We start from the raw sequence: 70,070 nt of genomic DNA on the forward strand, positions 1-70,070 counted from the left end.
AACTCCTCAGTCCTCACATCCCCAGAGATGCTGCTGTTATCTGTTCTGATCAATGGCTGGCCACTGGCCCAAAAAACATGTGCATTTTATTTTACTTAAAGCCTGCGACTTTTTTTTAGTTTATTCTTTTAACAGTCACGTCTATAATAAACGTCTATCAGAAAAATGGCTTTGAAAAATCAAATATTCATGTCCCCACCTGACAACATCTTTAAACGAGCAGAAAGAGAAACATAAAGAGTCAGCCTGCAGCTTAGCTGACTGTGTGGAGACACAAAGGTTAAATTCAAAGTTGCAGCACTAGCTGCCTATGGAGCACACATGCCTCCGAGCTTCCTGTCATCCTGCTCTCCTCAGCTGACAGCAAACCTCATCGTCCCCTTCGGGCCAGAGGACACGGAGAGAAGGCTGCAGTATGGGACGTTATCAAAACCGGCAGGTACACTGAGTGTGAGAGGACCAGGCTGTGTCCCAGCCTGCCTGGCTGAAGGTGAGGATCCGAGCTAGGTGTGTCTGTGTTGTGGTACTGCCTCGTATTTAACCTTCAGGAGACGTTCTCACGCTGGGTGTGGGGGACCGCTGTCCTCTCAGGTATCGGAATGTGAGCACAGTGACGAAGATGCTGGTGGGCTTTTGCTGCTGTTGACAAGGTGAGCTGAATAATGGAGTGAATCAGCGCTATGGTAGATGATGGCATAGACCACAGACCCGAAACACGCAGTACTGTAGCCTTTCGAGGCTAAGAAAAATTACGCGCCAAACTCTATTACGAGTCGCCAGGATTTAAAGTTTTGTGCCGTTTCAGACGGCACATTTATCGAATAAAATAGAGTGCTCGGCATTTTAGGAATATATGGGCAGCACTTGTGAATTCGGCTGACGTTGATTCACTAATTCGTCCAATCTTAGTGTTACATTTACTTTAGAAATCTTCACAAAACAGGGACGATTCTCAGGCTGCCAGTACATTTCGGAAACGGGAATATGGATCCCGTGTGACCCGATTGAGAAGGCAGTTGTCTTTGATTCAATGAAATATTTGCAGGGTTTAAAAAAAACGTATAAAAGTTTAACATTTCCCAATTATGTTTGGTGATTCTCTTGGATCACTCTACAATCAGAGAGCGATGTCGTAATCTATCATCGGTGCTAAAAGCAAGTCGGTGTGTTTGATGCTAAGAGGTAAGCTCCAGCGGGTCTTTAATGACCTTAAGATACGATTAATGATTTTCTGGCCCAGAATAATAATAAAAATCCCTCGTCCCTGGAATGGTTTTCCTCTCCTCGCAGCCCCCCCCACAGGAAGCTGGTCAAATATTTATCAGATTGCACTCATGCTGATATGATTCAAGCTGTATATACAGAACTATATGAATGATTTCAGCCACTTAAAGAAATGACTGCCATGTGCTGTTCATAACTGGGTGTGAAATGAAAATATAAAAACAACAGAAGGTCCAAAGAATAAATAACCACATGAATGAATAAAAAAATCAGTTCAAACATCCCCAGTGACATAAACAAACACTCTCCAGGTTAGTTTTTTGTCTCATTCACTCCAGCAAGAAGCGTGATTTGTCACTTCAGAGGACGTGTTTCCACTGCTCTAGAGTCAGTGGCAGCGTGCTTTACACCACTACATCCACACTTTGCATTGTGTTTGGTGATGTAAGGCTTGGGTTCAGCGGCTCTATGCAGTCTTAGTCCCTGACAGGGACCCAGTCTGCAGTCTGCATGCCTGGGTGCTTGATTTTATACACATGTGGCAATGGAAGGAATGAGCATTTGGATGAATGAGTGAATACTTTTGGCAATATAGTGTACCAAGATGGCAGCTGGTCATAAAATACTAACCAAATGCATTGGGCTGTGTCCAACCTTTACGTACAGTCTGTGGTTAAGATGAACATAAACACTTGAAATTGTGCTACTAGTTTACAGTGTTGTTACAGCTTATTATGATGGCAGTATGATGATACTTGAAGGAAACGGTTTCCAAGGCCTAATCCGTGGATCGGCTTCCTCCGAGGCGTGGACGTCTATCAGCAGAGAATGTACCTTCACCTATCAGCAGAGAATGTCCCTTAGTCTGTAACACAGTCAAATATATTCTCAAGTAATATTCAAGCATGCCATTCAGCGTGTTAGTACGAGCTCGGGAGCAGCTTGGGAGAACAAGAAAACAGAGACTGCTTTAGATTGTCTTCCCAAAGTGACTCAACTTTATTCACAAGTACAACAGTTTATATAGAGGGTAAAATTCATGAGACAGCAGATTATCAGTTTAAACCAGTACAGACCAAGATAAGGCAGCGTCTTCCTGCCCTTGGGTGAAGAAGCATCCTTTGTGTAGTGTATCAGTTCAGATACAATTGTGATTATCTCAGCGACATATTTTCAAGGCACAAAACAAAGAGTTCTTACATTAGTGAAATCTGAAACAAACCATTTGGCCTTCAACAGGCATCTAAAAGATTAAGAAACTAATGTAGCTGAGGGAGTGATCTCTGTGGTATTTCAACCTTGTACCAGCCTGTGATTCTCACACATCAATTCTTGGGTCAAAGAGAAAAATAACTAAAACAAAGGGGCCTTATTGAATGACAGAGTTTTCCTGTATAATGTCACTATAAAACAATATCCAGTAAATGCTCCCATGGTGCTAAAAAAACCTAACAATACTAAGTGCATGCTTCCAGCCAAAACTAATGGGCTTTGTTGTCTAACTATATACAGCTAAGTATTGCCTAATTAGTCCTAGCTAACTAACTAACTAGGAAATGCCTAGAGATGAGTGTGTTCATATTGTTGTCTTGGTTTAGAAAAACCAAACCGATGTGATGAAGGGGGGCAGGTATGACTGCTCATTGGCTATTGCAGTTTCTGTTGAGATTGCAGATGGGGGGCAACAGCATGGACCCACTGCCTAACCTGCCGAGTACTCGTTGCTCATCGTAATGATATGTGGAATAGTGTTTTGTTTGTCATGGTCTTAATGCTGCAACCACATTAAGTACTGCTGACCATGTTCGCTACTTTGTGGCGACAGTTTAACATCAGCTGCTATTTCATGCCACAAGGCAAAGTTATTATATTTTCACAAGCTCAAGAGGAAAATATGTGGACTTCAGGGCCCTCCCAACGTATTGTATCTGAATCCACTACAAAACCTTTGACGTAAGTTAAAAAAGAGCCTCGCCAGCATGAGTACAGCTGCTGACAAATCTGAAGAAATGGTGTGATGCATTCCTCCCACCACGGAGGCGAATTATGCACGGGCTCATGCAACACAGTGTTCCATCATCCCTTTATACTCGAAAGTGTGAAAATATTGGAAACAAAGACTGTATATAAAAGACTGAGATAACATCTATGGCTGAAAAGTGCAGCTAGTGCTGCAGTGACTTAAAGCCTGGTCCAGTTAGAAAGAAGTTCATCTAAATATGTACGGTGGGACCAGAGTTATCTCAGGTAATAACACTGTTAAATGCAGACAATAAAAGACATCATGGAGAAGCAAGAATGATGTAAACGTGTTCCCATCTGACCAGTTGTATTATCACTAGCAGTACTTTCATGTTAACCAGTTTAAACACGTTGGGAGTTTTACTGTGTAAAATGAGTCCTTGCCACTCAGTTTTCATATCCATGGACATTTTAAAAGCTAATTATAGAAATAGAATAAAGTTAATATTAAACTACCAACAGAGTGGTCTAGAACGTTCTCCTCCCTCTCTGATGTAGCACATGCAAATTGTTATAGATCTTGATGTCAGCGTTCTTTGACGTAAGGCAGCGTTGCAAGCATATCGTGAAACAAACAGGGAAGAGATACTATTGAGGTCATGAGGATGCTGAGTCATCTCTCTGCTTCTCTGAGCTCTTTGGTTCTTTAAGATGGGAGAGCGAGAGAGAGGAGACTGTTAGTGTGATAATGTGTCTCCGTCATTCTGAGAGTTTCACCTGATGGGTTTTTGTACAATAACGTAACATTATTGTGCAATTTCCATTCCACTTATCCATTAAAATGATCCTAGTTACAGGGCCTTACAACTGTGTTCTTTTGACTGAAGTTTTGATCCCTTGTAACGTCTACGTACAGGAGACGGGTATACAAGGTTTTCAAACAAATTTAAGCTCTGTTTAAATCTACGGGGAAACAAACGTTGCATCCACTGCAAGTGCCAGAAATGAAGGCCTGTTTTCCATGACTGACCTTGAGCATCATTCTTATGAGATGTATCACAGCAAAACTGCTTTTGTGATCCTGGATGGATTTGTGTCTGGTTTTGTCCGTGTGAATCCTGACAGGATCTGTTTTCGATCGTTTATTTGAGGAAAATTGAATAGTCTTTTTCTGTATATTTAAAGGGTCATATCACCATGTGGTATAGACAGCTGATCAAAACTATTACAGCATTTGTAATGTGTTTTATTGGGTTTTTAAAAATGTCCTTTGAGTGCTCGTTCTTGCTAAAGCCAAAAGAGAGATTGGCTTTATGATGTGTAAGTCTTCTACTTAAGAAGTTATGAGAGATTAAAAATGATGAAAGTATGTAGCTAGCTATGTACAAGGTTTCATACAAGAAAAGGGCAAATCCTTTTCATGGCTGCATCAGATATGTTTAAGTTATCATTAAAAAAATCAGCTGATTCAGTGGGAGTCGGGTAGGAGGCGCTCGCTGAATGTCTTTGGAATGACATTTGCTTTTGTATATGACAGAAAGTGTTTTTACTGTGAAGTTAGATGAAATGCTGGGTGTTGCATTTACAAGTTGGATATTCGAGTCCTTTGAGATGTCGATTATACTCCAAAATGAGCATAATGTGAAATCCTAAATTTACAAGCTAATTTCCTCTGTGCTCAGATGCTCCACTCTGATTATGAAAAATTCCTCACAAAACATTTCATAGAGAAAAAGTCGTCGAAACTTCAGAAAAAACAACCGAATAGGCGTCTGTCATCCACGAAGGCCATGTGACGAGTGAGTCAGCACTGAAGCCGTGGCAATCAAGGCTGCAACAATATAACTGGGAGCAGGTGAAGGTCTAGCTGTCTGCAGAAAACCAAGTGAGGCTAAATATGTCTCCCCCCAAGATTTCAGAGTGAGTGCACAAGTATTTCCAATCCGTTTCTAGTTTTGTGTGTAAATGCTTCATCGTAGACTGCTATAAAAATGCATCTCTAGTGCACGTTCTTCTACATGAGAACAACAGCCAAATCAACGAACAGTTCAGTTAGAAAAGCAAACAAACTATGAGACATTACTCCTCTTGGGGTTCCCTTTAGCCCCTGGAGTATTCACTCTGAAAAACAGACGTTAAACAGAATTCCATAAAAAGGAAAGGAAGAGAGGCTGGGACTGGAAAGTAGGAGGAAGAGGGAAGAAAATCTCTGAGAATACAGCCTGTAGACAGAGAAGTGCAACACTGAGGAGTAAGTCTTTCAGTTAAATACAGTATTAAATCAAATGTTAAATACAGCAAAGGCAAATCATCCCTGATGACAGTTCTGGTAGTATGCACTCGAAACGCTCACGCCAAGAATGTAACTTATAAAAATAAAAAGGTCAAAAGGTTACAAAATGAATACGGTGTTGTTTGTTTTGCATTTTTTGTTTATTAAATTCTTTATCTTTCAATTATCTGGGAATTAGAAAGAGCAAAGCTGCTTATCAGCTCGCTAAGTTAGCATGCGGGTTCCCCTCTGACCTTTTATAACTATGAATGAACAGTACTGCACAAAAGTCTAGTATTAAAAGCACTGCATGAGTATTCAAGGAAGGAAAGTCAGAGAAAAGTACTTAACAGATTTTGTCCAACTCTATCAGTAGGACAACATCCTGCAGGACTATAATTAAATATTTAAGACAGTTTTAGTTAATATTCTTTCAGCTGCAATCCTGGTGGCATTTAACAGTCAGAGCGCAGGTAATGAATTAAAAAGCAGAATCCAAAGGGAGGCCCAGTCTCTGCAACAAGTACAAATAAGTGTCCTTTTTTAAAATCATGATGCTTATCAATAAAAAAAGCAGATGGAAATGTCTCATATTGACCATTTTTAATAATAATCTAATGACTGTGCTTGAAGGAAACTGTTTCCAGGGCCTACTCCGTGGATCGGCTTCCTCCGAGGCGTGGACGTCTATCAGCAGAGAATGTACCTTCACCTATCAGCAGAGAATGTCCCTTAGTCTGTAACACAGTCAAATATATTCTCAAGTAATATTCAAGCATGCCATTCAGCGTGTTAGTACGAGCTCGGGAGCAGCTTGGGAGAACAAGAAAACAGAGACTGCTTTAGATTGTCTTCCCAAATTGACTCAACTTTATTCACAAGTACAACAGTTTATATAGAGGGTAAAATTCATGAGACAGCAGATTATCAGTTTAAACCAGTACAGACCAAGATAAGGCAGCGTCTTCCTGCCCTTGGGTGAAGAAGCATCCTTTGTGTAGTGTATCAGTTCAGATACAATTGTGATTATCTCAGCGACATATTTTCAAGGCACAAAACGAAGAGTTCTTTCATTAGTGAAATCTGAAACAAACCATTTGGCCTTCAACAGGCATCTAAAAGATTAAGAAACTAATGTAGCTGAGGGAGTGATCTCTGTGGTATTTCAACCTTGTACCAGCCTGTGATTCTCACACATCAATTCTTGGGTCAAAGAGAAAAATAACTAAAACAAAGGGGCCTTATTGAATGACAGAGTTTTCCTGTATAATGTCACTATAAAACAATATCCAGTAAATGCTCCCATGGTACTAAAATACCTAACAATACTAAGTGCATGCTTCCAGCCAAAACTAATGGGCTTTGTTGTCTAACTATATACAGCTAAGTATTGCCTAATTAGTCCTAGCTAACTAACTAACTAGGAAATGCCTAGAGATGAGTGTGTTCATATTGTTGTCTTGGTTTAGAAAAACCAAACCGATGTGATGAAGGGGGGCAGGTATGACTGCTCATTGGCTATTGCAGTTTCTGTTGAGATTGCAGATGGGGGGCAACAGCATGGACCCACTGCCTAACCTGCCGAGTACTCGTTGCTCATCGTAATGATATGTGGAATAGTGTTTTGTTTGTCATGGTCTTAATGCTGCAACCACATTAAGTACTGCTGACCATGTTCGCTACTTTGTGGCGACAGTTTAACATCAGCTGCTATTTCATGCCACAAGGCAAAGTTATTATATTTTCACAAGCTCAAGAGGAAAATATGTGGACTTCAGGGCCCTCCCAACGTATTGTATCTGAATCCACTACAAAACCTTTGACGTAAGTTAAAAAAGAGCCTCGCCAGCATGAGTACAGCTGCTGACAAATCTGAAGAAATGGTGTGATGCATTCCTCCCACCACGGAGGCGAATTATGCACGGGCTCATGCAACACAGTGTTCCATCATCCCTTTATACTCGAAAGTGTGAAAATATTGGAAACAAAGACTGTATATAAAAGACTGAGATAACATCTATGGCTGAAAAGTGCAGCTAGTGCTGCAGTGACTTAAAGCCTGGTCCAGTTAGAAAGAAGTTCATCTAAATATGTACGGTGGGACCAGAGTTATCTCAGGTAATAACACTGTTAAATGCAGACAATAAAAGACATCATGGAGAAGCAAGAATGATGTAAACGTGTTCCCATCTGACCAGTTGTATTATCACTAGCAGTACTTTCATGTTAACCAGTTTAAACACGTTGGGAGTTTTACTGTGTAAAATGAGTCCTTGCCACTCAGTTTTCATATCCATGGACATTTTAAAAGCTAATTATAGAAATAGAATAAAGTTAATATTAAACTACCAACAGAGTGGTCTAGAACGTTCTCCTCCCTCTCTGATGTAGCACATGCAAATTGTTATAGATCTTGATGTCAGCGTTCTTTGACGTAAGGCAGCGTTGCAAGCATATCGTGAAACAAACAGGGAAGAGATACTATTGAGGTCATGAGGATGCTGAGTCATCTCTCTGCTTCTCTGAGCTCTTTGGTTCTTTAAGATGGGAGAGCGAGAGAGAGGAGACTGTTAGTGTGATAATGTGTCTCCGTCATTCTGAGAGTTTCACCTGATGGGTTTTTGTACAATAACGTAACATTATTGTGCAATTTCCATTCCACTTATCCATTAAAATGATCCTAGTTACAGGGCCTTACAACTGTGTTCTTTTGACTGAAGTTTTGATCCCTTGTAACGTCTACGTACAGGAGACGGGTATACAAGGTTTTCAAACAAATTTAAGCTCTGTTTAAATCTACGGGGAAACAAACGTTGCATCCACTGCAAGTGCCAGAAATGAAGGCCTGTTTTCCATGACTGACCTTGAGCATCATTCTTATGAGATGTATCACAGCAAAACTGCTTTTGTGATCCTGGATGGATTTGTGTCTGGTTTTGTCCGTGTGAATCCTGACAGGATCTGTTTTCGATCGTTTATTTGAGGAAAATTGAATAGTCTTTTTCTGTATATTTAAAGGGTCATATCACCATGTGGTATAGACAGCTGATCAAAACTATTACAGCATTTGTAATGTGTTTTATTGGGTTTTTAAAAATGTCCTTTGAGTGCTCGTTCTTGCTAAAGCCAAAAGAGAGATTGGCTTTATGATGTGTAAGTCTTCTACTTAAGAAGTTATGAGAGATTAAAAATGATGAAAGTATGTAGCTAGCTATGTACAAGGTTTCATACAAGAAAAGGGCAAATCCTTTTCATGGCTGCATCAGATATGTTTAAGTTATCATTAAAAAAATCAGCTGATTCAGTGGGAGTCGGGTAGGAGGCGCTCGCTGAATGTCTTTGGAATGACATTTGCTTTTGTATATGACAGAAAGTGTTTTTACTGTGAAGTTAGATGAAATGCTGGGTGTTGCATTTACAAGTTGGATATTCGAGTCCTTTGAGATGTCGATTATACTCCAAAATGAGCATAATGTGAAATCCTAAATTTACAAGCTAATTTCCTCTGTGCTCAGATGCTCCACTCTGATTATGAAAAATTCCTCACAAAACATTTCATAGAGAAAAAGTCGTCGAAACTTCAGAAAAAACAACCGAATAGGCGTCTGTCATCCACGAAGGCCATGTGACGAGTGAGTCAGCACTGAAGCCGTGGCAATCAAGGCTGCAACAATATAACTGGGAGCAGGTGAAGGTCTAGCTGTCTGCAGAAAACCAAGTGAGGCTAAATATGTCTCCCCCCAAGATTTCAGAGTGAGTGCACAAGTATTTCCAATCCGTTTCTAGTTTTGTGTGTAAATGCTTCATCGTAGACTGCTATAAAAATGCATCTCTAGTGCACGTTCTTCTACATGAGAACAACAGCCAAATCAACGAACAGTTCAGTTAGAAAAGCAAACAAACTATGAGACATTACTCCTCTTGGGGTTCCCTTTAGCCCCTGGAGTATTCACTCTGAAAAACAGACGTTAAACAGAATTCCATAAAAAGGAAAGGAAGAGAGGCTGGGACTGGAAAGTAGGAGGAAGAGGGAAGAAAATCTCTGAGAATACAGCCTGTAGACAGAGAAGTGCAACACTGAGGAGTAAGTCTTTCAGTTAAATACAGTATTAAATCAAATGTTAAATACAGCAAAGGCAAATCATCCCTGATGACAGTTCTGGTAGTATGCACTCGAAACGCTCACGCCAAGAATGTAACTTATAAAAATAAAAAGGTCAAAAGGTTACAAAATGAATACGGTGTTGTTTGTTTTGCATTTTTTGTTTATTAAATTCTTTATCTTTCAATTATCTGGGAATTAGAAAGAGCAAAGCTGCTTATCAGCTCGCTAAGTTAGCATGCGGGTTCCCCTCTGACCTTTTATAACTATGAATGAACAGTACTGCACAAAAGTCTAGTATTAAAAGCACTGCATGAGTATTCAAGGAAGGAAAGTCAGAGAAAAGTACTTAACAGATTTTGTCCAACTCTATCAGTAGGACAACATCCTGCAGGACTATAATTAAATATTTAAGACAGTTTTAGTTAATATTCTTTCAGCTGCAATCCTGGTGGCATTTAACAGTCAGAGCGCAGGTAATGAATTAAAAAGCAGAATCCAAAGGGAGGCCCAGTCTCTGCAACAAGTACAAATAAGTGTCCTTTTTTAAAATCATGATGCTTATCAATAAAAAAAGCAGATGGAAATGTCTCATATTGACCATTTTTAATAATAATCTAATGACTGTGCTTGAAGGAAACTGTTTCCAGGGCCTACTCCGTGGATCGGCTTCCTCCGAGGCGTGGACGTCTATCAGCAGAGAATGTACCTTCACCTATCAGCAGAGAATGTCCCTTAGTCTGTAACACAGTCAAATATATTCTCAAGTAATATTCAAGCATGCCATTCAGCGTGTTAGTACGAGCTCGGGAGCAGCTTGGGAGAACAAGAAAACAGAGACTGCTTTAGATTGTCTTCCCAAATTGACTCAACTTTATTCACAAGTACAACAGTTTATATAGAGGGTAAAATTCATGAGACAGCAGATTATCAGTTTAAACCAGTACAGACCAAGATAAGGCAGCGTCTTCCTGCCCTTGGGTGAAGAAGCATCCTTTGTGTAGTTTATTAGTTCAGCTACAATTGTGATTATCTCAGCGACATATTTTCAAGGCACAAAACGAAGAGTTCTTACATTAGTGAAATCTGAAACAAACCATTTGGCCTTCAACAGGCATCTAAAAGATTAAGAAACTAATGTAGCTGAGGGAGTGATCTCTGTGGTATTTCAACCTTGTACCAGCCTGTGATTCTCACACATCAATTCTTGGGTCAAAGAGAAAAATAACTAAAACAAAAGGGGCCTTATTGAATGACAGAGTTTTCCTGCATAATGTCACTATAAAACAATATCCAGTAAATGCTCCCATGGTACTAAAATACCTAACAGTGCTGTGTAAGCTTCTGCCTCTGAAGTGTGTCTGCAGTTATAACTCTTTCTAACTTCCACATGAGGGAGTTCCTAACCACACTCAGCTCATTAAAGAACCAACAACATCTCATTTTTTTAGTTTGATCAGTGGTGATAAACACAATCCACACTCCTCAGTTTGTGGCCTTCCACGCACAGCTTCTAATGACTGCAAAGACTTTACTGGGAAGATCGATAGGATCAGGTCATTGTTCAGGTCGGTGCCCTTTCAACCCAGGTCTCTCATTCAGTTCTGTTGTCTGAGTCTGATTTTCCTGACGGATTTTGGCTCATTAGCTCCTTCAGCTAGTTGAGGTAAACAGTATGTTTGGTAAACTCCAATCTGGTTGCAGACAAAGCCACACCACGGAAACAGCTTCAGTAAAAATGACCTATTTGCTTGGATGAAGATGAACATTTATTTTAGTCCTGCTTGACTTATCTGCAGAGAGAGAGGGGGAGATGGATATAACCCTCAGGCTATTCACTTAACACTCTTACCTTTGCTATGTAGACGACACACAGCTTTACTTTTCTCAGCAGCTTCTCATACCTCAGCGAACCCCTCCCTCTGCTCCATCTCAGTGTCAGTAAAGCTGATGTTCTCGTGTTCGACGCTTTCTCTAACGAGGTCAGTCAGTACATTGCCCCCCTTTCCAGCGACATCAAAACATTTGCTAAGAACCTTGTTATCATGTTTCACCAATACTGAATTTTGAATCTGAGATTTCTAAGCTCACCCAGTCTGGCTTTCTCCACCTCAGAAACATTGCAAAGCAAATCTTTCCTGTCATTCGGGCATCTGAAACCTTTAGTAAACACCTTCACTTTCCTTTGCCATGATTATCATAGCTGGCTTTTCACATCTCTGAGTCCTGCATAGAATCAGCTTTACAATCCCCCTCTTTTACCATATGAAGCTCTTCATAAACAGGACCCTGCTTATATATCAGAACTCCTGAAACCTTATCACTGCAGTGACGTCTCTGATCAGGTCTTCTAATTGTTACTGGCGATCCCACCCAATGTTAAAGTGAATGTGTAACCCTGTCTGTTCACATGTCTCTGTGTTGGAACATGTGGCTTTTATTTAAACTGTCAAGCACTTTGTATATCTGTGTTTTTGAACTGAGCTACACAAATAAAGTTATATATTAATATTATTTTGTTTATTATATTAATATATCACAAGGTTCCAGGAGATTTCCACAAAAGTAGCTGGTAGAAATATCCTTCAAAGAGCTGCTTTTTACTTTGAGTACATTCAGAGACAGTACTTTTTCACTTTTACTTGAGTAAAAAAGTTGAATCAGTACTTTTTAAATTTTTTTTACCATAGTATTTTTTAACACAGGTATCTGTACTTCTACTCAAGTAAAGATGTGTATTTTTGCCTCCTCTGTGAACTTTACATTTTGAATAATTGCCACATAACTATTCAATTCACAAAGATTTTCTATTTTGAATATGATCCTAATGATATTTGTTATCACTGCTTAAAAACACTTTCAAAGGGAACAAGTGCTAATACAGTATGTGTGTGTGTGCATGTGTGTGTGTGTGCATGTGTGTGTGTGTGTGCGTGTGTGTGTGTGTGCGCGTGCATGCATGCAAGGGCGTAACTGGATGCTGATAAGCCAGCTGGAGGGCCAAACTGATAAGCAGTCATATGTTACACCATACAGTACATGTATGCAAGTATGTTATTCATAATCACGTTATGTAAAATGTACATATACACAGTAATACTACAAATACATGACTCTAACCTTTCTCTATGATACAGTTTGTAGTATCACTACATTAAAGCACAAGTTGTACTACAGGCATAAAGCTTTACTTGTAAAAGATTTTGTAACATTTCTTTTTGTGAATAAAAAGGACGTGGTTGCCCTGCGCCCCCATCTCTTCTCTGGAGATAGACAGAAAAGGTGGGGCTAAAGGGAAGCCAGACTGGAGGGGCACACGCTGTATGATAGTTTCTTATCCACCACACTCATTGGAAACAATGTTTATCGGCTAAATCTGAACAGCGTTTTTGCTTTGTTGTTATTGGTTTCTTTTAGTAGCTTGTTTTTTAGTAACATCGCAGACTTTCACAAGTTCCGATGTGTCCACGCAGGCAGTGAACCTGGTAAGAAATATTTGTTACAGGAATATTTGTTGCTTAACAGACAAAAAGCTGAGTTCTGAACCTATAATGTGTATTTGTAGGTGAAACTGTTGCCTGGGCAGAGCCTAAGAGACTTTACAATAACCAAAGCAAAGTAAATGAAGAATAAGACGAGTATGGTAAACAATGAGCAGGAAAAAGATTGAGTGGTTGAGACGTTTGCAGGTGACACCTTTTTCCAGATCTGTGTTTGTCTAAGATCTACTACACATAAGCTTTTTTTTAACCATAAGAAAATGTCAATGATTTGGAATTTTTTCAGGAACTACATGAACACGTGTGTGGGATTTGTTGTCATCAGCCTGCTTGCTTTCCCTCATGATTCCTGTTCTTACTCCTATTTCCAGGAGATTTTGGATTCCCTTTGTGGGCTTAGTTGGATTTTGTGTTTGTGGGGTTAATGCAATCCAAAATACATCTTTGGATCTTTTTGTTAATCATGTCTGCCTCCATGGCTTTCTGTTGGTATGTTTAAAAAAACTTCACGCAATCTGTAATATAATCCAAAATACCACTAAAAAGATTATATGAGTGTTACAATTACTGGTGTTAATAGAATAATTATTAGGTTTAATGTAAGATACATATATAATTCTTGAGACTATTCTGAATTAGACAAACAGGTGTTTTAAATAAAGGTACATTTGTCACGGTTTGTCTGGCCAGACTCAAATGCAGGACTGAGATTATTTACAGTGTTGGTGCAGACAGTACTCTATACAAAGTCTTTTTGAAGTTCTCAGTTCAAACGTCCTATTTGTACAAAATTCCCTGGAAGGAAGGTCGGTGAATCCGAGTTCCCGATCCTCTGAGTCTCTCGAGAATCCGCCAAGCAACAAACACTTTCTCCAAACTCCACTGGGCCGTCCTGCCACAGGAAGAGACGCATTAAACTCTTTAGCCAGTAAACTGAAACAGAGCCTTGCAGAGAGACACAGTGCAGACGACTACAGTTAGACAACACTCAGGCAAAGACTGAAGGTCAGGTCCCAGCTTAAGTAGCAAACAGCTGAGTGCCAGCTGAGCCACAGGTGCTTGATTGATTCAGGTGCAGAGGGCGGAGCTTCCAGGAGGATCCCGCCTCTGTGAGGCTGGTAAAAACACCCACACACAGAGCAACAAGCACAATATCAGACGCAGAGACAAAGAGAGATGGTGGAGACGCACAGGAGGACCATGACAAAACTTTCAACTAAATAATAATTAGTTTATGATAGAAAACACGTACGTAACTTTCACAACTCATACACCCTGTTAAAGCGTAGTCATGCTAAAGGTTAGAAAACAACCCTTCACAGCCTAACTGCCTATAATAAGACAACAGTAGATGTGTGTGTGGCATTTGCATTAACTAATACAGATGAGGCATGCACGTAGTATGACACACATTTCTTCCTGCTCTGTTTCACGTCCACTTCCTCTAGAGGAGTCTCTCTATCCTCTTAACCTAATATTGATGTTAATGTTGCAGCCTCTGAAAAAATGTTCCTGCTTAGATCATTACTGTCCCAACAGTGGAGTTCAAGGATGACATGGATTCTGTTTTGTTTCAGGTTGAAGCCACATTATGACTGAATTAGAAGCCATGGGGGCAGGGACGCCTCCACCCTACATAATGTTTCTGGTGGTCTTCCTTTTCTTTCTTACGGGACTGCTGGGCTTCCTAATCTGCCACCTCTTGAAGAAGAAGGGCTATCACTGTCGAACCGACGTGGGGGATGAGGAGGAGGAGGAGAAGCTAGGAGAAAATGCAGATGGTGGGTTGGAGAGAAAAGGCTAATCAAGGAAGACAGAAAGTAAAATAAGGTTTAAGTTAGCCATACTGGCATTATTGTGCATGTGACAATTACATATATATTTGTAATAGATTACTATTAGAGTACTATGAGTAATGTATATGATCCAATTTTATTTGTATAGCAAGAAATCACAGCAACAGTTGCATTAAGGTGCTTTATATTGTAAGATAAAGACTCTACAATAATACAGAGCGAACAGAAACATTTTGTTGTTTGTGACAGTGTCTGTTAGTAACATAAATAGAGGATTAAAGCTGCATTCATTTATTTAACCACAACAATGACAAACAGTGGGCTATTGTTAGCTTGCTAACACATCTATCGTAGTGGCTGTGCTCGTGTGCTTGTCATGTCACAGATGTGCACGTTAAAGCAGATGACTCGTAAGCTGGAGAGGAAATAGCGTCTCGCTAATTTCAAAGATCATCATTTAGCCTGGAGAAATACTTTGTAAAACTAGAACATCTTACTGGTAATCAGTGATTGTAGCCGGGCTGAAAGTCAGAGCTCTGTTGAGCAAAGCTTTCCCTTCATGAATGTTTTAATTGTTAAAGAAAAGATCATTCATAACCATCTCGCAGCTGTATCACTACCTGCAGCTGCTTTCAATACTATTGATATTTATTTACATTTTTTGCTCCAGTTGTTCAGAGTTAACCTCCAAAAATCTTTTCCTTAATAAATGAACCAAATACCGACACGTACCACAGGACTTTAGGCTGGCAGTAGTTAAACTGTTACTTAAACAGCCATCGCTTGACGCAGCTGTCTTCGCTAAATGTAGGCATATCTCCAACCTTCCTTTTATCTAGAAGATTCTTGAAAGAGTAGTTGTAAACCAGCTAACAGATCATCTGCAGAGGTTCATTTGAAGACTTTCAGTCAGGTTTCAAATTCACAGCACAGGAACGGCTTTAGTGAAGGTTACAGATGATCTTATGATCTCTGCGGGGGACTCATCTCTGCGCTAGACCCCAGCACAATATTTTATTACAGATATTATAGTATGTGCTGCACATATTAAGGCACTGCAGTGGTTTGGTTAGTAGCTAGTCTATTACATAACTATCTAATAGACTCCAATTGGTTCACGGAATCGGGGAGTCTTCATAACACAATAAGGCTGGAATTATAAAGTTCCACAGGGTTCTGTGGAAATTTTGATTTTCATTCACCTTTTCCACCCACAATGTGTTTATACACCTCTCTGCATGTAGTCATTTGTTATCATTAATCTCTTGTCTCTTCTTCCTCTCCACCCCAACCAGTCGTGGCAGATAGATGCCCCTCCCTGAGCCTGGTTCTGCTGGAAGTTTCTTCCTGTTAAACGGGTGTTTTTCCTTCCCACTGTTTGGGTTGTTGGGTTTTCTCTTTCTTTGTATTGTTGTAGGGTCTTTACCGTGCAATATGAAGCGCACTGATGCAACTGTTGTTTTGAGTTTGCGCTACATAATTAAAAATAAGTTGAATTCTAAATAGTTCCCATTGCTATTAGAAACCATAGCAGACATTTTCACTGCTATGCAGATGATACCCAGCTTCAGATAACACACACCAAAGAGACAAAGACCTGGATGACCTCTAATTTCCTGCTTCTTAATTCAGATAAAACTGAGGTTATTGTACTCGACCCAAAATAAAACAGGAAACATGAAACAGGCAGAGAGAAAAACCCAGAGACTGAGATTATACACAGGCCAACTTAAGGAATATCCAAAACCCTGAATAACAATAATCGAAGAATATAAATTAATCAACAAACGCAAAACACTGAGTCACAGACCCGTGACAGTAAATTTAAAATGAGAAACATTCGGTCTTAGCGTGAAGCTGAGATGCCAGTTGTGTAGCTTAACAGATAGTAGAGCAGACCATCCGCTAATCGGAAAGTTGGCGGTTTGATCCCTGGCTGCTCGAGTCTGTGTGCCAAGTATCCTTGGGCAAGATACTGAACACAAGTTGCTCGCCGATGGATCCATCGAAGTATGTGTGTGAATGTTAGATAGAAAGCAGTTAAGCATAGAAAAGCGTTGTATAACAACCAGTTCATTTACCACTTGCATTTGTTACTTGTAGTTTGACTACTGTAATTCATCATAATTATTATTACCTAAAAACTCCCAGAAAATCCTTCAGTTGATCCAAATGCTGCAGTGGGAGCAGACAGGGACTAGAAAGAGAGCAGTTTTACTGGCTTCCCTTCATTTCCTCTGGGATGAATTCCATGTTATCTTAAAGACCTCAGTGTAGCATAGTACCTCGTTAGAGCGCACTTTACTTGTGGTAAAAAGTAGGATGGGAGGCAGAGCCTTCAACTTTCAGGTCCCTCTTCTGACAAAAATGTTAAGATTAGTCTTAAAGCTTTCCGTTTTGGGTCTGGATCAGCTGACCTTGAACACTCCCTGCGTTATACTGCAATAAGCGGTGTGCAAATAAAACTGAAGTGATGTGAATCACGTGCCTCTAGCTTACAGTGCCAGCTAGCATTGCTGCTTGCAGCACTGTGAAAAGCAGAAGTGAGTAGGTGAGTCTCTCCCTGACAGTACATGGCCTTTCTGCCATTAAGAATCACTGAAGTGTCTTCTTTTGATGACACACATCAGCTGAGCACCTTCCAGACTGAACTACGGCACACTTTAGAAATCTGACCACCACCACTTGTTCCGCACCCACGCCCACTGGTGTGTGGACATGCTCTCATAGGCACACACCAGATCCCCAGCTTTGAGTAAATAGCCCCATTACCTTGTGGCTGTCCTGGTACAGACAAATGCCAGCAGAGTAAACCTGAATAGTGGAGCTCCAGAGATGGTTGGCTGGTCTGCTTGCCACCTTCTGCCAGGTCCTGCATTCAGGCCCATATCTTGACTTTCACTCTCTTATGTTTTAAGAACAAAATAAAAGGAATTTATCAGCTAGAAGATGAATGTGTTTGTTTTACTGTGTTTCAGATGAGGATGAAGAGAACCAGGACACGGTGGAGCAGATCCTTAAATGTATCATACAAAATGAAGGTGACAGAACCCACCAATATTTTCTCAATATTTTTTTAATTTCTTGTTGGAATTTGGAAATTCTAAACCTATAACATATTCCAATTATAGTTATATAATGGTCATGGAAATGATGTGTAGACCAGGGGTCTGAAGTTCTCCAGAGGCCTGGTAATGAACTATTCATTTGATACAGGTGTGCTGACCCAGGGTGAGAGCTAAACGCTGCAGGACACCGGCCCTCAAGACCCCTGATGTAGACTCTCAACTTTCATTTAAGGGTATCCACATTCAAATTGGATGAAGGGTTTAGGACAGGGGTGTCCAACTTCAGTCCTCGAGAGCTACTGTCCTGCAGCTTTTAGATGCATCCTTGTTCCAACACACCTGAATCAAATGGCTCGTTTGATTGGCTTGTTATCAGGCCTTTGTCAGACTTGATGGCATGCTGAAGAGGTAATCCAACCATATGATTCAGCTGTGTTGGAGTAGGGATGCACCCCCGGTTTAGGAGTTTCAGCTCCTCGACGTGTGCCTCGCTCTTTTTAAAGGGACCAAAAGTAACTGGACTATTGACTTAAAGGCTATTTCATGGGTGGGAGTGGGCAGTTCCTTCATAATGTCATGGGATGGGTAATGAGGGAACAGGCTTCAGGTGGGAACAGAGCTGACACTAATCAGGTTGACGAGACAGGAACAGGAACTGGACCTAACACCAAGACGCAGAAACACGTGAATGTGACACTAGGACTGGGAGTAAAATGACAAGGGTGACATGTAACATGCATAGAAACAGAAACCTTAAAACTACAAGACAAACAGATGCAAATACTACACAAGGCAGAAACGCAACAATAAGAACCAAAGCCAGGAACATAAACTACATTTTAGAGCATTAAATAAACCGGAACAAAAATGTCCAGATACATAAAACTGGATCACGGACCCAGGACCTAACAGTAGAAGTTGTATTCCTGTTAATTTACTATTTACTTCTTTTATTTGTGTCCTCTAGCAAATATGGAAGCCTTCAATGAGATGTTGGGAAACCATAAAGTCTGCGTACGTCATGACCCCAGGTATGCTTATTCAGCTAAAGCTATGTTACACTACATGGTAATCTTTACTTTTTTATATGACCTCTAACAATTATTGCATTAACCGTTAAAGAATTACACATTTTATCACATTTTATGACCAAGTCATAAGGATGATCTGGGCATTCTTCAAGAATCTGCCTATGTGAACGTCACTGAGACTCTAATAATCTAAGGCTACGTCCACACGTACACGGGTATTTTTGCAAACGGAGATTTTCCGTTTTCGTTTTCAAAAATACCCGTGTACGTGTGGACGTAGCCTAAGTGTGATCTAAATGTTCTAGGACTTCACTTTTTTCCCCATTTTCCAAAATATGGGGTTGATTTGGACATTAACATCTTAGAGCCAGAGACTGTAAGGTAGCTTCAGGTTTCTTGTAAAATCAAGTCACTGAGGGGATTGAGCTGGATAAAACATTCTGATCTATTTAAGGTAGAAAGGTATTTAATCTAATTTCAAAACTTTGCTCATGTTAATGGCCAGGTTGCGTAAGGAGTCCATTGGTGGTATTCCTCCCCATCTCCACACAGTTCACTCAGGCACCGACCACAACTCCTGCCACCTCTGTGCCCAGATTAAATCTAAAAAAGGCCGCAGACAAAGCAGAACCCTACGTGCCAAGCAACGACCTGGGGAACAGACTGTCTTCTCTGTTGGCAGGTAATAATGAAGAACTGGACAGACACAGGGATAAAGTAGTGACAAATAAGAGGATTTGTAATTAATTTATTGAAATCCTTTCAGGTTCCGAGTGACACACACTGATAAAAAGTCTCATGGTGGGCCAAGTCCATTGGCCATTTCAGGGGACCAGCTGGACCAATCCCAAGACAGCGATGATAGGAAAGATGGCGGATACAACCTGAGAAGCATGTTTAAGGAAGTCCGCCGACCTTCAGAAAGTGCCAGTGGAGTATCTGCAAATGTGGGAAGAAGAAAAAAGAGCGTGACTATATTTGGGCTAAGGCGGGGCAGTGACCCTGTAGGTATGAAGGTAGGGGAGGAGACGGGCAAAGATATTGGAGGGGTTAAATTTGCTGTTCAGCAGCAACCTGTAGTGCTGGAAGAGCCCGTGCCTGTTAAGAACATTAAAGTTGATCTTCAGCATGGCACTAAATCTGATTCCATACTTGAGACTGAGCTACAACAGGAGAACAAAACATCAAGTTCTCTTAATTCTCCTTCTTCCCAGATTAAAACTCTGCTCAATCCTGAACCTTGTAAAAAGATCCAGTCTTCATCCGGGAGTACAGTTGTTTCTGCCCCAAGTTCTCTTCCTATTCCATCTGAGAAGGGAGTAAATGTTGAGGGTCAGTGGATAAAACCTGAAGAGGCATATGAGTTTGGTCCACTGCAGACATCTACACCCATTGTACCTATGCCCACATCAATTCCAGGTTTCACTTCTGTCACTCATACTGGTCAGCTTGACGCCTGTTCCAGGACAGGTTCTCAGCTTATTCAAGACCTAAGCTCTGGTTCAGATATGGAACCAGGTTTAACCCTAGATTCATCCCCTTCATCTTCCTTCCCAATCAAGACGCCATCTTCAGTTTCTTCATTAAAAACTCCTACATCCCCCCTAGCAGGGGCAGCAAGTCCCAAAGTTGGCTCAAAAAATATGCCACCAGAAGCTGTAAAAGGAGAACTTCCTCGTGTCCTCACACCAAGCCCGAAACTCCCACTTCACCAAGAAATGTCTAGCCAATCACCTGTTTCCTATTCATCCTTTAGACAAACTTATAGTCCATCACAAGCCCGGGCTCCGGAGAGAGAGCTTGAAGGCACCACAATGCCCAAAGCTGAAGAAAAATTAGAATTTAAGAGACCTGGAATTCTAAAAAAAAATAAACTGTCACCAGTTGCAGCAGGGGAGTCTAAAAGCTCTGCCCTTTCATCTTCACCTGAACAACTTTTTAAAGACAGATCAAGCAGTTTACCTTTGTCACCTTCTAGCCTGTCTCCCTCCTCACCTCAAGGTGGCAGAATAAGTAGTGTGACCATTGTTAAAGCCAGTCCTGACAGCCAGAGGGAGTTCTCTGTTGTCACAATGGTGGAAGAAGAGAAGTCAACCACTAACGACCAGAAAGAAGACGATTATGAACTTGGAGCTGAAACAGACAAGAGGGTTATCAGATCAGCTGAAGGAGAAGATTTTGTACCAGGTGCTACACAACCTGAGAGCCAGAGCGGAAAAACTTCTGGTGTAGAGGTTATCCCGTCTTTGAGTCAAGAGAAGGAGGACATGATGGAAATGGAAGATATTAGAGACTGCAAGGTGATGCAGGTGGAAGGAGCACAGTTAATGGAGGAAGAAGTGGAGCTGAAGATGGAAAAGGACTGACAGCTGAAGTCACAAAGTGGTGAAAAGTTAAGTGTCCAGTGCTGATCTAAAGAAAGTGACTGTTGCCACCACTGAGTAGAATAAGGCATTCTTATAAAATAACCATGAGCATATTTTTAATTATTAACTGGTTACACTGTAGGGGGACTGGACTGGATGCTTGATTGAAAAGCCATCCACACAAATTTCAAATTGTCTTTATATAATGGATAACCACTCTTCAGTTCACACTTTGGTCCATACTAAGCACTTCAGTACCAAATATCCCCAAATGATGGGAATCCTCTAAGCTCTACACACTTTCTCACAGCCGGAGCTTTGTCAAAGTTCTGGGAACCGATGGAGGAACTTTTTACTGCGTAGCTAAAAATTCAAGTTATTAGATCTGTTTTTGGGCTGTGTGTAAGAGTAGGACATAAGTGAAGCAAACATACAGTGATTTGTCCAGATACAGTTTGGTCAATCACATGAATGTAGATCTGGCAAAATATTACCATACAAACAACAGTTTTAACATGAGCCCTAAAAATGGACCAAATCAGAAAGAAGAGAACTGACAGCAAAGATGCAATTTAGTTTTTCTAAAAAAAATACTCACCTCATAGTGAAGAAATGTAAAGAGAAATTAAAGTGGCTGAAACAGGATTACAAGAAAATAACACAACTATAGGTGATGTTACCTTATCAACCACTGACATTACTTCAAATTTCCCGATGAAACTGATGTTTAGTGATCCTTGTTCTTTTGTTTATCTCACAAAAGATGACATAGAACATCCAGTTTTACCTCAAAACTCTCAAAGTGTTTTTCAACAAAGTTGTTTAGATATAAATTGGATGGATCAGTCATTGAGTCAATTTTTTACAGACATTCATTCTGAATGAATCTCAATACCTCTGGTGATCTTGAATGGAATTTCTGTATCTTTTAGAATGATTGCATTGACATTTTTTGACATTTCATCAAGTTTTTCTCGAGATGCATCTCAATAACTTTTTGTCTAGCTCCACGATCACGTCAAAATTATTATTCTTTCCCACATGCTGGTTTATTACAGAGCCCCACAAGGGACATTGGAGAAAAAAAATGGAGATGAACTTTTGCGAGATCTCGCGAAATAGGCCGCATCCTTCAGAGGTCGCCAGCTCGAAGCTGACCGTGAGGTCGAGGCACAGTGTGCCGGGAGTATGGTCCTCCCCCCGGCTCTAGTAAGCCTCCACCTAGCAGTCAGGTTCAAGCCGGTGGGTAACAGATGTCTTCGAAAACGTCGGAGCGCTTTTGCAAATATGTGATGTCTTGATAAACCGAGCAGATGTTTGAAGTTTACACAGCTACATTCTTGCCTCAAAATATCTTAGTTTAGTTTATTTTGAGACCCAGAAAGAGTAATATTAAAACTAAGTAGCTGCCACCATTGTTGGAAACTGGAAGTGGCTGGGGTGCGCTATGAATTCTGGGATAGTTTGGACCACGAAGGATACACCGACTCGGCCTTCAAATGCGACCTGCGAAGGATGCGGCCTATTTTGCGAGATCTCGCAAAAGTAACTCTGGATCTCACAAAAGTTCATTGTCATTTTTTTGTCCCTTGTGGGGCTCCGTAGGTTTTAATTCCACAGCTGCTAAAAGAAATCATGTTCCTATTAGCCTCAGCTGTACTTTGACTTCAGGGGTAATTAGCAGACTTTAGCATGCTAACGAAACTCCTGAGGAGTGTTGAATTGTGTGATTTTTAAGTTTGCTTTTATATTCAACATGAACAGATGGTGTTCACTGTCTTTCAAGATTTCATACCACACAGAAATGAACACAAAATGGTTGTTTGTTAAATAACTCGAGTCAAAGATGAGCATATTCATACGATGGCTGGCAAATCTAATCATGATGGGCCTAAAAACACTAGTGACCACACTAGATCCTGAATGAATGGTTCCTGTGTATTGCAGGTGTAATTTTATGTTGAACACCCGGTGTTACAGAAACTTAGGTTTGCTTCGTCTTTGAATTAAAAAAGTGTGTTTATTGGCTGAACTGCAGAAGATATGTACTTGAAGGTTATTTCTTTCACATTTAGTGCATGGACATGAGCACTAAGCTAGCTATAGCTGAGGTGATAGCAGAGCCCATCACTTTTACATAAAGTGATATCCTTTTACTAATGGCTGTAGTATGACCTGTGGATCAGCGGGCTGTTGAGATGTAAGATGGTCTAGCTGATGGTTGAAACAGTAATTCTTTACAACACATCCATTAGATTGTGGAGCCATAATGACTCCATGGGCAGCTGGAGATTTATTAATGTGCTGGCTCTCCATTAAGTTGTAATTGTGTTTGATGCTATGCTATATAAAGGTGCAAATGTTGCAAGCTGGTTCAAACAGTCCTATTATTCCATTTTCTTTCCCCCAAATTAATATTTGTGCTAAATTACTGCTAACTGTCATTCATAGGAGAGTAGGTGACAGCACAACAAAGAACTTTACCTTGACAGCAGAACATTTATGATATACACTCTTCTGTATGTGCCCTGTCAGTAGTAGTGCCCCGATAAGGACTTGCACACTGTTACTTTGTTCAAGAACCTTTGCCTTTTATGATGGTGCTAGACACTTTCATTGGCAAATACAAACCTCTTTAACCCCACACCATGGCTCAGTTTTCTGTCGTTTAAATATGAATGCATCAGTAAATAAATGCATAAATCAAACATGTTATTTTCAACATTAAACTGATGCAAAAACAATATTGGAAAGCAGAGCAGCAAACTGTCTGCTGGTCGTTTGGACGACTAAGCTGCACTTTCTTCCCAAGAAGCTGTCAACCTGCAGGCAACTTCCAAGTAAACTTAAAAATAAAAATAATGTAAAGGTGTACATTTTCAAAATATTGGGAATGCTAAACTGCAACTTGTAACATTTTACATGATATAAAATAAAAGTGAATAGACTGGATCTCTATTGATGCATGCACTCTGTTTGCAATATTTGATTGTACAGTTGATCGTAGCTGTGAAACTTGAACATGGTTATATGAAGAAAGGCCACGTGTCAGAGTAAAACCAGGGTGATATTATTCATTCTTTATTTATTTATAACTTTACTTTTATGTCTATATATTGTCTAATTTAATGAATATTAATAGTAACAAGGTCATTATATGCTTCAACTACAGAAGCATACTTAGCTACTTATATATTCCAGAGGCCAGAAGAAGACTTATTGTCTGCTTTTAGTTGTTTAGAAATTTAGTTCCATTTTTGTGTAACGACACTTTACTCATTTAGTCACTAAAATAACTGATGAGGCTGAGCACTGATAACCACACAAGTTTTAATTTGTTTGAAGCTGCTATAGCTATCAGACTACATTATCATATAATTGATCTTTGAATGTATAGAACCTCCCTCACTTCATGAAGAAAAGCCTAAAACACTCTCATAAAGCAGGGAGAACAACAGGATGTGAAATGTTAATATACAACTTTCCGTACTACTGACAGAAACCACAATATTGGTGTTTTGGCCATCTTTGAACAAGAGAATGGAGCACAAAGTTATATGCTTGTTTAGCAAGCTACAATATAAGCTATAGACAAATTTGATCTCACTTAGCTCTCAATGATGTAGCCTTAAAATGGGGCTAATCTGTATTTATTCAGCTTTATACTTTCTTGTGTGCTTCGAGCCCTGGGACTCACAGCTGTGTTAAAACAGAAAGTTTAAGAGACACAGTTCAGAGTTCAGCATTATTTCCTGTCCTTGTGAGAAACAAACCCAGAAGTCCCTGGTCTAGTGTCCCAGTTTTCATTTTTTCCCATGCGTTCGCTTTTCATTCCATTCTCTGAGTGGCTTGCCTCCTTGTGCAGTGTTATGCATGGCTATAAATGAATGAACATATAGCATCTTCATGCGTTAGCGTGTATTTCCATTATTCTCCAGCAAACTTTTCTAGCAGCATTAACATGTCTGTACTTTTCAACATGATACGTTCACAGGGCTGTTTGTTTTACACAGCTGGATATGTGTATATGAAAGACACAAGTTTTTTTTTCACTTATGCACTATAATTAAACACCCATAACAGTTAACTCGGCATTACATGCATATATATTATATACTCTTTGAAAACATAAAAATAACTATATGAACTGCCTATGATTTGCCTTAACAGAGCAGGTGTCTGTAGCTTATTTTCTCTTCAATTCAATTTTATTTATACAGCGCCAAATCACATCAACAGTTGCCTCAAGGCGCTTTATATTGTACAGTAGATACAGAGAAAAGCCCAACAATCATATGACCCCCTATGAGCAAGCAGTTTGGCGACAGTGAGAAGGAAAAACTCCCTTTTAACAGGAAGAAACCTCCAGCAGAACCAGGCTCAGGGAGGGGCGGGGCCATCTGCTGTGATTGGTTGGGGTGAGAGAAGGAAGACAGGATAAAGACATGCTGTGGAAGAGAGACAGAGGTTAATAAAAAGTATAGTTCAGTGCAGATGATTCATTAATGTTCTATTTTATTTTTTATTTTTACAGTTGAAGTGAAAACTCGACATTCTTAATTACCTCTAACATATCAAAATTTCCAGTTAGACTAAGTACAATTAAAAATAAAGCTCAAATACAGTATAGTGACTGGATTATAAAAAAATATGGAGCCCATGATTTAAGACCTATTCTTTTTGTGGTGATGATAACAATATGATTCCATGTAAAGCTGGATTTTCATTCACATAATTGTATTCGGTCAAAATGAAGCCGATGATTTAAACACTGATACTATGTTCCTGGTTAACCATGATTAGATCAGTCTGTCTGTTTTCTACAGGTTAATGAATTCAACTTAAATCATGAGTCAAGTTTACTGGATTGCAGCATCGCATCGAGTTATTCAGAACCATTTGTTGCTAAGATATCTCATTCCGAGCTTCAATTGCAATGAATTTCACAGATTTCTTTTCTTTAAATATAAAAGTTGACCTCATGGACAGTGCTGTGTTTTTATGCAGAGGTCAGATTATGTATTGACTGATCGAAGTTAAAACCAGAATAAAGGCAGGTCTATACTTCACATATCACCTGTACTGTCCGCGTGTGAGGAACTGATGCTATACTGACAAACAAATGTGATATTTGTTAGTAGAAAAAGTATGTAAAGTCACATGACTCGTCATCTGGTTTTCACTTTAGTTGCATTTTTTTCTTCTGCTTCAGGCTGACAAGATAAAACCAGTTCTTGGAATTTGTGTGGTTCATTGAGATAAGAACTCGTGCTGCTACTGAAGCGCCACTGAAAGCTGCAAAACCTGAAATAAATAAGCAAGCAAACAAAAATAACTACTATAATTGGCTTGATCAAATCCTGGAGTGTGAGTGTTTGAGAGATGTTTCTTGTGATGAGCTTGGAATATTTGTAAAATATTATACAAACACTAAAGAAAATGTAAATAAGCAGATGGATTATAATATATTCTGATGCAATAAAAAACAAAACAAAACTCTGGTCTGTGCTTCTGAAAGCTCTGAGTGTGTCTTTTTTCCTTATTAGATAATGCCACAAGAGCCAAGTGATTCAGGTGGTAATGACTTACATAAATAACCAAACAAACTCCAAATTTAATAACTTAATTTATTCCACAACAATGACTTACAGTACAAAAACAATTATATAGAAGAGGATATTTCAAAAATCCAAAAGCAAATTGTTTAATTATGACACTAGCCTTGTTATTATAATATCATAATATAAGGGTAAACAAGAAGATCATATGTTAGCCTTCGACATGCTAACTAGCTTAACTGTTGCCGTTTAGAATAGCATGTATGCTAGCTAATGTTAGACTTCATGAAAATAAAACAAATACCTAATGTTACATCTGAACTGTGTTTGTTAGTGATTGCTACACTAAAACTTAAGAGGTCCAAGTTTAACACGCGATTGTGTAGTCATGTGGGAAGGATGGGTTGCATTTTGGAAGGGTTGCATAGCTGCAGAGCCACCTTTAGCAACAACAACTTTCTGTATTTCTTTATGAATCACACATTGTGCAGGAGTTTTAGCCCGCTCTTCTTTACAGTGTTGCTTCGATTAGTTGGGGTTTGTGCACATTTGACTTTAATATTTAACATACTTACTGGGGTCTGAAGAGTGTAAGATGTAGCGCTCGGGTGTTTTGCAATTCTCTGACAATTGCAAAGTCTGAACTTGGAGTGAGTTTGCACACCTCCATGCTCCCGACCAGCAAACTGCCAAAACCTCTTCTTTATGTTAATCAAGTGCATCTGATTATCAACAGTTGGCTGCCATGTAACTTGTTAATTCCTATTAAAAAAGTAGTGCTATATAAGCTTTCACAGAAGTGTATGGAGTGCTGTGAAAACTTTCTTTTTCACACGACTGCAATCAATTAAGGTTGTTTTTACAATGCCGCTTTAAAAAGATACTTTTTGTAAAAGTTTCATGTCAAGTATTACATTCTTTACATATAAATGACTTTGTAATGCTTCTTTGCTCTTCTAGCTGCCCAAACAAGTGGGGACATATTGTAATCCTGACTGTTGATCTAGCTGTAGCTTTAGTAATACTCATATAGGAATGTCTCATTTTGGATTCAGGACAGACTCGCTGGACTATCTTGTGGTTCAAAGTCGTATTGCATGTGCAATTTCTTATTTTTACAAGTTGTATTAATAAAATTGGCATTTTGATATTCCTTGTAACAGTGCTTTGGCAGTCTTTAAAAGGTCAAGTACTAAAAAACAATGCTCTGGATCTAAGCTGCCATGTTTTCTTGATAACCTGTTGTTCCTGCAAAAGCGACGATGAACAGAGCGGTGATACACACACAGCTGCCATGTTTTCTTGATAACCTGTTGTTCCTGCAAAAGCAACGATGAACAGAGCGGTGATACACACACAGATTGCAACTACTGTACTTGTGTGACGCCTCACATGACCAAGAAAACCACCTGACGATACATAAATGGCACAAATCAGCAATGTTTTGGCTGTAACAAGACAGCTACGACTCCAGTCTGTCTCAAGCCTGAGATGAAGTCTTCTGTGTTGGAGGTGGAGGAGGTGCTCGACACTGAAACAATACAGAGAGAAAATAAATGTGGGTTTTAATAAGCACTGATTTGTGTGAGCTCAAAGATATTCAAATCTTCCGTCAGCTAGTCCCAGCTCTGTCTCCGTGTCACCCTGTACTGAGCATCCTCTTCTGTCACACCAGCCCTCTGTGTGTCCTCCGTTACTACATCTATGAATCCTCTCTGCATGTGTCCAAACCATCTCAGCCTTTCCTCACTAACTTTGTCTCCAAAATTATCAACCTGATCTGTCCCTCTCATCACAAGCATCACATCTACGGTGCTGTTTCTCTGCATGAAGCCCTACTGCTGCTCACTGATCGCCACCTCTGTACCTTCAACAGCTACCTGCACATCAGTACCAGAACACCACTTCTCCATTCCTCAGGCATCCTTTCCTAATCCTCTACACTTCCTTTACTAACCACCCATGCTCTCATCTCCTACATTCATGAACTCCTCCTTTATGCGCCGATTCTAAAGCTGTTAGTTTTATCTCTCTCCAAACAACATTGACCGAACCAGCAGCAAAAGAAGATCCAAACTACGCTTCACATAAACATCGTCATGGATTCACTCTGACTTTTGCTGTTTTGCTTCCACCAGGATAAAATCTCACTTCATGCACGGCTCTCTCTCTCTCATCTGTTTTCTGCATTATTCGCTTGCTTGTTTTTACTTTTACTTACTTCCGAAAAGAAAACCTCATTTCTGCTGTTCAATACTGAACAAATTTCAACTTTTTAAAATTATGCAAAATTGCAAAACACTCAGCTGTGTCTCTAATCAAACCGCTGTAACTTTGCTCTGCTTCACTTCAGCAGCATCAGGTAATGTTCATATGCTGATTAATGGTTTTCTTTCGTTTTTGATGTACTGCAGAATATTTTTATAAAATCCCAGAACAGGAAAACCACCTTCATGTTTTTCTGTGTTTTATCTTCAGCTACTTTGACACAAAGGCATCTGCTGTGATGCTCACAGCTCTGATAAAGTCTGGCAAGTGTCAGCTTCCTTTTTATAGATATAAAAATATGAAAATGTACTGATGCATGATCAGAATTATAATATTTCTGACTGTCTGAGGCAAAATTTCCCCGATTCAAATCGAATCGATTCTAGAAATCAGTGACGATACCCAGCCCTACTTTTATTCTTGCTTAGAGTCCAGTCGTATATGCAGTTCACTTTAAGCCTTTTCTTTGCCACCTCTCTCTGCTGTACATGAACTTCTATCTTATCTTTCTTCATCTCCATGCTTATTATTATAATCCCTATAAATAAAGTCCCTGCTCTCACCTCCAAACTTTTGCCTTTTCTTTGTCTCTTCCTGCCTGTTAAAATGCCCTGTCTGGGCTTGTGCTTCCATACCTCCTCTGAGGTAGGCTTTTATTTTCTATAAGATACGTGTGGGTGTTGCACCTACTGGTCTCAGTGGAGTGCTGGAGTGCTCAGGAGAGCTGTGGCTGCTGGTTCCGGCCTCTGGCGGTGCAATAGACACAGAGTGAAACACCTCAAATGACACATTTTAGATAGAAAACAGAGAAATAGACTCTACCCGGTCTGTTGCCTGCCAGCTTTGATCCCTCCATTAGAGCAGCCTGCTGTTTGTCCTCCATACTGCTCGGAGAAGCAGCGCTCAGTTCTGAATTACAGCTAGGAGCTGAGGGTGTGGGGATGGGAGGGGAGAAAGGGGGCATGGTTGGGGTTGGAAGAGGCTGGAGAGGAAAATAAACATCAGAAAAACTGATTTTTGAATTTCAGAAGATTCTGATTACCAGGATGTAGTCTCACCTCCATCTCCCCTTTTTCTTCCTCATCCTCCTCTTCATTGTGAACAAGCTCTACCATCAGCGATGGGAAGACGCCGACGTGTCCGTTCAGCTCTCCCTCCCAAAAACCATCATCAACCTGTAAAAAGACTCACTTAGATTTGCAGTCTTCACCCTGAGTGACTGAAGCGAGGTAAAAGCTGGTGGCTGTTAGGGTTTCCCTCCCTTCCTCTGTAGCTTTGAAAGAGCTAAATTGTTATGAGGTGTTTTTTACTGTAAATCGCTAAATAAGCCACACCCTCTATCCATTCATGTAGAGCAGTCATGTTTGTAGGGACAAAAAAACAAACATTCTTAAAAAAAGTATTGCTGTTGGTGCATGATGGGCTCTACGTTGTTTTCTACAAATCCAGGGTTGTGATCACTCCAACGTCCAACGGCAGCGTAGAACACACACCTCTCCACGTGGACGGCGTATCAGGTGTATTAGCGCCCCCTCTTGGAAGGAAAGCTCCTCTGCGCTCTGAGCCTGGTAGGAGTACAGAGCCCTGGCTACACCTGAGACACATCAGAGCACATGGTGTAAACTCATATTACGGAAATTGGAAAAAAATACATCTTAGATTCATCTTCTTAATTTATCTTAGTTTTTCAGTTATTTCTTATGACTTTCAGTGACTGAATGAAAATAGACTTGATCCAAGTTTTAGGAAGGATTTGTAGGGCCTGGGTCAATATTTCCCCTCTGAGGCAGCACTTATTTATACAAAGTGCACAGTAAGTAATGTGACGTCAAGTGCAAGTGTAAACATGGCCACAGACCTCTACTCCCTGGTGTCTCTTTAGTCACAGTGGAGGAGGTGGAGCTGAATGAGCTGTCCAGCGGAGTGCTGTCCTCTGCTGGCAGACACAGGAGCTGCACATACCGCTCAGGGACGTAGCCCACCTGACCACACGAGTTACACACCTGCACAGAGAACATCAGAGTAACCTTTCCAATAAAGTACATTATACTGTATCACATCAGTATTGTTACCTTCAGCCAGTCCTCCATATCTCCATCCTCGATTACTTGAAGCTCCTCCCCTTCCATGATTGACAGCTCATCTGATTGGCTAGCCTAAAAGAGATAATTTTCCATTATTTAACTGTAAGCCTGTTAATGCAGGTTATCAAATAGCTGTTATTACTCTATATTAACATTATAGTGATACAAACCTAAAAAATATAACACAGACCTGCTTATTTTATGAAAACATCAGTTCAGTGCTGTATGCAAAGACTGGTCCAGCTTTGAACAGCAGGACCCCAGAGACACTCAGTCTGTCCTTTTCTACATCAAGTGCTGTGTAGAGAATGTGACATCTGTGTTTTTGCTAACCGAAAACTTTGGACGATGAGTGAAGTACAGGCTCTGATCAGAAGTCGGGACAGTTTTCTGTGAAGCGCTCTTCCAACCTAAGGAGGGGTGCAAGCAGCATCCCAGGGGATGTGGTTAAAGCCTGCACGGACCAAATGGCAGAGATCCTCACTGGGCTGTTCAACCTCTTCCTGACTAATGTCATTCCCACCCGTCTGAAGGGCTCCACCATCATTCCCATCCCTAACCGATCTACCCACCAATGTCATCGTCAAGTATGCCAATGACACCACTGTGGCTCATCTCTGATGGAGATGTGACAGCGTAAAGGGCAGAGGTGGAGAACTTGTCCTGCTGGTTCTCAGAAAATAACCTGAAGCTGAACGTCCTTCAGGAGGCACAGGCAGGTCCACCCTCCTCTCATTATAAATGGAGAATGGGTGGAATCTGTCTCCACCTTCAGGTTTCTGGGCACCCACATCTCAGCTGAGTGATTCATACCTAGGCCACTACTGAGGACAGGAAGGCTGCGCAGAGGGTAAAGAGCACCGCCCAAAAAATCATTGGCTCCCCTCTATGACCCGTGCAGGCCATCACCAGATCCTCCTGACTTAAACTTCTTTTTTGTTCATTTCACATCTCCAACATCGGGCTCGAGCATGCTTTGGGGTAGCTGATGAAGGACCTTCTTGCTTTGATGCAACAATGCTATCCACTGCACCACTATGGCACCAACAACAGCCTTGAGTATCTTGTAAACACCTTAACAGCTCTGCTTTAGACTTTGTACAGATCTTTTAGACTCATTGATTCATTGAATTTGCTAAAAAAAAAGTTTTAAAAAGTGTGTGTGTGTGGGGAGGGGGGAGGGGGGGTGCTGATGATCACTACCTGATAGCTGTAAATACCTCTGCAGGCTGCAGGGTAAACACACACTCCAGATGCTGACACTGGATCTGTGAAGATCTCTCCATTATCATCGTAGTCCTCAAAGTCAGTCAGCTCAAACTCATCCTCCTGCAAAACAAAGGATTTAAGGGTGTCGTCTCCACTCTGATCCCAAAAATATTTTTAGAGCATCTGCAAGACACGCTGAGTGATAAAACAAGTGTCATCCAGCAAGCATGCACTGAAGTTAATTCTGTATCTGAAATAGTCTTTAGCCTGTTTGTTCCCCTGTGTGTAACATCTGTTGTGTGCAATTATGTTGTGGAGTCATACTTGTGTGTTTTTGTTGTAGACAAAAAGCGACTTCCTGTGTTGTGTTGGAGGCTGACGGCTGATTTTAAGGTCAGGGCAAAGTTGAAGTTAAAGAGAACGTATTTTGCTTTCCTTACTTTCTGTCACATGTATAATGTTTCAGTGGTGGAGGCTTATATTAAAGTTATACAGTCTAATAAAGTTTCAAATAATGAGGTCAGGATGATATCCCTATGTTCTTCATCTCAGATACACCTCTGGTTGGTCTGCAGGTCATGGTCAGAGGCAAAGACTCTTGGGTAAAGAAAAGGGTATGGCTAAAAAGTCATAAACACACAAGTAAAACTTAAGGTGTAACACAACTGATTGACAATTTATACCATGTACTTTAAAAAAACACTCAAATGAAGTGGGGTCATTTTTGACCCCAGAGGACAAAAGGAGTATTGCGTTACGAGTGATAGAGGCCTCTAAAGAGGACATGCAAGCCACCATGTGATGAAAACGCAGCTCAATCTGTGTGTTTGTTTGTTTGCATACTGAAAAGTCTTCAGTAGACTTCCTCTGTTCGCTGAGATGTCGCTCTCTCTCCAACTCCTCTTCCACCTGGTTCATGGCAGCGTGAAGCCATTGTTCTGTTCCTGGTGTGCTCTCTGACAGCAGGGCCAGGCGAGCCTCGGCCTTCGCCCTGTTCAGCTGAAAAACCAGGAAACTTAGTTAGACACACACAGACATGTGACTCTGAACCCCGAGTCGCACGGATTCTGTGTAACTCGCGAATTTTCCTGAGCTTTGGTTTGGTCATAAGCTGAAACCGAGCTGATTTTGTGTGCCTCAGTTAAACGACCATGAGCAACATCGAAATCTAAATCCCTCTGAGACAAATTCAACTACACAGACACGACATCTTTCATATTTCAGCTATTATAATGTAGATTTCCAGATGCCGTTATTATATATTGCCAAACTCATTGCTCCCTAATATAACCCACCGTCTGTGTTATTCACTTCACCTCTCTGTGCTCGTGAAGTTATGCCTGATTGGTATGGTATTGGTGATGTCACTGCTGTGATGTCACAGATTCAGATTCAGCTAATGATATAAAACTGATCAAAACTGATACAGCACCAATTTTTATTTCACCAGTGCAACAGATTTTGTGCTTTGGAGCGTTTTTAATCTGACGATTGATAGTGTTGATACTTTGTGGTATCAATAATGTTGAATGTTGGATTTTGAACTTATAGGCTGGAGAAACTTTCAAAAACAAGTACCGTAAATGTCGGGCTATAAGCCGCTACTTTTTGCACAAGCTTTGAACCCTGCGGCTTTTAGTCAGGTGCGGCTTTTCTATGGATTGTCCATGATTTTTGTCATATCGTAAGACGATTTGTTTTGTTTGTTCCGCTGTTGTACGGCACTACGTTGCCTGGCGGAAGGATCGGGGTTCAAGAGTGGTATGTTAGTCACATGTCCGTCCGCCAGGCAACGTAGTGCCGTACTAAGTAGCGTGAAAAACAAACTTCAAAGTAGCGCTACGCATTCAGCGGGAGGCGTGGATGACGAGCGGTGATAAACTTGCGAAAGCAAGTTATGCCCAACTCCACCGGTGGATTCTGACAGCGTGGAAAAGTGCGAAAACATCCACGATCACCAACGGATTTCGAAGGGCTGGACTGCTGCATGATGGAGAGGAGGACACCGCCACGGCCCTTCTGAGGGTGTTCGACTCTGACACTGACAACGAGGATTTCTTTGGTTTTGAAAGTGACAACGAAGGAAAGAAGCGGAGAGTGGATGACGAAGCCATCCTGAGCCTGTTCGTTTCCGACACTGGAGGAGAGGACTTTGGTGGTTTTAGTGCGTAGGAAGAAGAGAAAGATGGTGAATGACTGACTTTTCTTCTTGTTAAAGCTGTGTCACTGCACCTGAGCCTAAAAGGTAGGCTGAATCTATTTTTCTGGTGTGCTGTAGGTTACTGTTATGTACTACATGTGCAAATATGTACCCATAACTTGTTTTTCAAAATATTAATAAAAGGGGTGTGTCTCCAAACAGCCATCTCTTTCCTGACAATTCCCTTTGTGCATATTCTCTTACATATGATAAGTCAACATTGAAACACCTGCGGCTTTTAGTCAGGTGCGGCTAATGTATGTACAAAACAGGATTTTCCCCTGATTTTAGCTTGTGCGGCTAATATTCAGGTGCGCTTTGTAGTCCGGGAAATACGGTACCTTGGCTTTCCTGACGCTCTCCTGTACCTCTGCTATCTTCTGCTCCACACTGAGCGCCGTCTCCCCGGATAGGAGCTTCAGTCGGCTCTCTAACATCTGTAGAGCCTGATGAAACAAAGCAGATCTTAAAGTTAACGTAATGCAAAATTATACATTATACAGGAAACCAGAAAGGAGCCACTGCATCACAATGGTGACGGTTCTTCCTCTAGTTTCTCACCCTCTCTCCGTGGGCAACGATCTTGTGGTCTTTAGCCACCTTGGCAGTCCATTTCTTGGCCTCCTTCACCAGGCAGCCCTCTTCTTCTGAACTACAAACTTCCTGCAGAACTGACACCTATGAAGAGGAGTACCAGCGACCACAATGTGAATTTACACAGATACTTTTTCATTTGAGTATTTCTTAGTTTAGAGTATAGTCCCGGTTTATTACATTTCAGTGAAAAAAACCTTCTAATTTACTAAAAGCTTAACAGCTTTAGTTTGTAATTCATTTTAAGATATAGACTTTGTATGAATGATAAAATAATGTTTTTAAATACAAAATTCAGTATTTGGCAGTACAGAAAACCTTTGGAATGACCAAGAACTAACATGGAGTTTGAATTTGAAAAAGTAAATGATCTGTTGTAAATCCTTGCCAAATAAAGCTTGTGGATCATCAAGAATGAGATTTCCAGGCTGGAGACTGAGTTAATGTCCCTGTGTTACTGTTAAAGACAGAAACAGGAGAGGGAGAAGGAATGTTTGCAGGGGGTGAGAGAGAAAGACAGGCAGGAGCAGTGTTGGTCAAGTTACTTGAAAAAAGTAATCAGTAACTAATTACTGATTACTTCACCTGAAGAGGTGATAAAGCGATAGAACTTTCAGCCCAATTCTGCTTTTTCTACATAATCCATCATACAAAATGTAATCAAATGGAAAAGTCTTTTTTTAAAACTTGTTTTATTAGTTTTAATCTTTTAAAAAATTAAATTATATGCAACATTCTCTGACTGGAAGAAATTAGTTTAACATTTAAACCTATTTTCTGCACATTCCAGCTCATAAAATAAAATATTTTTTGTGTTTACACTCAGTCTTTCAAATAGATGCAAGTAAAACACAGCAGAAAATAAATAAAGTCAAAGACTCAGCGGCCCTGTTGCTCTATTTTCACCTGTAAAGCAGGAGTGGGGCAGGCGGAGGTTTACCCTGGTGCAGGTGTGCCGCGGTCAGTGGAAGAATCCGCGAGTTTCTCTGTGAGTTTCCCATCACGTCGTAGCTACTCGGTGCTTGTTGGAAGTTTAGGGTTTTTTTTCACTGTAAAAAGAAGTTTTCTTCCCACGCACAGCGGACACTAATGTTTTTGTCACTTTTTACGGAATCAAACTCAAAATAAGGTCAGTACTTCCACGCTTTAAACGCTGCACGCTCACACTCTCTCTGCACTCGATATGTGATCCATTGTTGATCTGCACACAGCTGTTGTCACGAACGTCGCACTCGCTTATGTCACTGTCATGAGACATTCTCGCAAAAATATCACGGTTTTAGTAACGCAGTAACGCAGCGTTCCTACGGGAAAGTAACGGTAATCTAATTACCGTTTTTGCAATAGTAATCCCTTACTTTACTCGTTACTTGAAAAAAGTAATCGGATTACAGTAACGCGTTACTGCCCATCTCTGGGCAGGTGTGGAGGTGTGAGCATGGACAGGTACAGGGAGAAAGGTGGCTGATATCGTGGAGAGAAGGCAGATATGCTGTTTGTGGAGAGTAGATAAGTGCTAGATAAGAACCATTTACCAGTTCAGTAAAAGTGTTATTGAGATGAAAAGTGAAGACACGATCATGAGTTTAAAGAGTGAATGTTGCCAGTGCCAATTTATTAGTCCACAACGGTTGGATGTCAGAAGAGAAAGAATAAGAGTAAACTGGTTGAAGTAGTAAGTGAAGGGACCAGGGGTGAGGTGTGGGATAGGCAGGATGTTAAAGAGAGAAATGGGAAAGGACAGATGGTACTGAATCTTCCAAAAAGGGTGGAAACGGTTGTGAAGAAGGAGGGTCTTATGCCATGTTCACTTGAATCGCTTTGAATGACTTTCTGAAGCAGGTCGCATTAACTGTGTCTACATGCACAATGAGTTACTACCATGTGGTTTTCTGATCAGATATGTGCATTGGGCATTGAGTGAGCATATAATGCAACCACACTCTGGTTCAACTGCTGTACTGTAGGCAAGAGGAAATTGCAGCGGGTGGGGAGGGCAGCGGGCGGGCAATTGGCACCCCCCTCAGAGACTCTATTCTATTCTATTCTATTCTATTCTATTCTAAATTTTTTGCCAATGTTTGCCAAGTCACACATTTTCTCTCATTGTATTAAACTGAGCCAAATATGCAAAATATCTCAATATGGAGCTCATCACTAAATCTCTACTACAATTTGTGGACTGTCACTGTGGCACTTGGACTACAGTCAGCATGTCTTCCTTAGACACACCTTGTCACGCAGAGCAGGCTGGAAGGTAAATTCAGGGGTTTTGCTGAACGATACCGAATCTTGGAGAAACTGCTGAACATTTCTGTCTCTGGTCACCTGCAACACAAAAACGAATTAAACAAAAGCAGGTTACACCATCCTCAAAGAAACAAATAACTCTCATTAACCGCAGCGCTGCAAATTCTGCTGAATTTTTCACAAATGCTAGAAAAGCATGAACAAAAATACAATGTTCTCACTTCTACCGACTTTGGATGAACACCTGAAAGTCAAATGTACTCAAAATGTGCAGGGAATAACTCTGAACTGGCAAGAGAGTACAGGCTAAGGGGAACATCTCGAGATTTATTCAGCTTCTCCCGGTCTAGAGCTTACTATCTGCAGTGACAGATTTGATTTGGTTACAAACAACATCTACACAAAGTCCACACATGAAACTGTTTATGCCATTTCTATACATCTACATGTAAATGATGCTTCTTACCTCATGTGTGCTGGATGGTGAACTTATTTGTACAAGCAGCTGGATGTTCAAAGAGTATTGTTTCTAAATGTGGTTATCACGGTTTCCTCATAGTGAGGAGGGTCTTACTATGAATCTGTCACAATGCATCATTTATTCAGGCTAATCAGATTACAGTTTATTTTACTTCTTATTCATTCTCATTATTCACTTACAAAAATAAAACTCTAAATCCTCACACAAGGTATCAACTCTATTTTAAGAAGACATGTTTAACATGATGATCCAACACTGTCACAGTTTACAACATAGACAAATGTGCAATGGGACTAATCACAGATTGAACCAATCATTTGCAGTCTGAGGCCCTGTGATGACCAATGACCACAGGTGTCGATATATAAAATATACAAAGCATGCCAAAGCATCTCATCTCTCTTTTTTGTAGTTCATATATACAACACCAACCTTTGCAACACTGTCGCACACTCCGCTGTACTGTTTGTGTGTATGAAGACAGCAGTCCATCTCAGTCCCACACAGCAGGGTGAAATGGCATCTCAAATCCTCATAAATATCACCATCCATTTGCTGAGGAGGTCAGACACTAAAGGTCAGTTTTCAAACATTTTCTACTGAGTTTCTGCTGAAGACTAATCACTTATGTTATGTGTGTTTCCTGTAACTCTGTGTTCTCATTAAATACAGTACAGGCAGCAGGCTAAACGCTACGTGGCAAAACAGTCATCCAAACACTTGTGGTGACACTAGTTCCTTTAAAAAAAGTAGCCATGAAGCTTTTTGTGAAAGGACATTTTGGTCCATTCCATCTGTAAAAACGTCAATATAAATGTAGCACACTGACGGTGTTAGTGTGTGTGGATTACCTCCATAATAAATGGTAAGTCATTTGTGTAGTAGTGCTGCCGATGCGCTCTGACTGCTGCTAATGTCAGCAGATACTCGTTACGAACTTCAGTCAAGCGGTCATCGCACTCTTTGAGTCTGGCAGTGAGCTGCAAACATGTAAGTGAGCACAAACACAATGTCACACAAACAGGCAACATTTATACAATTCAGCAGTGTGTGCTGTGTAATAACCTTCTCATTCCACTTCACAAAAACCCAGCCTGCGTCCCAGGGGGTCAGCCACCACCTTGCTCAGGACCCCAGTGCCTGTCCCTGTGGGGGACGGCCCACAAGGTGGTGGAACCAAACTGACGGCCAAGCCTGACAGCTTCTTGTTGAAGTGCTGTAGCTCATTTGGGGTTTTGTTTTAATCTCTTATTGTGGCCCCGCCCCTGGGAGACCCTACCAATGACCTCGAAAGGAGTCTCGGAAAAATAGGAGTCATCTGATTATGATGCCTCCTGGGATCATTCTTTAGGATGTTTTGCTGTTGTTGTTTATATCCTAATGCAGAGGTGGCAAAAGTGCAGACATTGTGTACTTAAGGTGAAATACAGATAATAAGTGTTAAAAAATACTCCGGTAAAAGTTGGACTACTGATTCTTTTCTGTACTCAAGTAAAAAGTGAGAAAGTACAGACTCAGATTAAGATCTTTGAAGGAGTTGCTTTTGTGTAAATGCAACTGAACCTTATATTAATGTAATAATAAAATAACATTATCAGATAAAAATACAAACTTTATTCTAGTCTCAATTTTAATTCTAATAAATGTACTCAGCTTGAGTATTTTGAGGAAAGGAAACCAGAACTCATGAGAGGTTAAACATTTAGTCTGATCTGGAAGCAAATGGACATACTGGGAGAGGAAACCCAGAACACCCAGCTTAGCCTGCTGCTACTACGACCCAACATTGGTTAACAGGAAGAAAATGGATGGATAGAGTGATAATATAATTTGGTTTGCATTAAAGGCAAGAGAGATTATCCTGGGACAACTCATAATCACAGGGGAGAAACCCCTTTACACCAGGACACAGTTCAGCATAGAAATAAGATTTCAGCAGCTCAATCATCCGTACCTTTGTGGTCGTTTTATGGAGTCCTGTTTTAAAGTGAAAAATTCCATGTTCACTTTTTCTAGCTCTGGAAGAGAAAGTGAAATCATATTTATGTCATTCAAGACAAGAGAAAACTACAGCACTTAACATATTGCTTCATATTTATGTTAATGCTCTATATAAAATACAAGTTGTGGGAAACGTTCAATCTGCAAGCTGAGCTCTTATTGGCTGAACTCCCATCGGCAGTAGTAACTTTTTTACTGTTTTATTAAAGAAGTCGTGACAATAATATGAGTAATAGTTTAAGAGTACAAGTGTAGAATAAAATATATAGAAGTGACAAACATTGTTCCAAAATGTATTTAATACAACCTTAAAAATCAGACTTTTAGTTACTTTTAAAATATTTTAAAACAAAATGAAATGCTGGTCAAAAGTCTTAGCAGAAGATTCAAACCTCCGCATTGAAACACAGACCTGGCCTGCGCATCTGCAGTTTTCTCACGTGCAATACTGGCAATGTGACTGAAGTCGTGGTAGCACTTCTTGACCCTTTGAAGTTCCCGTAGAGCATCCACCACTTCAGCCTGCACCCTCTGCAGCCGTTCCAGGCCCTAACGCACATATGCACACAACCCAAAGGCATCAGATTTCATACATTTTTTAAGCTAAATTAAACTGAATTCTATTTATATAGTGCCAAATCACAACAACAGTTGAATTGAGGCACTTTATACTGTAAGGTAAAGACCCTAGAGTAACTGAGAGAAAGCCCATCAATTAAACAGCCCGGTTTAAACAAGCGCTTTGACAGTATTGGGAAGGAAAACCCTTTAAACAGGAAAACGCCTCCTTCAGAACCAGGATCAGGGAGAGGCAGCCATCTGCCACAACCGTTTGGGGATGAGGGGAGGAAGGCAGGAAAAAAATGTTTCATTATGTGAGTGTTGTTCAGAAATGTTTAATCTGTGTGCACTGTCTCACTCTCTTAGCCCGGACATCCTTTGCACTGCGGAGACTTTTGGAGACTTGCCCACTGAGTCGACGGTATTCTTCTGCAGCGAAAAGTCTCGATGCTGCAGTCTGAGCTGTAGCATCGACCACAGAGCGCCACACGCTGAACACACTCCTGAAAGCACACAAACTGCATTCATATCACCACCAACAGACAGATACTACTAACACACACAGGGTGGCCTTTTGTATCAATGCTTTGTCTCACCAATCACTGCATTATTAGACACAGAGAGATAGAGAGATTAAAGCGCAACACCCATTCATTCACACACTGTTGTGTGCTTTAATCTTAAAGCCTTTTAGACTCCTCACATCCACAGATCACCAGTTAATTAACCATGCATGTCTGTTTTGGGAGCCAAAGTACCCAGAGGAGACCCACACCAAAGGGTTTGCAAACCTTATTACAGACACATGGATAGATAAAGTTGAGCATCATCTGCACATCAGTGAAAATGTATGCTATGTCTTCTAATGTTACTGCCTAACGAAGCATGTATAATGTAAACAGAACCGATCCCTGCACAGAACCCTGTGGAACCTCACTATGTTAAGACGACTCTCTATTTACATCAACAAATTAGAGTCTCTTAGACAGATATGATTCAAAACATTGCAGCTAAAGCGTGCTCTAATCGCTGTAATAAACCACTGAGATGAGTCCACTGTCAGAGGCCACAAGATCATCATTTGTAGCCTTTAAAGCTGTTTCTGTGCTGTGATGCACTCTGAGACCTGATGTACATTAAAAGAGATCATATTTAAGATCGAAGCATTAATTAATAGTAGGACTTGGGATCAGGGTCTAAAAGACATTGGAAGTAATTGCTGAAGTTAACTCAGATCAGCTGCAGTCAACATATATTTCAATAGTATTGAAAGTAGTTGAAGAGAAACCTTCAGTCAATAATGAATCAGTAATCAATAGTAAGGCGGTCTAGCTTTATGGAGGGCTGTTTTATAAAGCAACAAACTCTTTTTTCAGGCTAAACGATGCTCTTCTAAATTAGTCATAAGCCATTTATTATCTGCTATAAGGTGCATGCTTGAGAGGTTTATTCTAGAGAGAGCCAAGTTATTTCAACATAAGCATCAGCACATTGCTGATCTAAAAGTATTTTATTTCCTTTGGTAACAACTTTTGTTCACATATTAATAATATTACATATAATATTATTCTGCTTTATGTACATTAAGTAATTGAATGCAGTTCCTCAAATGGGCAACAAGTCAAATGTGATGTATATATCAAGAGATTACGACAACAAAATATTTCCACATTACCACTGCTGTCCAATTACTGTTTTTTCACAAACTACAAAAAAGTTCTTGCAGAATCATCTGTTTTTCTTAACATGTCTGTTTTGCTGATGTAACTTCCAAACAGCAAAAAGAGCCAATCGAGTGTTTGGTCTTTCAAAGTAAAATCAACAATCAATAACAGCTGTTAAGAAGATTGCATGCTGTAAAGTTGTGTAGTTACCCAGAAGTGATCACATCTGTATTTCCTCTCTGCCAGTCTCTCTTTTGGTACTGGACAGCTAACCTTTGAAGAGCCTGAAAAAACACAAGAAAAAGTGCATCCTCTATAACATACAAAGTAACTTTCCTCACACAGGGATGTAATAAATGTAAGAAAATGTGTCAATTGAGTTTTTTGTTTTGGCAACTTGTTAAATGGACTGACACAATCACACAGCCTTTCAACACTATCATACACACACTCACAGCCCAGTGGATGCATTAGGGGAATTACAGGCTCAGTATCTTACACAGGGACACTTCAGCCCGTGGACTGAAGTAGCTGTGATCAAAGTATTATTACATGACCCACTGGACCCTCTGGAGGTGGAGCTTACCTTCTTACAGTAGGGTTTTTGTAGCAAGACAAACATAAACTAAACTAAGGAGCTGGCACTCCTAATTTTGCTGTTGTAGCCCCCTGAGATTTGCTACATATTCCCTTTGGCTCTTCCCACTGGGCAGCTCAGTTTGCTTTTTACAGCTATAAATGTTGTAATATGATCAACAGTTGTCAGTGTTAACAGTTTAATAGTATTTCAGCAAAGGTAGGAGAATGCTACCTTGTTGTCCTCTAACAAAGCCAGGCACACATGCATGCATGCATACAGACACACATCCACTCACATACTTTTCAGATGTTCTACGTGAAACATTCTACACCACGGTGTGAAAACACATAAAGCTCTGAGCTGAAACCAAGGAGATTTGTAACATTAAGTGAGAGAAGCAGTGACTTTGTCCTCAGCAGAGACACTCCACAGCAAACCTACTTCTGTGGTTTGTACCTGACTGAGACTAGGTTAGAAGTCAACCTTCAGACTGCTGAACATAGACCGTCACCTTTCCAGCTTGGTGTCAAAAAACCCTCCCCATTTAGGTGCAAGGCCACACATGGGGTAAAAGATGCACGCCTGAGCCTTTCAGACTCTGTGACAAAATATGGTGGCTTGCTAGTATTAATGTAAACCCTGCAGGCACCTTAATTTTAAACTGCAGCTCAAAACTGCAGAGGCAAAATCTTCTGAAACTTCTGTAACATCCTTTGAAACTGTGCCTAGCATGCAGCTAAAATGCAACCTAACCCTATCCCTGCACCTAAGTGGTTTGCTGACTACCTGATGTGCAGCAGTAGCAAAGTAATAACACTTTTCGGCCTAGGTAAACTAGACTCACACAACTACCGCTTTGCCAACACCGTGGCATCAAAAGCCAGAACAGCAGCAACAAATGTAGCACCTTTATACCTTCAACACCTTCAGCCCGAGGTAGAAACCACTTTTTCTCACTCCACTTGAAAAATAACAGGGTTAACCAAATAACCCCTTCCACCCATACCAGTGTTAGTTACTCTCACCAGGTAGGTTTAAAATGTCATTTATTTACATTTCATATTTATTTCCAGGATATCAAATGTCCTAAAAATATTATTATCTTATTACTTTTAGAACTAATCAATGAAAAACAGTAGGACAAAAGCCTAATAAAACTGTGTGAGGACACACACACACATACACAAACCGTGTATGTGTGCAGACGTCACACAAGTCAAAACCCAATCCAGCACTCAGGTACTAATGTGGGTCTTAAATCAATATATTTTGAGCATTTCCAGTAAACAATGAAAAGTGTCAGTAACAGCAGCAGACAGGACTAGAATAGATCATGTTTACTCACCTGACCGTATTCTTTCTCTATAGACGTGCGATGCTTACTGAAGGACCTTTGGGAGCAAACAGAAAACAACACATGACACACAGGACATGTGTAACGTAACACCTGCTCATGAGACAGACAGTGTGTCAGACCTGATCTCCTCCAGCAGTTCGGTGTCCAGATGCTGTTTGGTCTGCAGCTTGTTGAGCTGCTCTGAGAACACCACTTTCATCTGCTGGCTCTCCTTTACCTGTTCACACACGGGGCAGCTGTGCAGTAAGTCTCATTGATAAAAGACGATATTGGTGGGCTTTGTTTCACCGGAAGTTTTTCAGATTATAACTTCAGTGCTGACTATGGTGGCTCCCACTAATGGACACCCGGTAATGTTTGGCCTGACTTGGAACTGGGAGAGGTTCATAAAAAAACAACCTCCTTGACCAAAGCCTAATGACTAAAACAACATTCACTAGTCTACATTAGTTGCTGGTTTGTGCCACGTTATGCTGTGACAACAAAAAGTGCACAACAACATTTTATGGATTCCTAAAATTATATTTAATATAGTATATACAATAATTACAATAATTTTACATAATATAGTTATTGTGAGCTAAAATGACAGCCAGGTGCAGGGTACAAGGCTATTTTATAGGTCAAACAATGCTAACCTGTGACACAAATACAGCAGTCTATTTAGATAATTAAACCTTATTAAACAGTGTTATGTTGTTGGTATCTCTGTAATGTATCATTCTATTGCTGTATAAGAGAAAAAGCCCACAGAAAAGTACAGCACCTTCTAGCTGAAGACAACAAATATTAGAAAGCTTCATTTACATTTCCAATTACTGGAAGTGGTCCCAAACATTAGCTTTGAGCAGGTCGTGCACATTACTGCCTATTAACGCGTTTAGGAGCTAGCTTATTCATCAGTCGAGCATGTTGAGGTTGTTAACACTTGTATTGAGAGCCAACACCTCAGCTGATACAAACCCAGTAACATCCCAGGTTGTTTCATTTCTTTAGCTTTTGAGTTGCAGGGAAAACAAAAGCTGACAAAACATTGAATGAGGCCATAAAAGAATTATTTTCAGAAAAAGTGAACCAACCCCGAGGAGTCAGTGCAGTGTGAATATTTTACTCATTTACGTCAGATTCTTGGTATCCTTACCTTTCTCGGTGGTGGCTGCATGTTTGGATGTAGCTGGCAGCTGTTCTCTCCGTTATGGCGTTAGTTTGTTGCACTTCTTGTGCACCGTTACTTCCTTTATAGTTTCACTAATGCACATGTGCAACTCTCTCTCTCTCTCTCCCTCTCACGCGCTCTCTCTCTCTCTCTCTCCCTCTCACGCGCTCTCTCTCTCAGATTGCTGTTTGGCTTGAAATCCTCTAGAGGGCAGCAGAGTAACACTGGTTTGAAGAGTCCATGTTATTACTAATAATTCTTCTGTATCACCACAGGACAGCTGTTGAAAAATAGTAACCAACTAATAATAGTGTCTGTAACGAGGTCTGGGATTTTGTGTCCCCTTGCTATGCACATTCAAAAGCTTCCATCAAAACAGCTTCTCTGGAGCCTGCTTGGTCAGTTTTTCTGTGTTATGCACACAGCATGGTGAGCACTGAGTATTGTGCTACAACAGACGTAAAAATGCTGAACAAAACTGTATTCTCAGTTATGTTTGCAGGAGTGTTCATTGTTCAACACACTGACTTACTCAGGCTACAGTAACTTTGCATCAGCACCACCTGCATATTGGACTCTCCTCTTTCCTGCTCACATCCTTTACTTATTTCTAAATTTCTGATATGTATTCTAATATCTGTAGGTACTATTGTGTGTATTTATCTTAAAATCTATGTGGAGAATGGTTGTCTATATATATTTCATCTAAAACTGTCACATGCTTTTTAATCAGGTTTAGCTAGATAAGCAGCTGAGATAGACCCCAGAAGCCTGAATGTTGTTTCCCAAAGCTAACCAGAATTATCAGGTGTTTATCTGGAGTGTCACAGAAGAACCCAGAACAACATCTAAATAACTGCAAGCCTCAGTTGCCTCAGTCAAGGTCAGTGTTTGTGTTTTTCTGTGAAAGCAGTCTGTGGACTGATGACACAAAATGACTTTTTGGAAGGTTTGAGTGCTGTTACATCTGGACAAAAGCTAGCACAACGTTTCATAAAAAGAACATGACACCAAGAGTCAAACGTGGTGGTGTGGTGGCCTGGGGCTCAGCAAAGGAGCCCAAAGTAACTGATGGAACCACGAACTTTACTGTCTACCAGAGAATTATCAGCTTTTGTCTGACGTTCAAGCGCACTTGAGTTATAAACTAGAACAATGATCCAAACAATACGTCCACTTAAAAACCGAAGCAGGAATCCAAACAGACATTGTTCAGAATGAAATAAAGCAATCGTGCTCTCCTAAATGTCCCAATCAATGACAGCAATTCCATGGACTCTGAAGAAAGACCCAATTTGCAGCATAAAATTTAAAAAGCTATATATTATATGCACTCAGGTTAAGTGGTGGAATTTGCAACAGGGAGAGCAACAGGTGAGTTTTAGGACCAGAGACTAAAGGCTTAATCTGTAGGTCTTGGAAGTTTTTCCACGACCTACCTTTCTTCTTCCATTTGTGCAACATCTCTAAAACTAGAGCAATCCTGTCTCAGAGTGATGCTGAAAGACTAGTTCATGCATTTATTACTTCCAGGCTGGACGACTGTAATTCATTATTATCAGGAAGTCCTAAAAACTCCCTGAAAAGCCTTCAGCTGATCCAAAATGCTGCAGCAAGAGTCCTGACAGGGACTAGAAAGAGAGAGCAGACTTCTCCTGTTTTGGCTTCCCTTCATTGGCTTCCTGTTAAATCCAGAATTGAATTCAAAGTCCTGCTCCTCACATACAAGGTCTTAAATAATCGGGCCCCATCCTATCTTTGCTCTGGCACTGAGGGCTAATCCCAGTGTAGCAAGTGAACTTGGTGGTATTGGCCCAGTGTGACCGAACACAGGAAGGGACATAAAACCAGTTGAAGGGATGTTGCCATTCTCAGTCTTCCATGTCAGATTCTCAACTGCACAGGAAGGTTTAATGGCCTGCATTTGTATAGCGCTTTTCTTAGTCCCTAAGGACCCCAAAGCGCTTTATACTACATCCAGTCACACACACATTCACACACTGGTGATGGCAGCTACATTGTAGATGTCCTGGGGCGCACTGACAGAGGCGAGGCTGCCGGACACCGGCGCCACCGGGCCCTCTGACCACCAACCGAGACCGAAACAATACTGTTGCTCTGGGTCTAAACAGAGCGCGTTGTGTGTGACGTCTTCTTTTGCGCATGCTGCCACTTTGAGCGTTCACACTAGAGCGCGTTTGCTGTCGCATTTTATTTGTAGTGTGAACAAACAGACAAAAAAATCTGATTTGATCAAAAAATGTGAATTGAGCATTAAGACCTGCAGAGTGAACGTAGCCTTAAGCTGGTTTTATGGTCTTTCAAAGGGAGTGTGTCACTATCTGCTCCACCAGCACTGCACATCTGCCTGCAGTGAGCTCTGTTGCCAGATAGAGGCAGTGTACAGTGTATTTGACACAACCAGTTAGGTTCGTTTCAAATAAAAGGAACCCTGCATAATCCAGCATTAAAGAGAGGGAAGCCATACAATGTGATTTTCTGTGGGAACTTTCACATATCTCTCTTCCTCTGTCTGACTGTGGGTGGGCAGCTACTAACCAGTCTCTTTCAGTGGTAAGGCAGAGCTTCTGGAGACTTCAGGCACACCTGTTGCCCATCACCAGTTTGTACTAAGCCCAGCTTCCACTCTCACTTATTTTCCACTGTCACCCTGCGAGCCTCCTCCCCTGCCTCAGGCGTGGAAGATGTGAAGAAAAATACTTTTGTACCTTACCGGCTGGAAAGAAAAACACACTGCATTAACCTCTGTGGAGGTGGTGCTCAGGTTGATCCTCTTCAATCAACCTTTAAGCTCAAGAGAAAAATCTTAGTTGGTTGCTTGTTCAATTACCCTGTCAGGGACCAAGCAGTAAAGCATAAAGGACACAGGTATACTTAGGCTACGTCCACAAGTACCCGGGTATTTTTGAAAACGCAGATTTTTCTATGCGTTTGCACCTTTCGTCCACACGTAAACGGCGTTTTTGGTCACTGAAAACGGAGATTTCTAAAAACGCCTGCCAGGGTGGATATTTTCAAAAACTCAGTTTTTTGCATTTACGTGTGGACAGAAAAACGGAGAAAACGCAGCGTCAAAGGTGTGCGCATTTTTTGACGTCACACTGTGCGCCACGTTATTGTTTCGGTGAAATGAATTTCTACAATACTGTTAATTCTACTCTCTGCAGTGTTTACATGCTTACACATACACACAGTTACTGTCCGTCCACACAGACGACTCGGTTCTGCTTCTATGCCCCAGCTTTGTTTACTTTTTCCCACCGAGGCTTCTAGACTTCTGATTGGCCAACATTTCTGCACGGTTAGGACTACATCGCCACCTGTTGGTTTGGCATGTTCATAGCAGCGTTTTCTTTCATTTCTGCCTTTATGTGTGGACGGGATTATTTTTTAAAACGAAAACGGAAAATCTCAGTTTTCAAAAATACCCGTGTACGTGTGGACGTAGCCTTAATTAAAAAATATATTTAACAAATCCAAAAAACTTAAACAGGCAGACCACTAAAAGAGGTCAACTTAACAAACTTAACTCAAAATAACAATGAAATCTCAAACAAACATAAGACAAACTTACGGAGCCCTGCAGGGAGACGGACTTTTGCAAGATCTCGCAAAACAAAGTGGGGATCTCGCAAAGGTTTGCGAGATCTCGAGTTTGTTTTGCGAGATCTGGCAAAACGTTTGCCAGATCTCGCAAAAGTCCGTCTTAATTTTTTTTTCTCCCATGTCCGTACAAACTGACCTGCTGAAAGGACACAGGGAGAACTTAAATACTGGTTTAGCTAAAGCAAATGTGATATCCTAAGACCAAGGAACCACGGAGACCATGTTTAGCTCACAGTTGCTTCTTTATTAAGAGAACCGGGGCATGCGCCCCCACAGACTGAAAGCTCCCCAACCACTGTTGCCCCCTGGTGGACAAATCCTTGCCACAACATAACATTCCTCCCCCCTTAAACTGGAACTACTCTGTAGTTTTAATCACTACAGAAAATACCCATAACCAAAAACTTCACCTTTATAAAAAAAATGCAACAACCCCGTCCCCAGCCTTTATTGAAATTTCACTCCGGAATAGTGAACCTTTAGTCCAACAGTCTTAGGTTAACCTATAACAGTTCACCGTAATCACGGCACAAAGTCTCTCAGGTGCTCCGGCTTTCTCTTGGTCCTTTGCGATCGCCGTAACCCAGTGGCAGGTGATTCCAGCGAATCACTACTCTCCATATGTGGCTTCACCACTGGTGTAACTTGCACCTCTATGTGTCTCTCATCCTCGTCTCCTGTCTCAGCGCTGATGTTTGGGGCTGCCTTTGGGGGCTCGCCTGGGTGGCCTTCAGGCATTCCTGCTGCCAGGCACGGCTCCAGGCGGGCAAACAGCTGATCGACGTGACGCCTCACCACTGTCCCATTGCCCAGCATCACCAAGTAGGAAACAGGCCCCGTCATCTCCTGTATAAGTCCTGGTATCCATTTGGGTCCTCTGCCATAGTTTCTGGTATATACTGTGTCCCCAATAACAAACATGCGTTCCTTGGCATGTCTATCATGATACCGTCTTTGGCTATCTTGTTTTGCTGTCACTTTTTGTTTCAAGTCAGGGTGTATGAGATCAAGAGTACACCTCAACTTCCGGCCCATCATCAACTCAGCGGGAGACTTCCCTGTTGTGGACTGTGGTGTGATTCTGTAACTAAACAGAGCCCTGTTTAACTTGGTTGCCAGTGTGTCTCCAGTACTCTTTTTCATGAGTTCTTTGAACGTTTGCACTGCTCTTTCTGCTAACCCATTGGAGGCGGGGTGATATGGAGCGGAGGTGACGTGAGTGATTCCGTTCTTTGCCATGAACTCTTTAGTTTGTGCACTTACAAAACACTGGGCATTATCTGAGACCACCATCTCAGGAAGGCCGTGCGTGCTGAAACAATTTCTCAGGCAGTCTATGGTTGCAGCTGCTGTAGCGGATGGAACTGTATACACATCTAACCATTTGGAGTGGGCGTCCACTATTACTAAGAACATTTTACCCAAAAACGGGCCAGCATAATCGATATGTATCCTTCTCCAGGGCTTTTCTGGCCACTCCCAGGGGTGTAGCGGTGCCTCTTGTGGCCTGTGTCTATGTTCTTGACATGTACTGCAGGACCTCACCTTGTCTTCAATGTCATTCTCCATATGCGGCCACCACATGTAGCTTCTGGCCAGGCCCTTCATGCGGCTCATTCCTGGGTGTGACTGATGTAGCTGTTCCAAAAGGGGGCGTCGACCTCGTTCTGGTATCACCACCCTCGCCCCCCACAGCACACACCCATCCTGCACACTCAGCTCCTGTTGTCTCTGTCTGTAGGGCTGAAAATTAGGATGCTGCGTAGTGGGCCATCCTCTCATAGCATACTCACGCACTCTGGAGAGTATGGGATCTTTGGTTGTCCATCTTTGCAGCTGCTCAGATGTCATCACGCCCTCCTGGTCCTGATCTACCATCAACACTTGGTCCTCAGCTGCCACCTCTTTAGGGAGGTTCTCTGGAAGAGGGAGACGACTCAGACCATCACCATTACTGTTATTTTTGCCTTCTCTGTATTTAATGACATACTCATAGGCTCTTAATAACACTGCCCATCGCATGATCCTCTGTGACGCCATCTGAGGGACGGCCTTCAACTCATGGAACAAACTTATCAATGGCTTATGATCCGTGATAATCATGAACTTCCTGCCGTACAGGTACTTATGAAAATACTGTACACCAAATATCACAGCCAATCCTTCTTTATCCAGCTGTGAGTAGTTCTTTTCTGCTGCATTCAGGGTACGCGATGCAAACCCAATGGGTTTTTCCTGACCATCTGGCATGCGGTGAGCTAGTACTGCTCCCACTCCATAGGGGGACGCATCGCAAGAAAGAATTAAATCCTTTTGCTCATCATAGTGTACCAATACACTGCTTGACTGCAACAGTTCCTTTGATTTGCCGAAAACCTTCTCCTGTGCTGGTCCCCAACACCATGGTTCCCCCTTTCTCAGAAGCTTGTGCAGTGGGGCCAACAGTGTGGACAAGTTTGGCAAGAACTTATTATAGAAGTTCAACAACCCCAAATAAGCTTTGAGCTCTGTCACTGATTTTGGGGGTGGCGCCTCCTGCACTGCTTTCACTTTTGCCGGCACTGGATGTAAACCGGTCTTATCCACCCGATGTCCTAAAAATGTCACTTCCTTCTCCATGAATTGACATTTGCTCCTTTTTAAGCGCAGGCCCGCCTCCTCCAAGCGCTGCAGCACTCCCTCCAGTGTTTGAAGATGTTCTTTGTCATTCTTTCCCGTCAGGATGATGTCATCCAGATACACTGCGACATTGGTCAGACCTTGCAACACACTCTCCATGGTGCGCTGAAAAATGGCAGGACTTGAACTCACACCAAATGGCAACCTGGTGTATGTAAACAAACCCTTGTGTGTGTTCACTGTGACATACTTTCTAGATTCCTCATCAAGTACAACCTGTTGATATGCGTGACTCATATCTAACTTGGTGTATTTTTCTCCTCCCGCCAGCCCCGCTATCATGTCCTCCATTCGCGGAATGGGGTATTGTTCTACAGGCGACACCTTGTTAACAGTCAGTTTGTAGTCACCACAAATTCTGGCGCTGGAGTCTGGCTTTAGTATGGGTACAATGGGTGCGGCCCACTCTGAGAATTTCACTGGTTGGATGATTTTCTCCTCCAACAGTCTCTCCAGTTCCTGCTCCACTTTCTTTTTCATAGCAAACGGAACTGATCGGGGCTTATAGAAGCACGGTTTAGCATCCTTAGCTACATGTATCTTTGCCGCAAACCCCTTCAGCGTTCCCAACTCATCCTTAAACACTGTTTCATGTCTGGCCAGTATCCGCTGTAAGGCATCCTCTCCGCCTTCGATCTTATGTACAGGTTGCCAGTCTAATTGGAGGGCCTTAATCCATCCCCGACCCATCAAACTAGTTCCAGCCCCTTCAACCACCACCACATCCAATGTTTTCTTACTGTCTCTGAATTCCACCTGCACTTGGGCTGCTCCCCACACGGGTACCTTGTGGCCTCCATACGTTCTCAGTTTGATTCCACACTTGCTTACTTTGGGCGCCTTACTGCCTTCAAAAAGTTTTTTAAATGACTCCTTCGACATGATAGTGTAACCACAGCCTGTGTCTACTTCAAATGTCACATTCTGTCCATTTACTTTTAGCTTCTGTCTGATGGGTTCTTCCCTTGGGATGCTAATCTCCTCATGCACATTATACATAGTCACACTTGCCTTTATGTGGTGCATTTCAGCTCCTTCTTCCTCACTCTCCACATTCTCCTCTTCCAAGAAATGGGCTTGTTTACCTTGTCTGCCACGCCCTCCTTTTTGTTCCATTTTCATTCGGCAAACCCTTTTTATGTGTCCCACCTTTCCACAGTTGTGGCATTTTTCTGAAACAAACCTGCAGTCCTTGGCCACATGATTTAGTCCTCCACATCTGTAGCACTTCCTGACAACCTGTTGTGACGTCGAGCCGCCGTCCTCCATCTTGTTCACGGCTCCTAATCCTTTAGTGAATCGCGACTGTTCTGTCATGCTCTTCAAATCCACAATGTCTCTGTTAGCAGCCTCCATTGCTTGAGCAAACTTCAGCGCCTTTTCAAATGTTAGCGAATCCTCTGCTAACAATCTGCGCTGTATTCTGTCGTCGCTTATTCCACATACTAAACGATCCCGCAGCATCACCGTCAGGGAGTCACCAAAGTTACAGTCCTGTGCGAGCTTCCTCAGCTCCGCTACATAATCGCCCACACTTTCCTCCGGCCTTCTATTCCGTGTGTTAAACTTCCACCGCTGCACAATTTCACTCGGCTTAGGGTGAAAATGATTGTTCAACAATCCCACCAACTCAGCATAAGAACGATCCCCTGGCTTGACCGGACTGAGTAGGTTCCTAATCAGGGCATAGGTCTGTGCGCCCACGCAACTCAACAGTACCGCTCGCTTCTTCTCCTCCTCCTTAATATCATTCGCCACAAAGAAGTAATCCAAAATCTCACAATATTCCTCCCAGGATTGCAGCTCGCTGTCGAACGGTGCCACCGAGCCCAAAGTGGTAGCCATTATTCCACACTGAGGGTTACGCTCCACTTCCCACAGATGCTAGCGCTGTACCACTTGCCAACCTCAGTTCATAAGTCACTTAGCACGGTGTAACTTCACAGCAAAACCTGGCTTTTACCCTCGTCGCCATATGTGATATCCTAAGACCAAGGAACCACGGAGACCATGTTTAGCTCACAGTTGCTTCTTTATTAAGAGAACCGGGGCATGCGCCCCCACAGACTGAAAGCTCCCCAACCACTGTTGCCCCCTGGTGGACAAATCCTTGCCACAACATAACAGCAAATGACACACACGGGGCAAACAAAATGGCTGCCATAACCAACTAATACAAAACAACTAAACAAACGTGAAACACCGCCCCCTAGAGAAGCATGTGGTTTCATCCAGTTAGGCTGCCAGTGGTACTTCAGCTCAACAGCAATAAGGGAATACGTAGTTTATTCCAAGAAGATATCGTCTCTCTCCCATATATAATATCTTATTGGAACCGATTTGTTCCAGATATCAAGCGGAAGACAGTCTGGATGGTCCCCCATAAATATTTGATTGTAAATAAGGTGAAAGAAGTCTCATTTAAAATTCTACATAAATGTTATCCAGCCAGTCACTACATGGTCAAATTTAAAAGGGACATAAATACTAATTGTACTTTCTGTGGGGATCATCCAGAAACTGTGACACATCTTTTTTGGTACTGTTCTTTTACACAGAGATTCTGGAAGGAATTTAGCAGGTTTGTTATTGTCCATATTTTAAGGGAGTTTTCTTTACGATGGGAAAATGTTTTATTCTGTTTCTTTAAGTTCCCCAAGAAGTATGATAAATGTTTTTTTATGATAAATTTGTTAATACTTTTAGCTAAATTTTTTATCCATAAATGTAAGTTTACTAACAAAACACCATATTTCTGTCATTATTTTAAGGATGTGCACATGCACATACAATCAATATCAGACTGCACCAACAAAAAGGCTCTCACAACAATATATGTATGTGAATTTTTGCATGTATTCTTATAATTGTTACCTTTTTCTTTTACCCCAGGCTTTTTGTGTTCATGTTCTGTTGTTTTGTATACTTCATCTGTTCGTATGTTGTATACTCATTGTTTGTTAAATAAAGTTTAAAACAAAAACTTCAGCTCTTCCAGCCCTTTGCCAGACAGAAGAAACCAAACCCCAAAGAAAGATGTATTAATATAACATAAAACACAACTTTGACCATATAAACACTGGAAGGTGTGATGGAAGAATAAATACATTTAATAAAGAAACAATATTGAACAATAAGTAGAATACATTTAAAGTAGTGACTGCAAAGTAAACTAAAGTGAATCAACTGGTGGTGAAGTGTGGAGCTTACCATGTGTGGCTTGCCATCACACACCCCATTACGTTCCCTTCTTAATGTTGGTGAATTTCAACAAATTAAGTCTTTATAAGAATGTGACTTTGTTTTCAACTGTAACCCTTGTTATCCGACAATAAAAAGGGTAGTCTAATTTTCCTTTGAAACCTTGCCAGTTGCCGTGTGAAAGAAATTTTCAATCAAATAGTATTGAAAAAAGATAAATTTAGCAGCTTTCCACATCAAAAGGCGTTCTCTACTTTTTGCTAGTTTGACACAAGACGCAGTTGAACACAGCAATAATTCTTAGAAAGTAAAACCACTTTGCCACATCTGAGAGCTTTATCAGAGAGCGCTGCGAAATGGAAGAGTCCACGATGTAAGAGCCGAGAGACGGCAACAAGTTATTTTAGTCCCGGGTTAGTCTCTGGTGTAAATAAATCAAGCTCAATCTCATTACGTTCACATAAATCCTAGTTTGAATAGTAGGTTAGATTTGGCAGGTATTTCATGTCCTGACACAACCCAAAAGGCTGGTTTGTGTTGGAACTTAACCTGCTTACCCAACAAACTTAATATTGTGAAGGACATTTATTGCAAAAAATGAACAAAAACCTGTCAGTGGATGTAGTGTTAATATTACTCATGAATTGAAAGTGGTGGATTAGCACAGTGTTTAAGCAGTAACCACTTTTACCTTACCGTTAGCTCCTTTTCATTTATCAGGTTCTTAGTATGACTTTACCTTTCTATGTGGTGGCTGCATGTTTGGAAGCTGTTACTGTCAGTTTGTTTCAGCTGTGGTGCATTCTCACTTCCTTTTTAGTTTCACTAATGCACATGTGCAACTCGCTCTCTCTCTGTGATTGAAAGCCTATAGAGGGAAGCAGAATCCAGTGCACAGGCTGGTTTTTCTTACCTATCCCTCCTCTGTTCCACATCGAGGAAAGCACTTTGATAACTGAAGAATAAAGTTGTCATCAGCATCAACCCGTCTCTTCAGTGCTGTACATACAGCATGGTCAGTATTACGTTTCGTGCCAGAAAACATAAAACTCTGTATTGTAAGTTATGTTTTCAAAGAATATTGATTTTCTATAGAAAGGTGGCTGCAGCAGTGTTTGTTTGGTGCTGTGTTTGTAAACGGATAAAAGGATTTCTGATCAGGAAGAGAGCTGGTGGGATATTTGCATGCCATAGAAGAATACGAGAGCTCAGGCAGAGCTGTGTCATTGCAGCATGAAAGCAAAAAAATTGTTGTGTAGAGAAAATCACGACTACAATCAGCATTATGTTCTCAAACCAAATGGCATATTTGAAAACAAAAAAACAATCGGTAACAGGTAAACATTTTTAATTTGCACTTTAATAAATAAATAATAAATAATATAAATAGAAAGCAACATTAGAACATATCTGAAAACAGGTCAGCATCAGTAAGTTAAATTCCACAAAAGAACTGCTGTCATACTGAGATAGTGTCTGATTTACTCACTGACAGATTAAATAGATTATTTATGAGGCACAGGGACCTACAGGGCACTTAAGATGACTTTTCTTTTGTTGAGAACTTATACAGTGGTCCATTATTTCCCAAACTACAGAGCAAACTTAAATATGCGGCCAGTCTCTACCATAGGAAAAGTGTATCAAAGGAAAGTGTAAACAATAGTATTTTTCTGTGAAAAAGTAGTTGAACACAATTTCATATAAGCTAACATCAAATGTTGCAGCAAATCACTTTAACCAGACTTTCCATGAACACAAAGGATTCAGAATGAATCTGGATGCCAGTTGTATTGCGACAGAAGAATCAGGTGGTAAATTTCGCTGTTTTTCAGCAACTGTTGTAACAATGAAACAGCGTTTCCAGTTTCTCATGAAACTTTTTTGGTTTGATTGATTGATACGGTTCTGTCTGCACACACCCAGACGTCACGATACTCTAAAGGAAAACACATTAACAGAGATTAATGTTAAAAAGTGACATGAATGATTTTAGGTTCAACATAAATGAACAGTCATGATCGCTTACCTGAGAGGAACGTTTCAGGCGCTCTGACAGGTTTGAGATGAGTGGGTTTGTACAGTTGAGTAACTTGATGCCCTCGATAAAATACTGAATGGAAGAGTTCTTTCCAGAGAAACACAGGAACATTAGTACAAACGTTGGGAATCCTACTTGTAAGTAGCTGTAAGTATCCTACTTATGCTGTTTAACTCCCAGAATGTAGCAGGTTTAGTCCTGCATGTTATAACATAGTAAGTACGTCAGAATGTCAGTTTACACAGACATTCGTTAGAAATTTGATTAAAATGGTTTAAACCCCCAGACTGAATTTAAAAGTGAACAGTAAATCTCTAACATCCCCCATTTTCTCAATTTAACACTTGTACCACAATTATACTTGATTTTTGAAAGCATGCCTCAATTTATACCCTAATGGGAACTATAACTGAGAAACATAAACATCATATTTGAACTAGTTATGAGACCACACACAGGATAGTGTTTTCTGTGGTCACAAAGCAACAGAGCTGAGCCCTGTTGCTACAACACAGCGGCGACAGGACTTTTTAAATGACGAATGTACTTGTGACAATGACAATAAAGAATATTCATATTCATTCATTCAATGCAGTTCATGAAGCAGCTTTCATGCCCAGTTGTGTCCTAACAAAGTATAAATCCAAGAGTAAGCACTTTTAAAGGATCTTTGTGCTCGTTTTCATTACATGTCTCCCTATCCTACATCTACATGCACCCCTTTTAAAACCTCTCATGATTGAAAATTACGGCACTTGGTAATGATAACTCCGACTTACCGATTGTGCTACGGAGATGTTTAACTGCTGAGAAAACACAGTGAGAAAACAGAGATGAGCCATCATATTCTTGAATCAGTAAACCAGCATTTGTCCTTGTGCTGTTGTTCAGTACGAGGACAAATGCAAGAGTTACAACTTGTTTTACTTGTTTCAACTACTGACAAGAAGGAAAGTGGATGGGTGCACTTTATAAGGATGTGTTTCTGTATGTATGTAAAAAAAGAGATGAATTAGAAAGCAAGCATCCTCCAGTCAACAAAGCTGCACATGAATAGCTGAAATTAGTTCAGATGAGATAAGAGGGAAGCAAAGAGGAAGTGGTAAAGATGCAGAATAGAGCACGCATGATAGAAAATGCATTTGTGAACGTTTTTGAACATTTTTTAGTGACAGTCAAAAAAGCATTATCAGTCTGTTTGCTTATTGTATATCACATTTAACCTCGTGTGAATTATAATTTTATATTCTGTTGTTTTTTTTAGAAATGATTTATGAATGCAAGCTGTGTTGTTAGTGCAATCTCTTCCCTCCTGTTATATAACAATCACAGTCACAGAATGAAAGCACGGGAAATAAAAACGCCACCGCTAATGACCAGCGTTAGAACAGAATTTGTTGTGCACTGAAATACTTACTACTCATGGTTCAGTATCATTACTCATATGTTTTCTCACAAGTGCAAGAGCAGTGTAATTATATAAATATATAATGAATGGAAATAATGTAGGAAGCAGGAATACAGATAGACATTGTTCAGAAAGAAAGAAAGCAGAGGCCGCTAAGGGCTAACAGGCTCATGAATTTGAACTCCAATCAATTAAAATGACAGAGAAGTTGGTGAGAAAAGTCATAAGTTCAAGCAACACAAGGTGTCAAATGGGAAAAAATAAATTGTAGGCTTACAGTTTTGCTGGACTTGTCAGAACACTCCTGTCAAAAGGAGAAACAGAGTTGAAGCAACAGCAGTAACAGACAACCTAAATGTCAAATAGATGCCAAGCAGCAACATCGGCTACTTTATCAGCTATCTATTCCGCACTTCACCCACACAAAGTCAGCAGTTTTCTTGTAGCTTACATGAGAATGGTGCAGGTGAATCCCTGAGAAGAGGCTTTTGATTCACCAATTCAAAGTTTTACCCCTGACATACTGAAACCCTACGTTACACGTCTATATAACAACCTAAAACCTAAACGAAAAGAGAAACACTTTGGATAACAAAGTATGTAATCAGATAAAGCAGACAGGACACAATAACATCTGACTGCTTTTTAAAAGATGGTTTTGTGCATAATTTTGTTGAATTTCTTTATAGTTCTAAGTACCACCACATAAAAAGAATCACAATACAATTTTTCACTCACTGGTTGGTCAGCTTACCTTCAGAGCATTAAGTTCTGTTTTGGTCGATAGTACCGATCGTGCTAATGCACAATTATTGGTAGCAGGAGCTGAAAAGGATGAAATGACAAAAAGAGCCAGAAGCATTGGGAGCAGCATCCATGAAGAGGTGGAGGTAGAGGATCCAGTCATGATGACAATAATAGATATAGACCTGAGAGCTTACGCTGAAATATTCTTTTAGATTTTCAGTCAATATTTTAATTTAAATAATTGAATAACAGGCTGTATTTTCAAGCTCAGATTCGGTCCCTGCAAAGGTACTGTTAACTGTTTATACAGCTTTATCAGTTTTCGTCCCAAGTGTTGTTGCATGAACCTTCTACTGAGTTTGTGGATAGGTGATAGCTTGCCACCTTTTTAATACACCGGGTCGACACATTTCCAAACTTTGGGGAATCCCTACTTGTGTGTCCATTAGGTGATGCTCCCACACAGGATGTCCTTAGTCAATAGGACCCTGACATGGTGGCAAGACTGATACAGCATGTTTGTGCTCATGCTAGCCACATATCAGTGAGATCTCACTACTTATGACTGTCGCGGCATTTCCTCACCTCTGTGAAGAGCTGGCCGTCACTGTACAGAGGAAAATAAGTCAGATACTTTCTCTTTTGTAGTTTGGTGGCTGTGCACTGAAATCAGGTTTTATCCAGCCAGCAGCTCTGAGACTTGGTGTCAACTTGGTGAAACAGGTAACAATGTAGCACGATGGTAGAACTTGGAGAAAATTTAATTTGATTGTATTTATACAGCTCCAAATCACAACAAGTTCATCATATTGTAATGATAATAATGTCGTTTATTGATCCCCATGGGAAAATTACTCTCTCTGCAATTGAACCATTCTCTCAGTGAAGCAGTGGGCAGCCTCTAAGCAGGCACTGTAAAGTGCTTTGAGTGCTCAGAAGAGTAGTAAAGCACTATATAACAACCAGTCCATTTACCATTTAGCAGTAAATGCATGTAAATGTCACTTTCCAGTGATTATTTTCATGTTGACTTGTAATAAAATATCTCTGCTGTTACTGCAGTTGTAACTTTGCATACATTTCATCTTTTGGAGCATGAGAAGGACACAGTGGACTTTACAGTTCTGTGTAGCATAGCAGAGAAAACAAAAGACATGCATAGATTCATGCTTTTGTCTAGTTGGCTAAGAATCTTACAATAATAGTATTTTTGTGGGCTAAGTGAATGAGCAGTTGTATTATTTTGTTGGCCATTATATGCACAATGCCAGTTACAGAGGTTGGGGACCGCTGCTCCAGACCATGCACCTGAACATATAAAAGTGATGAGCACCACTTTCATTGAATTTTGAGTGTTTTAATCAACCTTGTTACACCTGTGGGAATCCACTCACTCGCTTACTGACTGAATTTGGTGGCAAAAAATGTTTTTGTGCTAATTTAAGAGCAGTTAAATCACACCGGTCCATCTTAACCAGGAACACTAAAGTAAGGGGCGGGAGGTGAACACAACCGGAGGGCTAATCTGTGCTTCTCTTTTTACTGTGTGAGAAAAGGGTGATGGAGAACACAGTGTAGTGGAAGAATGGGTGAAACCGAAGACTCGGACTTACTTAACATTCTCTTATTAACTGAAATTAAAATCAAGCCTTTCAGAACCTTAACTCTGTGTTTTATGTGACAGAAAGAAATTAAGGCAAACATCTCTAATTTGCACGTCTTCACCCGAGCCATGCAAATGATCAGTTCTGAATTTTGATCAGATTCTGGAACAGCATTCATTATGATTTTGGTAGAAGAACATTACATCAGGAACTGAAAACAAGCAGTACATGACCAAGTTTTCAGAGTTCACTAGAAGTGTTCAATACAAAGTGTATTTCACCCAGCTGCAGTGAAGGGTTGCTGCTGTGGTGAAGACAGATATTAGTAAAGTGTCAAGATTAGCTTTATGAACCATCCCCATCCTTGCATTTTGAAACTAGACACTCTGTTCGGCTTACCATTTACCAGTCACATCAGCTTTTGACATATCATGCCTTTTGAACATGTTAAAGTAGTTAAAATATGAAATAAACACAAGAGAATAAATGATCCTATTAAAATAAATACTAAATGAACATTGACGTTTTTGTAAAAACAAGTTTTGAGGAGTGATTTAAAAGCAGACAGCTTGCTAACTGCAGCTGCTCCATCCCTTTTGCATTGAGGCGGGCTGTGGGAAGAGTTAGGAGAGGTGGGGTTAGGTTAAAGTAATAAATAAAAGTTTAAATGAGTTTGGTATCTTAAACTGATTTAAACTGGTTTGGTATCTGGTGGCCAATGTAGTGGAGCAAGGGTAGGAGGGATATGCAGTCTCTGATAAAGGTTTTGAAAAGACTGGAGGGGAAATATTCCTCTTCCATACTGGTCGATTGCTTGTCATCTTTATTTTAGTCATTAGACACCATCTTGCTCAATTATTCCATTACATTCCCCTGGAATTACCGACCAAGACACTTTGTTAATGTTGGTGGCAATGTGGGTGCAAACCTCACACAGAATTCCACTGATGAAGTAAAATGATAACAACGTGGCTTTGTTTCCTCTGCAAAACTAATTTTGCTTTGAAGGTTTTCAAGCAGCCGTGTGAAAGAAAAAGAGAACAAAAAGTTAAAAGATCATTTTTTTAAAAGAGGTATCGTGACAAACAAAACAAAATCTAGCACATTTTCGCACTAAAAGCCTAACATATCGTTCGTTTGTGACACAGACGAACTCAGCAGCGATTCTTAGAAAGTAAAACCACCTCGCCACATCTGAGAATTGCTGCTTTATCAGAGGGATACGAAATGGAAGAGTTCAGGAAGTTAGGGCGCACAGAGGTGCACGTCGCTTTGGTATCAAGCTAGTCTCCAGTATAAATGAATTAAACTTAATTTTATACCCATAAATCTCCATTTGAACTGGTCTGTGTTATGTAATTCATTTTGCTTTGCTAGATGACCTCATACGCCTTTGTTAAAAAACAAAACTAATTACAAAAAAGAAGCAGACACCTTTTCATCTTTCTTTCAACAACATGTTATAAAAAGGGTTGTGAAGTAACGTTTTGTGTATCTACAACATTTTGCGGTGTGATGTTGGCCCGCCCTTTGCAGCTATAACAGCTTCCTCTGGCAAGACCTTCCACGAGGTGCAGCTGCGTGTTTATGGACCATGCCGGCCTGACAGGTCTTTAACACGGCAGTATCGCTTTACCCAGCTGTGCTAGCTAATTATAGGTCACTCTCCAACCTCTCTTTATTTTCAAAGATTCTTAAAATATCAGGTTTATTTGGTTTATTTAAAGCAGGGGTCTCAAGCTTAAATGAGCTGTGGGCCACTGCTATCACTGTCGTCTCCTGTGAGGGCCACTTCAGTGTTCAAGTAGCACAAAAAAACAAGCAAACAAACAAATGAGAAAGCACAAACATTTCCAAAATTCTAATGTTTTGTTGTATTTTTAAAATTTCAAATTTTGTATAACAAGACAAATTTTTTCCTCTCACTCTTAACTAACTGAAGCCTTTCATTAAACTACCAGTTAAACACTTTTTCTGTCCGGGCCCGTGGCAGCACCTCTGCTATAATTTTGTTCCTATTTGTTGAAATTTAATGCAGACATAAGTGTACACATTAGTTTTTGACTGCTCACACGTGTGTACTCTCTGCTGCACATATTAAACCATTTTGTGCTTTTAAAAAAACGTATTTTAACATTGCACTCAGCAACGAACAGAACAAGTAACTTCAAGGGTCAAACTGCGTTGTATTTATTCACGTCAATATATGGGGTCACAAGTATGGGTGGCGTGGGCCACAAGTGGCCCCCGGGCCACGAGTTTGAGACCCCTGATTCAAATCATCACAGCGACAGTGATTCGGAAATCAGAGACTTTTAATATTAGGCTTCAAGCTTTCCCTTCTAATAAAGCATATAGTTAGGCCTGGATCAGGTGACCCTGTCACGCTGCACAGGCCTCGGCTGCTGGGGATTCCCATGATGCATTGAGCATTTCTTCTTCTCTTCGTTAGTAAAGAGTTGTGAACAAATGCATTTACTGAGACTTTAAAGACAAACTTCAGCTCTCAGCTTCACTTATTGCTTTTGCAATAGGAGTTGGGAAATTCAAATACAATTTCCATAACTGAACTTGTTTTTGCTTTTTTGTGATTTTAATAAATAAATCACCCTGTCTAATGTTTCTTTAACTTTATGGATGTTTTCTTCTTTCGGGACTTGATGAGCACTCGGGCCATATTTTTATACATTTACAGCAGTTGTTGTACTCGTAGATGTGACAATGAGTTTTGTTTCTGATTCACCAAAAGTCACGTTTTCTAATGTTTTCTAATGTAAATATCTTTGCAGATCTTTAATTTGTGGAGCCTTTCATTCAGACCAAAGTTCACTCTAAATGTTCTGTAAGACCTTTTCATCTGAAGTTGCTGATATAAGGTCACCAAAAACACCAGGACACAAACTTGTCAAGGGGTCATCAAAATTATTCATCATGTTGTAGAAACGCGTTGTAAACGTTCCTATGAGAGACTCACACCTCGTTTGTCAGCTCACTGAGGTTAACCACTCTGCAAATATGAAAGTGTTACTAAATAAACACAAAAGGATGTGAAATGAGTAAGAGGCCGTCGGCATTCTCTGTTTAGACATTTTGGGGAAAATACTTGTTTTACTTTTTGGCCAGATAGGATCAGACCTGTTCATCTCAGTAGGTGATGTCCATCAGAGGAGGTGGGGTTTGTGTTACTTCACCAGTAAGCTGAGCTACAGTGGAAGTGGCAAACACAATGCAGAGTTGCCCTTTCTGCTGTGGTTAGGCAGCAGAAATACGAGGCCCTTACTCTGCGATTACTGCTGATGAAATTTCAGTGTTTTACACTTGTTTCAGTAACATTTGGCAAACTCAAGAAACGTATCATACATACACACACACACACACATATATATATAATATATATTTAATATATAATTTATTACGTGATCCTCTTTGAAAGCAACAGATAAAAACAATATAGTAATATAGTATATATAATATAATGTATATAATATAATATAATATAATATAATATAATATATATAATATAATATATATAATATAATATAATATAATATATATAATATAATATAATATAATATATATAATATAATATATATAATATAATATAATATATATAATATAATATATATAATATAATATAATATAATATAATATAATATAATATATATAATATAATATATATAATATAATATAATATATATAATATAATATAATATAATATAATATATATAATATAATATATATAATATAATATAATATATATAATATAATATAATATATATAATATAATATAATATAGCAAAAAACAAAAACAAAACTCCGATGTACAAATCCTGGAATTACCTCACATTTGACTTAAGATAACGGAAATTAGTAACAATAATAATAATAAAAAAAAACCTACTTAGATTTTTACACATCTGGCATCAAAAATGTGTTTTTGGTGTGTGTGTCATCAACATGTAATCCATTTTTTTCTGACTGCAGGACATTCAACTATTTGATGCAAACAAACACAACTTTCTAGGGAAACAACCTCACACCATCTCTAAGTATGTCTGTGGTTTGGGGTTTCTTTAGTGCCTCGAGGTCTGGGAAACTTTGAAGCATGACACTTTGAAGATAATCTGAGGCCAACTGTCCAAAGTGTCAAAGGCTGAACACACGTTAACCTTTTCCTCAGAAAAACATTGAAAGCTAAAATGTATTTGCTCAATACCTAAATGAATGGAGGAGTTGATATTCCTTGTGATTTTGTGATTTTCAGCTTTATCTGTGGCTGACGAAAGTAAAATAAATTTAAAAAAAATCAGCAAAAATGTGATGTAGCCGACTATCTAAACTGATATGGTTTATAACACATAAATATATCACATTGGTAGGATATGCATAACATAAAATGCTACAACAATAAATAATTTCTTAATTAAATATTTTTGTTTATAGCAAAGTGTAATATACAAATCTGTACTTACCTACTTGGGCTGTGTTTGAATTGTGTGAGCCGTTGTGGAGTGCTGTTTGGTTCATTTTCTTAAGCACACATCTGGTTGTGGTCTATCCACTCCACTGGGGCACAAACTTGGGTTCATCAGGACCCTACACCACCAGGCAGAAAAAAGGGAGCATATAAAAACACAAAAAATAAAGAAAGCAAGAAGACATCAACCACGGACAAACAGAACCACAGACAGGGTCAGTTTGAATGTCTGAGCACACCCCAGACCCGGAAACACCTTCAGACAAAAAAAACTGGTTGAGCCAAAGAAGAAAACTCCCCACCACAAGCTAAAGAACATCTGTCATGGTCCTCCGGTTTGCCTTGGGTTGCTGTCTTCACCCCCTCCCGCCAGGGCAGCGCCTTCTGCAGACTCATCATTCCTGATCATTCCAGCCTGTACTTAAGACCTGGGCGGCGTACTGTTCCTCCCTGGATCGTTGTACTTACCTCAGTTAGTGTAGTCTCTTCTTAGTGAATTCCCTTGTGTTTCCTGGTTTTCTTCAAACAGCTGTTTGTCCATCTCCTCATACAGATCTCCCTGGATCCTTCTTGGCTGAGGATCAGTGAGGATCTGCGTGGAGTAGATGGAGTACAGGGAGTGCAGAATTATTAGGCAAGTTGTATTTTTGAGGAATAATTTTATTATTGAACAACAACCATGTTCTCAATGAACCCAAAAAACTCATTAATATCAAAGCTGAATGTTTTTGGAAGTAGTTTTTAGTTTGTTTTTAGTTTGAGCTATTTTAGGGGGATATCTGTGTGTGCAGGTGACTATTACTGTGCAGAATTATTAGGCAACTTAACAAAAAACAAATATATACCCATTTCAATGATTTATTTTTACCAGTGAAACCAATATAACATCTCCACATTCACAAATATACATTTCTGACATTCAAAAACAAAAGAAAAACAAATCAGCGACCAATATAGCCACCTTTCTTTGCAAGGACACTCAAAAGCCTGCCATCCATGGATTCTGTCAGTGTTTTGATCTGTTCACCATCAACATTGCGTGCAGCAGCAACCACAGCCTCCCACACTGTTCAGAGAGGTGTACTGTTTTCCCTCCTTGTAAATCTCACATTTGATGATGGACCACAGGTTCTCAATGGGGTTCAGATCAGGTGAACAAGGAGGCCATGTCATTAGTTGTTCTTCTTTTATACCCTTTCTTGCAGCCACGCTGTGGAGTACTTGGACGCGTGTGATGGAGCATTGTCCTGCATGAAAATCATGTTTTTCTTGAAGGATGCAGACTTCTTCCTGTACCACTGCTTGAAGAAGGTGTCTTCCAGAAACTGGCAGTAGGACTGGGAGTTGAGCTTGACTCCATCCTCAACCCGAAAAGGCCCCACAAGCTCATCTTTGATGATACCAGCCCAAACCAGTACTCCACTTCCACCTTGCTGGCGTCTGAGTGGGACTGGAGCTCTCTGCCCTTTACCAATCCAGCCACGGGCCCATCCATCTGGCCCATCAAGACTCACTCTCATTTCATCAGTCCATAAAACCTTAGAAAAACCAGTCTTGAGATATTTCTTGGCCCAGTCTTGACGTTTCAGCTTGTGTGTCTTGTTCAGTGGTGGTCGTCTTTCAGCCTTTCTTACCTTGGCCATGTCTCTGAGTATTGCACACCTTGTGCTTTTGGGCACTCCAGTGATGTTGCAGCTCTGAAATATGGCCAAACTGGTGGCAAGTGGCATCTTGGCAGCTGCACGCTTGACTTTTCTCAGTTCTCAGTTATTTGGTGCCTTGGTTTTTCCACACGCTTCTTGCGACCCTGTTGACTATTTTGAATGAAACGCTTGATTGTTCGATGATCACGCTTCAGAAGCTTTGCAATTTTGAGACTGCTGCATCCCTCTGCAAGATATCTCACTATTTTTGACTTTTCTGAGCCTGTCAAGTCCTTCTTTTGACCCATTTTGCCAAAGGAAAGGACGTTGCCTAATAATTATGCACACCTGATATAGGGTGTTGATGTCATTAGACCACACCCCTTCTCATTACAGAGATGCACATCACCTAATTGGTAGTAGGCTTTCCAGCCTATACAGCTTGGAGTAAGACAACATGCATGAAGAGGATGATGTGGACAAAATACTCATTTGCCTAATAATTCTGCACTCCCTGTAGATGGAGTGTGTTTTTGCCACAGACTGAACGAAGAACCTGGAGCCCCCCTTCCCCAGATCACTGTATATGTATATATTTCGCTTGGTGTTGATATTAAATTCCCCCTTCGACTGCACAGTTTGAGACATGGCTCACCCAGCGTGACAGCGTCATATCTGAAAAAACAAACAAAACACTTAAATGTTTGCTTTATTTCCTGTGTTTACCTTTACTAATAGCTCTATCTCTAATATCTCTCTGTGTGATAATAATGTCTGCTATAATGAGACACAACACATTTCCTTATGAAATTTCTCCATGCCTGCAGTAGTGGGCCTACTGTTGCTTTTAAACAAATGTTAAACTGCATGTATCTGACTGTTTTGAAGCGGTTAAGTTAAATTATATTGTACATCAAATTATGTGTGCAGTGATTTCTGTTTTTATTTCAAAGGGGAGAGGTGTAACAATTAAAATGTGCACGTTGTTCAGTGAATGAATGAAATAATTCAACCATCTGTAGCTCCGTAGCAGAAAAGACCCCATCTGTTTTTCACATGTCAATTTCTACGTCCTGTCTTTGTCATCTCTACTTTATGAACTCACTCCTCAGACTGCTGTCACTGTCAGAGAAAGTGAGAAACTCCTTGTCCAAATCTTCCCCCACAGGCCTCTGGGATGTCTGTGCGTTCCCCTCTCCTCCTCTATTTCCCCCAACTCCTGCATCTTGCTTATTTGGCTGACGTCAAAAGAGTCAACAAAGTGCATATCCACGTATACTCACAATGCTTACATATCAAAATTAAGTTCCTGGGAACCATCAGGTGAATGAAAGAAAGCTTCTTGTGATTCTCAGGTCAGAGGTGCTCCCATCATTACTGAGCTGCCAGAGCCAGACTGCACACTTCCTGCTCTCAGCTCATAGAACAACTTGAGTAGCACGTTTCCATGAAGCTGTTACCTGTAACGATAGATAGCATCAATCTCATGTCTTCATGATGAGCCTCTGAGATTAAAGTAAACTTTTATTATTTATTTAAATTGTACAAATTACTGTGAATGATGTTAAGCAAACTCTGTGTACTCAGGCTCTAATCATGCCCTGTTCTCCCTGCCTCAGCTCTTTCTGAGGGTCCTTGGCTTTAGAAAACATTGTTAGGAAAAACTTAACTTGAAATGACACAACTGCAGAACTGATCCAGCATGGTTTTATAATGATGCAAAAACAGCATTGTACGACATGTGCTGGGTTGGCTGGCAGGGAGATATCTGCAAAGTCCCTGGACTTATTAGCAACTGGTGATAATCGTTGGTAAGGACTGGAAGATGGAGACTTGTGGAAGCAAAGTCACCAGCCAAGGATACGTGGTTAGAATTGTCTCCTATGGCAGTTGGAGACACGATAACTGGCGCCTGATATCAGTCACCACCAACTGCTTAGACGGATGCACATTCTCATATAAAACTCTGTGAACTACTGGGAGAGGTTACTCTCTTCAGGGAAGTTGGCTGCAGCTGTGCCTGGTTTCTGAACACAAGAGATCCACGTACATGCTCATATTTAATCATCTAATGACTTAATAAACAACAATCACAAGTTAAGCCTTTTGGCTCGTCATTCCTCAAAGTACATCTGTTGTCACACTTTAATAATTATTTTGCTTTAACATCCATCCATTGGAGCCTGTCCAGCTTCCAGATTTATGAATGCATATATAACATCTAAGGTATTTGTATTTGATTTTAGTTTTTGAGGTATTAAAGCATGTCAGTAAATGATATGTGAGTGACCCTTGATGTGACAGGTTTCCACAGTGGCCCTTAGTAATAGTTTGACTCACCTGCTTAAACGTTTGAAGAGTTTTGGATAAGGTTGTTTTTTTTGTTTCTTTCATTTGCTCAGAAGTTGTGGTTTAAATGACACCTCATTAAATGTCATCATTCATTCTGGCAGTATAGAGTAGATTCATGATAACTAACCTATTTCCTTTGCTGAATTTTAATCTTCTCTCCATTTCTTTTTTGTTTCTCTGGAGGCCTGACTTGTTCCAAGATTTGAGCTTCCATGGAACATCGCAGAAAAACCTGTCAGTCAATTTGAAAAGTGAGAAAGGTCTTTATTTCTCAGTTCTGAAATGTTGACTAATTTATTGGTGGAAAGGGCTCTGTGTGGCCTGACCAACGTGATGGTGGTGATAGGGAGAGAGAAGAGCCGCTGGGTTGTCTTATCTTGTTTGGTTTGAATGCAGAAGCACAAAGTTTTCCACCAGTCTGTTTGTGAAAGTGAAAAATCACAATGTTTCTCTGAACAATCCACAATTCAGTGAATTCTTTTCACAAGAACAATGTTCCTCAAAATGTTTGCACTTTTTGAGGTTTTAGCTTTTTTTACTGCCTTCTTTGTGTCTCTCGGTAGTTGTACATTCATTAATAACTGAACTCAAACATCTGAGGGCTGCGATGTGTTCCTAATGAAACGCTTTGATTTTAGTGACGTCACTGAGTTAAAGTATGTTCCAGGTTTACATGCACATAATTTTCCACAATCTCATCAGAAACTACTCTTGTTGAGTTGAATGAGAAGCAATGCAGCTTATCTTATTGCTGCTCTTTCTATGAGTGTAATGGGAAAGCCTCACAGCTGAACTTGCAGTAAAGACCGTTGATGAGATAGAATCTTAAGATTCCCCTTTTCAGTGTGTAGCTTATCCAGCTGGGGGAGTTCCAGTGTGGGATGTCACAGGGCTGAGACTACAAATGAATATATATTCATTAATATATACATTTAATTTTCTATCTATCTATCTATCTATCTATCTATAGATATGTAGATATATCTATAGATAGATATGTGTGTGTG

General features: G+C 40.5%; 3 protein-coding genes across 7 annotated transcripts; 1 reads left to right on the forward strand and 2 right to left on the reverse strand.

The window, feature by feature from the left end:
• The first annotated feature begins 271 nt into the window (after nt 1-271).
• LOC113029924 (uncharacterized) lies at nt 272-22,611 on the forward strand. 5 transcript variants are annotated; one of them, XM_026180952.1, is made up of 7 exons: nt 272-490; nt 592-650; nt 14,638-14,841; nt 17,835-17,897; nt 18,892-18,955; nt 19,461-19,637; nt 19,722-22,611. In XM_026180952.1, the coding sequence occupies exons 3-7, from the start codon at nt 14,652-14,654 to the stop codon at nt 21,319-21,321; spliced, it is 2,094 nt and encodes a 697-aa protein (XP_026036737.1). In that variant the 5' UTR covers nt 272-490; nt 592-650; nt 14,638-14,651; the 3' UTR covers nt 21,322-22,611. The 5 variants fall into 5 exon arrangements, with proteins under 5 accessions (XP_026036737.1, XP_026036738.1, XP_026036736.1 ...); XM_026180953.1 differs by lacking the exon at nt 592-650; XM_026180951.1 differs by lacking the exon at nt 272-490 and having other exon boundaries at nt 497-650.
• Nucleotides 22,612-25,810: 3,199 nt separating this feature from the next.
• LOC113029916 (F-BAR and double SH3 domains protein 1-like) lies at nt 25,811-45,644 on the reverse strand. Its single transcript, XM_026180939.1, has 21 exons — nt 45,270-45,644; nt 44,248-44,345; nt 44,117-44,162; nt 42,402-42,475; nt 40,886-41,030; nt 40,379-40,515; nt 39,920-39,983; nt 38,817-38,945; nt 38,398-38,520; nt 37,467-37,562; nt 35,202-35,318; nt 34,982-35,086; nt 33,284-33,439; nt 32,435-32,560; nt 31,220-31,303; nt 31,006-31,150; nt 30,641-30,741; nt 30,206-30,322; nt 29,970-30,129; nt 29,838-29,893; nt 25,811-28,410 (listed from the first exon to the last, which is right to left on the reverse strand). The coding sequence occupies exons 1-21, from the start codon at nt 45,288-45,290 to the stop codon at nt 28,360-28,362; spliced, it is 2,151 nt and encodes a 716-aa protein (XP_026036724.1). The 5' UTR covers nt 45,291-45,644; the 3' UTR covers nt 25,811-28,359.
• A 3,456-nt stretch (nt 45,645-49,100) lies between these two features.
• On the reverse strand, nt 49,101-53,709 carry LOC113029883 (uncharacterized protein K02A2.6-like). The gene has a single exon (XM_026180908.1). The coding sequence runs from the start codon at nt 53,433-53,435 to the stop codon at nt 49,434-49,436; it is 4,002 nt and encodes a 1,333-aa protein (XP_026036693.1). The 5' UTR covers nt 53,436-53,709; the 3' UTR covers nt 49,101-49,433.
• Nucleotides 53,710-70,070: the final 16,361 nt, after the last annotated feature.

Source organism: Astatotilapia calliptera, chromosome 2, assembly GCF_900246225.1.
Source record: "Astatotilapia calliptera chromosome 2, fAstCal1.2, whole genome shotgun sequence".
In the NCBI taxonomy this organism is placed as follows: Eukaryota; Metazoa; Chordata; class Actinopteri; order Cichliformes; family Cichlidae; genus Astatotilapia; species Astatotilapia calliptera.

Coding starts and splice junctions, on each gene's coding strand:
- LOC113029883 (XM_026180908.1), bottom strand. CDS start 53,435: ATGGCTACCACTTTGGGCTCGGTGGCACCGTTCGACAGCGAGCTGCAA.
- LOC113029916 (XM_026180939.1), bottom strand. CDS start 45,290: ATGCAGCCACCACCGAGAAAG. Junction 38,521..38,816: donor ACTTACCATTTATTATGGAG/GTAATCCACACA, acceptor TGACCTCCTCAG/CAAATGGATGGTGATATTTA. Junction 30,323..30,640: donor TACGCCGTCCACGTGGAGAG/GTGTGTGTTCTA, acceptor GTCTTTTTACAG/GTTGATGATGGTTTTTGGGA.
- LOC113029924 (XM_026180952.1), top strand. CDS start 14,652: ATGACTGAATTAGAAGCCATGGGGGCAGGGACGCCTCCACCCTACATA. Junction 14,842..17,834: donor GCTAGGAGAAAATGCAGATG/GTGGGTTGGAGA, acceptor ACTGTGTTTCAG/ATGAGGATGAAGAGAACCAG. Junction 17,898..18,891: donor ATGTATCATACAAAATGAAG/GTGACAGAACCC, acceptor TGTGTCCTCTAG/CAAATATGGAAGCCTTCAAT.